The sequence below is a fragment of the Nicotiana tomentosiformis genome, chromosome 8 (genome assembly GCF_000390325.3).
Source record: "Nicotiana tomentosiformis chromosome 8, ASM39032v3, whole genome shotgun sequence".
Classification (NCBI taxonomy): Eukaryota; Viridiplantae; Streptophyta; class Magnoliopsida; order Solanales; family Solanaceae; genus Nicotiana; species Nicotiana tomentosiformis.
This window is the reverse complement of record NC_090819.1, coordinates 94890712-94962800: the sequence shown is the minus strand read 5'-3', so window position 1 is coordinate 94962800 and position 72089 is coordinate 94890712. Positions and strand designations below refer to the sequence as shown.

Here is a 72089-nt window from a genome sequence, read left to right as displayed (position 1 = left end):
GTATTTTTAATTACACCACCTGCGAAATAAAACGGCCAACCAAACACCTAACAACCAACTAAACACCTAGTATAACAATCCAAAGCCAATATTTACTATAAAGCGAACAATAATATTTATAACAATCCAACCAACTAATCAAACAACCAATTAATTAAACAACATAAATTAAATATGTCTCTAACTTCAACTCTAAAATATTCAAATAGCTAATCCTAGTCAGACTCAGTCTCCTCCTCAGACTCAGACTCAGACTCCATTGCAGCTTGACTGGCTTTCTTGCTTTTCTTTTTAACAATTTTTGGATCAAAGAGTGAGTTACTTGAAATTCTTGTGACATTTGATCCACTTTTCGATGCATAGCTTCCATGCCTTCTTGGAAAACTGATGCACCAGTGAATAATGTTGCTGGTGGACGACTGGAGGATGGTTGTACTCCAATCCCGTAGACTCGACCTTTATTTATTTTCATGAGAAATAAAGAAAAGACAATAAAAGGAGTAAGAAAACAAACATGTAACTTTCAAACTAATACATATAATTACATAATATCTATACCTTTATTCACGCCACCAGCCGCCTGTGTCCAAATTGTAGCCATATCCTCCGGGGTCGGCTGAGTTTCTTGAGGCTGAGTTTGTCGCCATGCATCAAGATCAATATGATACTTGTTCTGAAATAAAAATAATACACGTTATATAAATAAAATAAACCAAAAGGAAAAAATAATATAGTGTTGGAGTTGGGATCATACAAATGTCTCTGAAGCATGCGGTTCGACCCATCCTTCTCTTGTGCCGTCCTTCTTCTTCTTCTTCTTTATATATATATATATATATATATATATATATATATATATATATATATATATATATATATATATATATATATATGTGAGAATCGAACCCAGAACCTCTGCCTGCTCTGTTACCATGTTGAAGTGTGTGACCAACTCATCTAAAAGCTTAAGTTGCTAGAAAGAACATATTTTTATTTATTTAGTTATGTCTTCAATATATAGCTATGATATCGTGATGATGGAAACATTTTCAAAGAAAAAACAAGTGATGACATGTTTTCCGGATATTTGACATTGAAGCAATGGGTGAATGATTCACTGCCCAAAGATATTGTCACGATCCGAAATTCCCATCCTCGGGACCGTGATGGCGCCTAACAATTCACTTGCTAGGCAAGCCAACGTTAACTATATTTATTAACTAATTTTAACAATTCAAATCAAATGATAACAATAACAATCGAATAGTCTAAAATAAGGTAGTAAACAGTTGAATGACGTAATCCAAATACAATCCCAGAAACTGGAGTCACGAATACATGAGCATCTAGAGTACTACAGATAATAGTCTGAATAAAACACAACTGTTTGAATCAAATTAAACATCAATGATGACATAGAAGATGACTTCACAGATGCGGACATCGTGCAGCTATACTTCAAGTCTCCATAGGTAGCTAGATCCGGGCAATCTCAGTCACTGCTGTTGGGCCCACTCCGATATCTGCACAAGAAGTGTAGAATATAGTATGAGTATAACCGACCCCATGTACTCTGTAAGTGCTGAGCCTAACCTCGACGAAGTAGCGACGAGGCTAAGGCGGGCCACTTATAATAACCTATACGCAATAAAAATAATAACGGAAAAATAAAAAATGGAAATAAATCAGTTAACTCATGAGAACGAACTCGAAATTTAACTACCAGAGAGCCCAGAATAATAAATCTCATAGTCTCATATCACAATACCGAGGCAATGCCAACAATCACAAACAAGTACCACATATATAATCTATTACAGCGCGCAACCCGATCCCACCATATCATCATCTATCAGTATCATAATCCGTCCTTATTCCACCATTTCAATCCATTACCTTTCAATTTCCGTTGCGGCGTGTAGCCCACCCCCAAACAATTTAAATGAACATAGACAATTCAACAACCAAATTTTACAAGAATTTCTACGTCAAGAGGGTAAATGCACAAGGCAATAAAGAACTATATAATAATCAAAGAATCTCTAACAACTCGAAGTCTCAACTTTACTAATTCATCGGTAACTATCAACTAAATAACTCACGCAAGTACAACCACATTATAGAATGCAACAAATATTACAAAATAATAAAACGAGTAAAGCATGTGACAATTTAGGTATTCATATAAAACAAGTAGCAAATAAGCAGGGAGTAATGGAAGGGACGAATAATTTAATACAAGAATAATTAAATGACAAGTAAAAATTAGGGCATAAAAGTTAAATAAACATGTAACAATTAAGGCATGAAGCAAGATATATCATGAGATAAACGAAAACATGGAAACAAATACCATGACGGCGTATATACACTCGTCACCTCGCATATACGTCATTTTTCCCATATAATTCACATAACAATAGTTCAAGGATTCCTAATTCACTCAAGTCAATGTTAGACCCAACACTTACCTCACTCCGTGAATCAAACAATCAACAAACCACGACATTGCCTTTCGAACAAGCCTCCAAACTAACCAAATCTAGCAAACTATCGATCAAACGATTCAAAATAAGCTTTAGAAACTACCCATTAATGAATGAGGTTCAATTTTGATTATTTCTAAAAAAGTCAACAAAAGTTAACTCCGGGTCCGCTTGGTCAAAATTCGAGATTCAAACCAAAACTTGATTACCCATTCACCCCCGAGCCCGGTTATGTTATTTGTTTCGAAATTCGACCTCAATTTGAGGTCTAAATCTCAATTTTACAAAAAAATCTACTTTCTACCCAAATTCCTAATTTGTACCATGAAAATCCTAAAGTTGATGTTGAAATCTCATGAAAAGTAATGGGTAAGTAAAATTTAATGGATTAATGTCACTTACCAACGAATTTGGGAAGAAAAGTCTCTTGAAAAATCGCCTCTAGAGTATTTAGGTTGAGAAATGGTGTAAAATGAGCTAAGTCCCGATTTTTTCCTCTTTTATCCAGCTGCAGTGTAACGACCCGACCAGTCATTTTGAGATTTAGCGATCCGTTCAGTGGTTCGAGGTCTTGAGTAGCTTCCTATTATGTATTATTACTTGCATGCATGTTCGGATTTGATTTTAGGATGACTCAGAACGAATTCGGATGAGTGATTCTCACTTTAGAAGTTTAAGTGAAAAATATTGATCGAGGTTTAACTTTTGTGAAAACGACCCTGTAACAGTGTTTTTATGGCTTCGATATGTTCGTATCGTAATTTCGTACTTGGGCGTATACTCGAGATTGATTTCGGAAGTCCGTAGCTTGATTTGTGTTGACTCGCCGAATTTTAGCAATTTGAAGTTGAAAAGTTTGACCGTGGGTTGAATTCATAGCCATCATGTTTGGATTTTAATTTTGGGACTTGGAATAGGTTCGTTTTGTCATTTGGAACTTGTATGTAAAGTTTGGCGTCATTTCGAGTTGATTTGATAGGAATCGGACGCGCGATTGCTTTTTTAGAAGTTCTTGAGTTTCATGTTGAATTCAAGTGTTTTGAGATCCGATTCGTGATTTCGGATGTTATCTTGATGATTTGATCGCGCGAGCAAGTTCGTGTTATGTTTTTAGACTTGTGTTGGTGTTTGGGTTGGATCTCCATACGCGTATCAGAGTGTTTGGGAGAATTTTAATGTTGATGGTGTGAAAAGGTAATGCGGGCTTCGCAAATGCGAGGTGGAGATCGCATTTGTGATGTTTGGCTTAGTCAGCTAGGTTCGCATTTGCGAATCCTGTGTTCGCATTTGCGAAGGTGGTCTGGGTTCAGCGGTGATCGCATTTGCGATCATCTTGATCGCTTTTGCGAAGGTCCAAAGTTCGCATTCGCGAACGAGTCGTCGCATTTGCAATGACAGTGGGATGTGAAGAGTTTTGCTTTTGCGATAATTACTTCGCATTTGCGGGGTTCGCAATTGCAAACCCCAGGCCGCATTTGCGACTGGACAAAAAGGCGAGAGACGGGATTTTTAGCCTCATTTTTATATTTTGGAACCCTAGACTCGGTAGGAGACGATTTTGAAGAGGGATTTTCATCTAAAAACTTTGGATAAGTGATTCTAATATATTTCTAATCATATTCCATCAATATATCTTAGATTTTAACATCAAAATCATGTGAATCAAAGTGAAAATTTGTTAAACTTTATCAAGTTTTGAAAAAAAAATAAGAATTTGAGTTTTGAGAGTCGATTTGGACTCAAAATTTGAAACTAATCACATATATGAACTTGTGGGGTCATGGGTAGTTGGAATCTACCATTGGACCCAGGTTTTGACCGGGCGAGTCCCGAGTTGACTTTTGTTGACTTTTGAGGAATTATGTAAAGATCATAGCTTTATTTATTGAAAGTGATTTTTCTTGTATTATTTGATGTTATTAAGTTGATTTTGGTTAGATTTGTGCCGAGTGGAGGTGAATTGTAAAGGAAAAGCTATTTTTGAGTATTGATTGAGGGCTTTTGAGGTAAGTATCTTACCTAACATTGTGTGGGAGAACTACCCCGTAGGGATTAGTTTGTTTGTACTATTTGAACTACGTGAAAGACGTGTATACGAGGTGATGAGTGTGTACATGACATATATGTGAAAATTTGACATGTTTAGACTCTTAGGTTCTTATGTTCATTAAAATGAATATGTCTTATCATGTTAAATCCTCTATTGCTAAATATACCCTTACATGCCTTATTTGAAGTTGATTACTTCATGTTCCACCCCTTTATTTCCAAATATACTCTTATATGCCTTAATTGAAGTTGTTATCTTTTTCATTGCCATGTATTTCTTCCGTAGTTGATTATCCTTAATTGAAGTTATTGTTATCTCTTCCATTATTGACTTATCCTTATTTGAATCCACTGCTACATGGTATCTCTCTTATTGTTGAGTTGTTCTTAATTGGAATAATTGTTACATGTTATCTCTTTTATCGTTGAGTCATTCTTATTGGGAATCATTGTTACATGTTATCTCTTCTATTGTTGAGTTACTCTTATTTGAAATCGTTGTTACACACTATCTATATCATTGTTGAGTTATTCTAGTTAAAACATTTGTTACTTGTCGTGTCTTTCATTGTGAGCCCGTTCATCCGTTTCTTTGTTTTTTGTAATTCTTATGTTGATTTACCTGCCGTACTCTCGTGTTATTATTGTTGTTGTTGTTGTACTCAGCGTGGTTGAGCCGAGGGATATGTGTGGTTGTAGTAGTGGAATTGTTTTGAGAAAATATTGTGGCATATGGGCACATGTGGTGCGAGTTGTTATATTATGTTGTTATGTTTTTAGCACGCGTGATACTGTTGAGAGGATTGTCGGGGTGTTCGCACGTGAGTTGTCCATGCTATTATTATTATTATTGATAATTGCATATGAGGCGTGACAAGGCAGGTGTGTGTGTATATATATATATATATATATATATATATATATATATATATATATATATATATATATGTGTGTGTGTGTGTGCGTGGGGGAGGGGGGGTTGTGCATGCGGCGAGACAAGCCGGGAATATTATTATGCGCGTGCGGCGAGACAAGGCGAGCATTTACTTTGTTGTTGCGCACATGGCGAGACAATGAGGGATATGTCGGGGATGAATTATGATGACTCGTGATGGCCTGAGGGCATTATTATTGATGATATTTGTGTACTGGTGTGCCTACCTTGTGTGAGTTATGCATTTTACGTTTTGTTTGTTATTTTCTATGTGCCATGGTTGTCTCTGCTCTTACTTGTTGACTCAAGTTGTGATAGAACACTTGCACAAACATACACGTAATTAATCATTCATATCGGTTAAAGAAGATGAACCCTGATGTTTATTGATCATTTACATGTATTCTTGTATACTTGTCTTTGTGTGAGAGTTGTACTATTGGCACGTAAGTAGTCCGTGCTGTTATGAGGTATTGTTACTGCTTGCACGTGAGTTGTCCGTGCGGATATGAGATATTTCCACTCCCTTAGCACGTGAGTTGTCCGTAAAGATATGAGGTATTAATGGTATTGGCACATGAGTTGTCCGTGCAACTCGTGAGTTGTTCGTGCAGTTGTGATTTGTAATTTGGGAACAAGATTCCAAATGATTTAGGTTCGCGATTTGGGACCTGAGAATTGTGATTATGAAGTGTTATGCCTCGGGAAAATTCTTGTATGAATCTTGTGTGAAAGCGGTTGTCTATTGGGTTGTTACCTGTTTTTCCTTATTTGGTTTCACCAGAATTTAACTGCTCTCAGCTTGCTCCATGATATTATTACATGGTTGTTCCTTGTTGCTAATTGTATCTACCAGTTTTCTATTGCAAGTATTATTTGTCGTTTTTACCATGCTTAGCTTATTATTGGTATTGTTCTCTATTAGTTTCACATTCATACTTATACATGTTATTAAGTCTAGTAGGTGTCTTGACTGTCCCTTGTCACTACTTCACCGAGGTTAGTCTTGATAGTTACTGGGTACCGCCATGGTGTACTCATGCTGCACTTTCTGCATATTTTTGTGCAGATCCAGTTACTTCAGAGTTTGTTGACTATTAGCTAGCTGATCGCACATTGCTGTGGAGACTCAAGGTATACCTGCCATCGTGTTTGCAGGCCTCGGAGTCACCTTCTGAAATTTTACCTTGTACAGTCTATTTCTATTCCGGAACAGTTGTACTTAGAGATTTTTTTCTAGTAAACTCGGTAGAGCTTATGACTTGTACTACTGGTTTTGGGATATTGTATCGTACTTAGGATTGTTGGCTTATTATAGAAATTTCTTATTCATGCTTAATAGTCGATTGATTAAAGTCTATTTTAAATTTAGTAAGTGTTAGGCTTACCTAGTCTTAGAGATTAGGTGCCATCACGACATCCTACAGAGGAAAATTGGGGTCGTGACATGCATATGTCGCAATTGCAAAGTCATGTTCGCAATTACGAACATCGCAAATGCGATACAAGGGTTGCAAATGCGAACCCTACCTCAGAAGCCCAAAAGTAGCAAATGCGACATTTAGATCGCAAATGCGAAAACTCCACCATCGCAAATGCGGCCAGAAACTTTGCATACTCAAGTGGCGTGTGATTGCAAATGCAACCAATTCCTTCGCAAAAGCGAACGGCCATAGTTCGCAAAAGCGAACAAAATCCTCGCAAATGCAAAATTCACCCAGCCTAACCCATGCTTGCAAATGCGAAAAATTGTTCGCAAAAGCGAGGTTCCCTCGCAAATGCGAGATCTGCATCAAACACCAAAAGTGTTCAATGCACCAGCAGTTCAAGTCATCCAAAACTCTTCTAAAACTCGTGGACACATATATAAAAGCACTCAAAGGATCACGATGCATGATCAGATATGAAGCAAAATAGGATGACACGTAGGAATAAGTAGAACCGGATCAAATAGATCTGAAGCATCTTTATGGAAAACTGGAACAATACATGTGATGACGGCGTCAGATAACTCTGCCTCAAGTCTAGTTGGAAATGCATAAAAAACAGGGTTGGGCCCTACCACTCTGACCTCCTTCCCTTGAGCGACCTCTAGCTGGCTAGCCTCCACCTTTAGCAACCTGACCCCAGCCTCTAGCTAACTGTGCGGGCAGTGGAGCAACTGGTGCCAGCATAATGGCACGAGAACCCTTCGTCAATCTAGGGCAATACTTCCTGATGTAACCTATGTCCCCACACTCAAAGCACTCCCTCGGCTGCTGAAGCTGAGACTGACCCTGACTTTCCAGATAGCCACTATGATAACTTTGAAGCGGTGGTGCACTGATAGGACCTGGAGGGGCACTAAATGTGGCTGCTCAGGATGAGACCCATAAGAACCACGACTGCTCGAAGCACCGTGGGCTACCTGAAGAGCTGACTAAATCGGCCTAGGAGGATGGACTCTACCAAAAGAACCTCTGCCTCCATATGAGGCACCACTGAAGCCATCGAAATGATGAGGCCTCTAATCAGATATCGCCTCTCTATCCTGACTGCAAACCATCTCGATTCATCTAGCAATCTCTACGGCCCTCTGAAAAGAAATATCATCCCCCGTTTCCTTGGACATCTGAAGCCTAATTCCGAAGGTAAGACCATCAATAAACCTCCTCACCCTCTCTCTATAAGTGGGAAGAAAAATAGTTACATGATGGGCTAGGTCCACAAACCTGGTCTCATACTAGGTGACAGTCATGCTACCCTGTTGAAGGCGCTCGAACTGCCTGCGGTACTCCTCTCTTAGAGTTAAAGGAATAAACTTCTCCAGAAATAGCTGCGAAAACTGATTCCGGGTAAGTGGAGGTGAACCAACTGGTCTCCTCCGCTCAAAATCCTACCACCACCTCTTGGCAAAATCAATCATCTAAAAAACTACAAAGTCGACCCCATTGGTCTTAACAATACCCATGTTGCGCAACACCTCGTGGTAACGGTCCAAGTAATCTTATGGGTCCTCACAAGGTTCACCATTATAATGAACAGGAAAGAGCTTGGTGAACTTATCAAACCTCGTCAATCCCTCAAAAGACATTGCGACCCTCTCCCCGGGCTGTGTAGGAACAACGGGCTGAACTACCCCAATTGCTGGAGCTATTGGATTCTGGTATATGGGAGCCATCCGAAGTGTGAGTGGCAGAAGTCTGTGCTCCTCCCCCAGCCTGAGAGACAGCTGGTGCCATAGGAAATACTCCGGTCTGATCCATACTCTCCATGAGTCCAACTAAGCCGACTAGGGTGTCCTGAAGTACGGGAGTGGCAATGAATCCCTCTGGGACCTGAGCGGGTCCGACTGGTGAGGTCTGAGCTAGGACCTCCTCCTCATGATCAATCTAAGGCTCCACCATGGGTGCTGTTGCTCGTGCTTTAGGCTGAGCTCTGCCTTTACCTCGGCCCCTACCCCTACCCCTGGTAGTGGCTGTAACAGGGGGCTCTGGCTCCTGCCCTGCTGTAGACGCTATGCGAGTTCTCACCATCTGCGAGAGAACAAGAGTAGAATAGTTCAAACTTCAATAATGGAAATAAACCGCACGATGGAGAAAGAAAGAAGTGAAATTTTTCTAAAGCCTTATAGCCTCCGAAAGATAAATACAAACGTCTCCGTACCGATCCTCCAGACTTTACCAAGCTTGCTCATGAGTCGTGAGACCTAGGCAACCTAGTGCTCTGATACCAACTTTGTCACGACCAAGAATTCCCTCCCTCGGGATCGTGATGGCGCCTAACATTTCACTTGATATACAAGCCAACCATAACTATTTTTATTAACTAGTTTTAACAATTTAAATCAAATGATAACAATAACAACCGAATAGTCTGAAATTAGGTAGTAAACAACTGAATGACGTAATCCAAATACAATCCCAGAAACCGGAGTCACGAATATATGATCGTCTAGAGTACTACAGATAATAGTATAAATAAAACACAACTATTTGAATCAAAATAAACAGCAATGATGACATAGAAGAGGATTTCACGGCTGCGGACATCGTGCAACTATACCTTAAGTCTCCATAGGTAGCTGGATCCGGAAAATCTCAGTCACCGTTGCTGGGCCCACTCCGATATATGCACAAGAAGTGTAGAGTATAGTATGAGTACAACCAAACCCATGTACTCTGTAAGTGCTGAGCCTAACCTCGACGAAGTAGTGACGAGGCTAAGGCAGGCTACTTATAATAACCTATATGCAACAACAATAATAGCGGAAAAACAGGAAATGGAAATAAAGCAGTTAACTCATGAGAACGGACTCGAAATTTAACTACCAGAGAGCCCAAAATAATAAATCTCATAGTCTCATATCACAATACTGAGGCAATTCCAACAATCACAAACAAGTATCACATATACAATCCGTTGTTGCGCGCAACCCGATCTCACGATATTATCATCTATCAATGTCATAATCCATCCTTATTCCACCATTTCAATCAATTACCTTTTAATTTCTGCTGCGGCGTGGAACCCACTTCCTAAACAATTTCAATTAACATAGACAATTCAACAACCAAATTTTATAAATATTTCTACATCAAGAGGGTAAATGCACAAGGCAATAAAGAACCACATAATAATCAAAGAATCTCTAACTCTCGAAGTTTCAACTTTACCAATTCATCAGTATCTATAAACTAAACAACTCACGCAAGTACAACCACATTCTATAATGCAACAAATATTACAAAATAATAAAATGAGTAAAGTGTCACGCTTTAAAAATACGTGACCGGCACTCAGTACTCTACCCTACCCGAGTGAACCATCCCATAAATTAATACTCATCTATATGCCTAATGGGGGGGGGGGGGGAAGCCTCTTCAAATACAATAATTTTAAGATATAACCCAAAACATGAAAAATATCTTTAAGCAAATATTTTACTTCGACAGAAAACTTCATAAAGATAAAAGGAAAGTTTCATTCATGCATGCCATATGAGTAACCATAGGATTACAACCCAAAAATAAATACTACTATTGTCTATGGAATCTCTATGACACGGAATGACATAGCCAACCAAGGCACCATGTCTCAAAAGAATGATAATATAATAAATTCCTCCACGGGTGCGAGGGTGGAGTCTCACCAAAAGTATCAACAGGAAATGTAGAGCTGCCCTATCCACGCGGTACAAGCTGCTCAGGTCCAGTCCCTAAAAACAGAAATGGAAATGTGGCCGAAAGGCCTAAGCTCCACATGCCTAGTACGAATCATGAACCGTTCCCCAACAAAAATATAGGACAAGCCTTAAGAAGTTGTAAAATATGCAATAACAATTGATATAAGAAAGAAGAATTTATATCAATTAACAATATAGAAAATAAAATAAAATAATAAGATAAAATATATTTCAATGTCTTCCTTTAGCATTAATCTTTACAAAATCATGTTAGATTTTTCATTTACCGGGAGCACTATACCATCACCGACACGAAGAAAAGTCAACTAGGTTATGTACCTAGCGGCAAGTATCATATACCCTACTTGCTCAGGTCGTCTCATCGTTGTGCCGCATGAATCGACTTAGCCGTGCTAATAAAGTAGCACAATAGTACCCCATAATGGGAAGTACTCTGCCGTAGTTCCCATCCGTAAGGTGGGTTCTACGCCTACACCGGCACGTGTAGTTTCATGACCTAATGAGGAAAAGTATCCAATGTCAATCTCGGTGAACTTAAGTAACTCCCAAAACCTTTACATTTATCAAAGACGATATTCATAGCCAAATCAACTATTTGAGAATAGTTAAATTCAAGATATTTCACAACTCACGTATTTCCGTTTTAAAAACGAAATACTACAAGTACTATTCCTCATATATTTAGTTTTGAAATTGGAATATATTTCAAGAAAATAATATTCATAACACTCAAATCTTTTATGATGCAAGAAATGGTACAATCCCAACTCACTCGTCCCCACGAGCTAGGACTTACATTTAGAAACTCAATTTAATCGTGTTTCGATATGAGTTTGGAGAAAAGCTCCGAAGGTAATAAGTTTCAACGTACCTCAAATTGCTTCCAACCTTACCCCAAATGATCCAATAATGCCGACGAGTCACAATCTACATATACGAACTCACATAATTTAATAACGCGTCACAACAAGACCAACTAACCTAACTACGTGTCTAACACTTTAAGTCCAATTTCATAAGTTTAACAAAAATTCCCATTTCATCATTTGAAGGTAAGTCCTTGAATTTTAACTCCAAATCCTTCATTACACATATTATGGGATCTAATCGTCCCACTAGAAGCTCAAAATGACATCGTTCGAATAAGACCCAGCACTATTCATCATCTCTACCAACCAACTCTTCTTAGGGTTTCATGAATAGATGTTTAAATAAAATTCTACCTTTATAAATACACTCTACTATGACCACGGAGTATAATACCTAAGTTTGGAGTGAAGAGATTACCTCTTTGACAAACCCTAAAATTTTCAAGATTTGAGTTCTTGAAGTGTCCTTGAGATTTTCTTCAAAGATCTATGAATTTCATCATGTTGGAGGGTTAAGAGATGTAATAAATGAACCAAATCTACCAATGAAAGGCATTTAATTCTTACCTTGAAGATGCATTAATGGAGAGGAAGCTCTCTCTTCTTTCTAACCCAAAAGAGCTTGACCCAAATAATATTTCTCACTCTCGGATAGCCTATAAAAAGTCTGCTTCAGTGATTCTCGCGGGACAGGTGCGGCGCATCCCTATCGCGCGACCTGTCCCTTTGCCACAAAAATTCGCACGCCTTCCTGGACACCTTGATCTGACTTCACTCCTCATTGTGTTGCCTTTGGCCAATCACAAGTAAGTTTTCCTTCAAATTCATTCTATTTTGTTCCTTGTCTTTTCCATTTAATACATTTCTTTGTCCCTCCATTTTTCGGCACATAGTAATCCAATGTCTGTTTCAAAATCTATCGAATTCTTCAAATGACTTAGCTTAGTCACATGGTTCCTATTTCCCAGATTCTCCCTTTTTCTTTCTTACTAAATAATTTCAATTATTACTAAAATAAATACTCTTAATCAATTTAAATACTTATTCCATGGAAATATATTTAATTCCAAGCTATACCAAAGTTAATTACAAGTGCTCCCATGACTTCGTTCCATTCGTATAACCATGTATCTCGAGTTTAATTACACTGCATTCTCAAACTCAAAATTAGTCTGATTAATTATAGAAATTCACGGGGCTTTACATTCTCCCCTACTTAGAAACATCCGTCCTCGAATGTAATTCCTCGGTCATGTTAAAGTCCAAAAAGCATGATCTCCAAGCATCTCCAAGATTTTCCCTACTTCCCAATTCTTAAAGCTTTGAAATTTGACTAACTCTCCAAATTTCTAAAAATTTTGCTAGAGTTTTCTTTATTTATAGGCCTATCCAAAATTTTTTAACCTGACAACGAGCCACACTAGTACAATATACAAGGCCCTACATGGATCTACTCATCATAACTACATCAATAAATGCCTTCATGACTTCATATGTCTCCAGCTACCATTACATAGCCTCTCCCGGCATCACAACAATAAAATTTATTACCATAATATATGTCTAATAATCATGTGCAATAGATGAACCAATAAATCACTTGTCCGATGGAAGTATATTATGATAACTCTAAACTCAGAATTTCAAAAAGTAGTCATACCTGAAGTCGTGAATAAGTGTGGATATCGAATCTTCATATCTTCTTCGGCCTCCCAAGTAGCCTCCTCGCCGTCATGATTACGCCATAACACTTTAACTGAAGCTATGTCCTTAGTCCTCAACATACGGACTTGCCTATCAAGAATCACAACCGGTTCTTCGTCATAAGTTAATCCATCAATTATTTCTACTACATCCGGTGAGATGATGTGAGTAGGATTGCACATACCCCCGTAGCATCGATACATGAAAAACAGGATGAACCAAAGTCATTGATGCAGGTAACTCCAGCTTGTAGGCCACCTCCCCAATCCTTTTCAAGATTTGATATGGACCAATAAATCTAGGACCTAGCTTGCCCTTCTTCCCGAATCTCATAACGCCCTTCATTGGCGATACCTTTAAGAACACCTGACCACCCTCTTTAAACTCCAACTTACGTCGATGTACATCTGTATAGCTTTTTTGTCAGCTTTGAGCGGTCTTAAGTCGTTGTTGAATCAAAGCCACCTTCTCCAAGGCATCATGTACAAGATCGGGACCAAGTAGTCCTACCTCAGTCGGATCAAACCATCCAATAGGTGATCTACAACGTTGTCCGTACAAAGCCTCATAGGGAGCCATCTGGATACTAGCATGATAGCTATTATTGTAGGCAAATTCAATCAGAGGTAAGTGTTCATCCCAATTCCCACCAAAATCAAGGACACAAGCTCGCAATATGTCCTCAAGCGTCTGAATAGTCCTCTCAGCCTGCCCGTCAGTCTGTGGATGAAAAGCGGTACTCAAATTGACACTTGTACCCAATCCTTCTTGAAAGGACTGCCAAAAATGAGCAGTAAACTGGGCCCCTCTATAAGATATAATGGAAACTGGTATACCATGAAGTCTGACAATTTCTTTCAAGTACAACTTAGCATACTGTGGTGCCGTGCCAGTCATCTTTACCGGTAAGAAATGTGCCGACTTTGTAAGTCGGTCTACAATCACCCAAATAGAGTCATGATTCAAGCGAGTACGAGGCAAACCCACAACAAAGTCCATATTAATCATCTCCCACTTCCAAAGTGGAATCTCAATATTCTGAGTCAACCCTCCAGGTCTTTGATGCTCAGCCTTTACTTGCTGGGAATTTAAACATCTAGCCACGAAGTCTGAAATGTTTTCCTTCATTCGATTCCACCAATAAATCTCCCGCAAGTCCTTGTACATTTTTGTGGACCCTGGATATATGGAATATCTTGAGTTGTGTGCCTCAGCCATAATTTCATTACGAAGCCCATCGACATCTGGCATGCACAAGCGACCGTTCATCTTCAACACCTCATCCTCTTCGAGAGAAAAAGCAAGGATGTTTTTAGATTGTACACCATTTTGAATATTCACTAAATTTGGATCTTCAAATTGCTTAGCCTTGACACGCTCAATAAGAGAGGAACATGCTATGGCACAAGCGGCAAGCTCTTTACTTATTGGTAAATGTGCCAAGGTACCTCCTGACTTTCGGCTTAGCGCGTCGGCTACCACATTCACCTTTCCCGGATGGTAATGAATGCTTAAATCATAATCGTTCAATAGTTCTAACCATCTCCTTTGCCTCAAGTTTAATTCCCTCTGCTTGAATATATATTGCAAGCTTTTATGGTCGGTGTATACTTCACAGTGCTCACCGTACAAGTAATGCCACCGGATTTTCAAAGCAAAAACAACCGCGACAATTTCCAAGTCATGGGTCGGATAGTTTTTCTCATGGATATTCAACTTCTAGAAGCATAAACAATAACCTTACATTTCTGCATCAAGACACAACCCAACCCAACTCTAGAGGCATCATAGTAAACCACAAAGTCACCCAAACCTGCTGGCAATGTCAACACAGACGTCGTACTCAAACTAGCCTTCAACTCTTGAAAACTTCTCTCACAAGCATCCGACCACTGAAACTTCTTGGTTAACGGAGATGCAAGAGTAGAAAATCCTTCAACAAACCGCCGATAGTAGCCTGCTAATCCCAAGAAACTGCTGATCTCTGTTGGTGTAGTTGGTCGAGGCCAACTCTTAACCGCTTCAGTCTTTTGAGGATCAACCTTAATACCTTCGCGAGATACCACATGACCCAAGAATGCCACGGATTCGAGCCAAAATTCACACTTAGAGAATTTAACATATAACTCATTCTCGGAAAGCGTCTGCAACACTATTCTCAAATGATTGGCATGCTCCTCTTGACTCTGCAAATAGACTAATATGCCATCAATGAAAATAATTACGAACCTGTCAAGAAATGGTTTGAAAACCAGATTCATTAGATCCATAAAGGCTGCGGGTGCATTAGTTAACCTAAATGACATCACGAAAAATTTATAATGTTTGTAGCGGGTCCGAAAAGCTGTTTTGGGAATATCCTTCTCTCGAATTTTCAATTGATGATACCCCAACCTTAAATCAATCTTTGAGAAGCACTTCGCCCCTTGCAACTGGTCAAACAAGTCGTCTATCCAAGGTATTGGGTACCTATTCTTGATGGTCACTTTGTTAAGTTGCCTGTAGTTAATACACATCCTCAAAGAACCATCTTTATTTTTCACAAATAGCACTGGCGCACCCCAAGGTGATACATTAGGTCTAATAATGATAACGATAAGGTCGGGAATCTAAACTAGAGTAAGAATTTGAAAAGTAAATGCGGAAGCAATAACAATAAGGAAATTGAACAACTAGAACTAAAGGGCAGAAAATAAAGGATATGGGAAAATTCAAGGAAAGAATTCCAAGAACTTCCAAGAATGCAAGTTCTATAGCCTTGACAAGATCAAAGCAACAACGTCTTGATTTATTGAAGAAATCAAACGCCTTTACTTAAAAGCAAATCAAAACAATAAATTCAGATCTTGACCGCTTTACGAGTAACTTGAGATAACAATTAATAACTAGTATTAATTGCCTTCTAAGAATACCACAAAGGAATCAAAGATATCACAATAGAGAAGTAATCTTACTACCTTGAACTATGAACTAGTAAAGGTTAAAAGATAAATCTCAAAGCATAAGTAACAAAGGTTCAAAAGAACTCTCAAAGTATAATATACTTAATCAATAATTAAGTCTCTCAATGAATGAGAATAACTCCTTATTTATAGGAGTACAAAGGCACAAAAAGTTCTTAAAATTAGGTAGGGTGGTTGCTAAGGCATAAAAAGTCATTACAATTAGGTAGGGTGGTTGCTAAGGAGTAAGAAAAGTCATTACAATTAGGTGGGGGGGAGGGGGGCTGCCAAATCCCTTTGGGGCAGATTTGGACCTTAAAACTACTAGTTTGGGTCATTGATTTGGACTCCAATTGGGCTCCTTTTGAAACACCCCCGTTTGGATATCTTTTAAGCTCATTTTGAGCCCCTTTGGTGGACTTCAAGGGCTGATTTGGTGGCCCAATCTTCCTCCTCTTGGACTTCAATTTGGATCATTAAATAATTGTAAAACTTGGATAATTCATCTACTTTGGGCTTGAGCTCTTCCTCTACAATTAAAAGCTTTTTTATTTGCCATTGAAGTCCAGCAACCTTAGAGTGCAACTCTTTGGCTTGAGATCTTGTAAATGGCCTTGGAGCTTCCAAAACTCTATCCGTGTCCTTGATTCTATCATTCCCCTCTTCTTGAAGAGAATGCGTCCCCGAATTCAATCCTACATCAAACAAAGACAAGTCAGCAACATTGAATGTAGCACTTACTTGGAACTCACCAGGTAGGTCCAGCTTGTAAGCATTGTCTCCAATCCTTTCAAGGACTTGAAATGGGCTATCTCCTCTAGGATGCAACTTTGACTTCCTTTTGGAGGAAAATCTCTCCTTTCTAAAGTGGACCCAAACTAAATCTCCAGGTTTAAATATAACTTGTTTTTTACCCTTATTTTTTCTCAAGGCAGTTTGCTCATTTTTCTTCTCAATTGCAAGCCTTGTTTGTTCATGATTTTTTTTCATCATCTCAGCCTTTGTCCTACCATCAAGATTAACAATATCATTAGTAGATAATGGTAATAAATCAAGGGGAGTAAAGGGATTAAAATCATAAACAACCTCAAAAGGTGACATACCTGTAGAAGAATGGATTGTTCTATTGTAAGCAAATTCAATCACAGGTAAGTGAGCTTCCCAAGAAGTTAATTTACCTTTCAAAACATCCCTCAACAGGTTTTCTAAGGTTCTATTAACTACTTCAGTTTGTCCATCAGTTTGTGGATGACAAGAAGTAGAAAACAATAATTTAGTGCCTAACTTCCTCAAAATACACGCCAAAAGTGGCTCAAAAACTTAACATCCCTATCACTAACAATAGTTCTAGGTATACCATGCAATTTGACAACTTCTTTTACAAAAAGATCAGCAACATGTGAAGCATCATTAGTCTTTAAACAAGGAATAAAACGAGCCATTTTGGAGAACCTATCTACCACAACATATATACTATCCTTACCATACCTTGTTCTAGGTAAACCTAACACAAAATCCATAGAGATATCAATCCAAGGTGAAGTAGGAACATGTAATGGCGTGTAAAGACCATGTGGTAACACTTTAGATTTAGCTTGTTTACATTCCAAACACTGTGCACACATTCTTTCAACATCTTTTCTCATTCCAGGCCAAAAAATAATTTCAGCAAGTATGTCTAGTGTCTTTGGAACTCCAAAGTGACCCATAAGCCCTCCACAATGTGCTTCCCTTACAAATACTTTACGTAAAGAGTAATTAGGGATACACAACTTATTTTCCTTAAAGAAAAACCCATCTTGGAGGTTAAACCTCTCAAAAGGACCCAACTTACAATCTGCAAAAATCGTGCCAAAATCAATATCATTAGCATAAAGTCCCTTGATTTAATCAAAACCCATCAATTTAGAAGTCAGGGTAGAAACTAAGACATACCTTCTTGAAAGTGCATCCGCAACAACATTCTCTTTCCCTTGTTTGTAAGAAATTACATAAGAAAAAGTTTCAATGAATTCAACCCACTTAGCATGCCTTCTACTAAGCTTACCTTGACTCTTCAAGTATTTTAAGGATTCATGGTCAGTTTTAATGACAAACTCTCTTGGCCACAAGTAATGTTGCCATGTCGCTAAAGCCCTTACCAAAGCATATAGCTCTTTGTCATAAGTGGAATAGTTCAATGTAGCTCCACTCAACTTCTCACTAAAGTAGGCAATAGGTTTAGAATCTTGTATCAAAACAGCACTTATTCCTTTGCCAGAAGCATCACATTCAATTTCAAAAGATTTAGAAAAATTAGGCAATTGTAACAATAGAGCAGAACATAACTTTTCTTTCAACAAGTTAAAAGCAGCATCTTGTTCTTTTTCCCATGTAAAAATCTCATCCTTTTTAATAACTTAAGTTAAAGGAGAAGCAATGGTGCTAAAGTATCTCACAAACCTCCTATAAAAACTAGCAAGTCCATGAAAACTCCTAACTTCAGTTACACTCTTAGGCTTTGGCCATTCTTTTATTGCTTTAGTTTTCTCTTCATCAACCTCAACTCCTTTAGAACTAACCACAAAACCCAAAAAAATCACATGATCCACACAAAAAGTACACTTTTTAAGATTAGCAAATAAGAGTTGCTTTCTAAGAACTTCAAAAACTTGTTTTAGGTGTTCTGCATGCTCTTCTAAAGTGTTAGAAAAGATCAAGATATCATCGAAGTACACCACAACAAATTTTCCATGAAAATCCTTAAAGATATGATTCATTAATCTCATGAAAGTGCTAGGTGCATTAGTCAAGCCAAAAGGCATAACTAACCACTCATAAAACCCATATTTGGTCTTAAAAGTAGTTTTCCATTCATCTTCAGGATTCATTCGAATCTGATGGTAACCACTTTTTAGATCAATTTTAGAAAAGATTTTAGATCCATGTAATTGATCCAACATATCATCAAGACGAGGAATAAGATGGCGATACTTTACCGTTATCTTGTTGATTTCTCTACAATCCACGCACATCCTCCAAGTTCCATCCTTTTTGGGTACCAATGGGACGGGAACAGAGCAAGGGCTCGTGCTCTCTCTCACAAAGCCTTTCTCAAGCAGCTCCTCAACTTGCCTTTGAAGCTCTTTTGTCTCTTCTGGATTACTCTTATAAGCAGGCCTATTTGGGATTCGTGATCCAGGTACAAAATCAATTTGATGCTCAATGCCACGTAAAGGTGGCAATCCATTAGGAATATCTTCAGGAAAGGCATCTTCAAAATCCTGCAAAAGAGAAGAAATACTACTTGGCAAAGAAGAAGTTAGTAACTCAGAATTAATCAAAGCTTCTTTGTAAGTAAGTAGTATTATGTGCAACCACTCTTTTCTTGCATTTAAACACTCTTTGGTTTTTATATAAAAACTTTATTTTTTTTATTTCCTTAGCCTCTTTCCTCTCACCAAGACTTTCTATTTTTTCATTCAAGCTCCTTTTTATCTCTTCTCTCAAATTGTTGCCCTCTCTCTCTTTCTCTCGGCCATCTCTCTTCTTTTCTAACTCTTGGCCTCCTTTCTTTTTTTTTATTCCTCAAGCTCACTTTTTATCCCTCCCCTTGGTTTTCCCATTATTTTCCTTAATCTCTTTTGATCTTCAAACACTTGAGAAGGAGATAAATGTGCAAGAGTAAATTTTCTGCCATTTAACTCAAGAGAATATCTATTCTTTCTTCCATCATGAAAAACATTCCTATCATACTGTCAAGGACGACCCAGTAAGATATGACAAGCTTGCATAGGGACTATGTCACAAAGAATATCATCCTCATATCTACCAACATTGAATGAAATCATGCATTATTTGTTTACCTTTAGTTCACCACTATTATTTAACCATTGGAGTCTATAGGGAGTAGGGTGTTTCATGCATGCAAGTCCCAATTTTTCCACAAAGTATGAACTCACCACATTAGCACAACTACCACTATCAATGATCATAGAACAAGTTTTTTCCTTTATCCTATACCTAGTATGGAATATATTCTCCCTTTGTTCTTCACTATTGCTTCCCAAATTGATACTCATAATCCTCCTAACTTCCCCAATCATGCCATCATTAGGTAGTTCTATATCATCATCATTACTCACATCTCCCTCTTCTTCTCCCTCACTTTTTTCACTCTCATATCCTCCATCTTCTCTAAGAATGATGTTTCTTCTACTTGGACATTCATGCATCATATGTCCCCTTCCTTTACATTTATGACACTGAATAGAACTAGAAGGTGTAAAAGGTTTAGGGTTAAAGGATTTACTTCCCTCTTTGTTCTCAAATTTACCTTTATCCTTGTCTTCTTGAGATCTAGAAGATCTCTTGATTCGACCATGGCTTCTTGGAGATGGTGTTTGACCGACCTTTCCATGAGCTAGTTTGCTTTCTTTTATTTTAATTTTCTACCTTTACAGACAAATCAACTAACTCATCTATTGTTACATATTGTTGTAATTCTACTACATCAGGCTATTTCCTTATTTAACCCATTTAAAAACTTAGCCATTGTAGCCTCTTCTTCCTCCATACAATTAGCTTGGATCATAGCCATATCCATAGCCTTAAAGTACTCATCCACAGATATGGATACTTGATTCAATGTTTGAAGGCGTTGTTGTAGCTCTCTTTGAAAGTATGATGGTATGAATCACTTTCTCATCACCCTTTTCATCTCAGCCCAAGTAGCAATTTGTGCTTGTCCTTCTTGCAATCTGTACATAGCAAGCTTTTTCCACCAAATAGCAGCATAGTCAGAAAACTCAACAATAGCAAGTTTAACCTTCTTACCCTCAGAGTAGTTGTGACAGTCAAAGATGGCTTCAACCTTTCTCCCCAATCAAGGTACAAGTCTGGATCCCTTGTTCCCTTGAAAGATGGCATCTTCATCTTTATACTGCTTATATTATCATCTTCTACTCTACCTCTTTGTCCCCTCCTATCTCTTCCCACCCTATCAAAATTAATATCATTAAAATCATCTATAGGGTTTTCTTGATTTACAATGGGAGCAAGGGGTACATTTCTCCTAGCTTGGAGCCTAACATTATTTTCCCTTCTAAGTTCAGCTATTGTATCATTTTGCTCAGCAATGGTGTCCCTCATCTCTTGGAGTTGCAAATTCCACCTTTCGAATTGTTGATGCATAGCTTGCAAGGTAAAATCATTTCTTGCTTTGATTTCGGCTTCTTAAAGAACCCTTCGTTCATCATCACTACCTGTATGTGACATCTTAAATAATTAAACTGTATCAGACAAATTGAATTTTTTCTCAATTGTTCTCACACACACTTTGCCTTTTTTTCTCTCTCGAAATAACCTTTGAACAAAATACTTTGTAGATTTATAGTTAAACCCAACTCGTATAAAGTTCTTAGTAGTAAAATATAGATTTTTGGGGAACAAATGAAAGAAGAACCAAATCTTAGAACTATTAGGCTCGGTTGAAACAAGACACGAACAAAAAGGAAATGATTATATATTTAGATTAGAAAGAGTAAGAAAAATTAAAATTTTGACTTATTTTTAAAATCTGGGATCTCCTCTTCTTATTTCCTTTGATAGTTTTTGGAAACAAATTAGATAAAAAATAAAGTTCCTGGAGAGCAAGCAATTTTTAAAAAAAAATTGATTTTCGTTTTTTTTTTGTTTTTTTTACTTGTTTTTTTTTCCGCTCTTAGTATTCAAGAAATTCCCAGAATTATCTAGAACGAAACCTTGATAGAACCGCTCTGATATCACTTGATAACGATAAGGTCAGGAATTCAAACTAGAGTAAGAATTTGAAAAGTAAATGTGGAAGCAATAACAATAAGGAAATTGAACAACTAGAACTAAAGGGCAGAAAATAAAAGATATGGGAAAATTCAAGGAAAGAATTCCAAGAACTTCCAAGAACGTAAGTTCTATAGCCTTGACAAGATCAAAGTAACAACGTCTTGATTTATTGAAGAAATTAAATGCCTTTACTTAAAAGCAAATCAAAATAATAGATTCGGATCTTGACCGCTTTACGAGTAACTTGAGACAATAATTAATAACTAGTATTAATCGCCTTCTAAGAATACTACAAAGGAATCAAAGATATCACAATAGAGAAGTAATCTTACTACCTTGAACTATGAACTAGTAAAGGTTGAAAGATAAATCTCAAAGCACAAGTAATAAAGATTCAAAAGAATTCTCAAAGTATGATATACTTAATCAATAATGAAGTCTCTCAATGAATGAGAATAACTCCTTATTTATAGGAGTACTAAGGCACAAAAAGTCCTTAAAATTAGGTAGGGTGGTTGCTAAGGCATAAAAAGTCATTACAATTAGGTAGGGTGGTTGCTAAGGAGTAAGAAAAGTCATTACAATTAGGTTTGGGGGGAGGGGGCGGCCAAATCCCTTTGGGGCAGATTTGGACCTTAAAACTACTAGTTTGGGCCATTGATTTGGACTCCAATTGGGCTCCTTTTGAAACACCCCCTTTTGGACCTCTTTTAAGCTCATTTTGAGCCCCTTTGGTGGACTTCAAGGGCTGATTTGGTGGCCCAATCTTCCTCCTCTTGGACTTCAATTTTGATCACCAAATAATTGTAAAACTTGGATAATTCATCTACTTTGGGCTTGAGCTCTTCCTCTACAATTAAAAGCTTCTTTATTTGCCATTGAAGTCCAGCAATCTTAGAGTACAACTCTTTAGCTTGAGATCTTGTAAATGACCTTGGAGCTTCCAAAACTCTATCCTTGTCCTTGATTCTATCAAATAAACCCTTTATCCAGTAAATATTTCAATTGATCCTTCAATTCTCTTAACTCGGCTGGAGTCATTCGGTATGAGGGAATAGATATCGGCTGAGTATCTGGCACCACATCTATCCTAAAGTCGATGACCCGATCTGGTGGGATACACGTAAGCTCATCAGGAAAAACATCAGAAAACTCATTAACAGCTGGCACAGACTAAATGCATGCTACCTCCGCGGTTGTGTCAGTGACTCTGACTAAATGATAAAGACATCCCTTTGTAATCATCTTCTTCGCCTTAAGGTATAAAATAAACTTACCTCGAGGCTCAGCAATATTGCCCCTCCACTCACGAACTGACTCATTAGGAAACTCAAACTTGACCACTTTAGCACGACAATCAAGAATAGCGTAACACTTGTATAACCAATCTATCCCCATGATTACATCAAAGTCAACTATTTCTAGCTCAATGAGGTCTGCCGTAGTCTCTCGATCTTGAATTATATTCACACAACCCCTATAGATGCGGGAAGCAATAAGAGAATCTCCCACCGGAGTCGACACAGAAAATGGTTCAAGTAGTTGTTCTGGCTCTATCCCAAAATCCAAAGCAAAGTACGGAGTAACATAGGAAAAAGTAGATCCGGGATCCATAAGAGCATAAGCGTCTAGAGCACAAACAGTAAGTATACCTGTGACGACTGTATCTGAAGCCTCTGTGGCATAGAAACGAGGATGAGACCCCTGAGAAGTGGAAGCTGTTTGCGGTACCTTTCCCGCATTGCACCCATTGTGGGCTTCATTACCCCAAGGTGGGGGTGGTGCAACCTAAGTAGTAGCCGTAGAAGGTGTCGGATAAGCTCTCGAACCCTGTTGCCCGTTAGGGCAAAACTTTCGGATATGACCCATCAACCCGCAACCATAGCACAGACCACGGGGTCCCTTGGTAACACTAGACTGACGCTGATGAGAACCCACACTACTTTGAGCCTGATGTGCAGTACGGTGGTCACTCTGAATGGTCCTAGACTGGTCTCCATGTCCAGAACTGTATGCCACTTGAGGTTTACTAAAAGCTGTATGTACCCTAGAATGTGGTGGGCCAGATGGCCCTCTGCTGCTCTAACCCTTTCCCGAACTAGGCACTGCACTGAAAGTGCCAAAAGTACGGGTCTTTTTGTTTTGCTCCCTGTTGGCCCTCTCCTCCTGATAAATCCTTTCGATATCCATTGCTAGATCCACAAAGTCAGTAAAGGTAGTATTTCTCCTCCCACTAGCTGCATCTTTTCTGATGCCCGGAATCAAGCCATGAGCAAAGCGTTTAATCTTCTCATCCTCAGATGGGATGAGGTGGGGAGCATAACGAGATAACTTCTCAAATTTGATGCTATACTCTAGGACGGTCATGGTAACCTGCTTTAAGGTCTCAAACAGTATCGCAAGGGAAGCTCTCACTCCTGATGGTAACTATTTCTTAATGAAGATCTTCTTAAACTCCGTCCAAACCATTGGAGGTGCATCATCCGGTTTACTTTTCTCTACCCCCTTGAACCAAAGGTCAGCAATGTCTTTCAACTGGTAGGCTGCTAATCGAACCACCCGGTAGTCTTTAACTCCCAGCAAAGTAGTAGCTTTCTCAACTTCCTCCAAGAATACTGAGGGTCTGCAGTAGGATTTGTACCAGTGAAAACTGGCGGCTCAAGTTTCATAAATTTCATGGCCAACTGCGCCATGTCCTCAACCACTGGTGCTCTCATCCTTCCTTGTTGGAGTGCCTGAATACCCACTTAAAGGTTCTGTTGGGTCTGCATAGCCATGAGATCAACAAAAGTATCCATAGCCTTTTTAATATCAGTGGGGGTCTTTTCCAAGTGATTTGGTTTTGAAGGTGGAGCAGGTGCCTCATCAACTTCTTTCTCGAGCCCCTGGACCATCCTTGGAGCCATTGGAACTGGCACGGTCCGTTCTCTTGCAGATCTTGGGGGTCGGCCCCTAGGTCTAGCGGGTACCCCTCCCGAAGCCGCATCGGGTATAGGAGCAGCTTCCCGGTTCATATTACTGCCATGCGTGTTCACCATCTTCTGCCAATATATATATAGCTTACGAGTTAGGAAATATTTCTTAGTTCTATTGCACGATTCTAGAATTTGGAGAAAGAGTGAAGTATTCTTATAATGTCCATATAGCCTTCTCGATATAAGTGTGGTGCACAACACACCAATAAGGAGAACTCTACCAGACACGATTCCATAGACTTCCTAGGACTCGAATTAGAACCTAAGGCTCTGATACCAAGTTTGTCACGCCCTAAAAATATGTGACCGGTACTCGGTACTCTACCCTACCCAAGTGAATCATCCCATAAATTAATACTCATCTATATGCCTAATAGGGGGATGCAGGAGGGGGTGTGGAAGCCTCTTCAAATATAATCATTTTAAGATATAACCCAAAATATGAAAAATATCTTTAAGAAAATATTTTACTTCGACAAAAAACTTCATAAAGATAAAAGGAAAGTTTCATTCATGCATGCCATATGAGTAACCATAGGATTACAACCCAAAAATGAATACTACTATTGTCTATGGAATCTCTATAACACGGAATGACATAGTCAACCAAGGCATAACCCGATGGCTCAAAAGAATGATAATATAATAAAGTCTTCCACGGGTGCGAGGGTGGAGTCTCACCAAAAGTATCAACAGGAAATGTAGAGCTGCCTTATCCACGCGGTCCGAGCTGCTCAAGTCCAATCCCTGAAAATAAAAATAGAAATATGGCCGAAGGGCCTAATCTCCACATGCCTAGTACGAATCATGAACCGTTCTCCAACAAAAATATAGGACAAGCCTTAAGAAGTTTTAAGATATGCAATAACAATTGATATAAGAAAGAAACATTTATATTAATTAACAATTTAAAAAATAAAATAAAATAATAAGATAAAACATATTTCAATGTCTTCCTTTAACATTAATCTTTACAAAATCATGTTAGATTTTTCATTTACCGGGAGCACTATACCATCACCGACACGAAGAAAAGTCAACTAGGTTATGTACCTAGCGGCAAGTATCATATACCCTACTTGCTCAGGTCGTCTCATCGTTGTGCCGCATGAATCGACTCAGCCATGCTAATAAGGTAGCACAATAGTACCTCATAATGGGAAGTACTCTGCCGTAGTTCCCATCCGTAAGGTGGGTTCTACGCCTACACCGGCACGTGTAGTTTCATGACCTAATGAGGAAAAGTATCCAATGTCAATCTCGGTGAACTTAAGTAACTCCCAAAACCTTTACATTTATCAAAGATGATATTCATAGCCAAATCAACTATTTGAGAATAGTTAAATTCAAGATATTTCACAACTCACGTATTTCCGTTTCAAAAACAAAATACTACAAGTACTATTCCTCATATATTTAGTTTTGAAATTGGAATACATTTCAAGAAAATAATATTCATAACACTCAAATCTTTTATGATGCAATAAATAGTACAATCCCAACTCACTCGTCCCCACGAGCTAGGACTTACATTTAGAAGCTCAATTTAATCGTGTTTCGATATGAGTTTGGAGAAAAGCTCCGAAGGTAATAAGTTTCAACGTACCTCAAATTGCTTCCAACCTTACCCCAAATGATCCAATAATGCCGACGAGTCACAATCTACATATACGAACTCACATAATTTAATAACGCGTCACAACAATACCAACTGACCCAACTATGTGTCTAACACTTTAAGTCCAATTTCATAAGTTTAACAAAAATCCCCATTTCATCATTTGAAGGTAAATCCTTGAATTTTAACTCCAAATCCTTCATTACACATATTATGGGATCTAGTCGTCCCACTAGAAGCTCAAAATGACATCGTTCGAATAAGACCCAACACTATTCATCATCCCTACCAACCAACTCTTCTTAGGGTTTCATGAATAGATGTTTAAATAAAATTCTACCTTCATAAATACACTTTACTACGACCACGAAGTATAATACCTAAGTTTGGAGTGAAGAGATTACCTCTTTGACAAACCCTAGAATTTTCAAGATTTGAGTTCTTGAAGTGTCCTTGAGATTTTCTTCAAAGATCTATGAATTTCATCATGTTGGAGGGTTAAGAGATGTAATAAATGAACCAAATCTACCATGAAAGACATTTAATTCTTACCTTGAAGATGCATTAATGGAGTGGAAGCTCTCTCTTCTTTCTAACCCAAAAGAACTTGACCCAAATAATATTTCTCACTCTCGGATAGCCTATAAAAAGGCTGCTTCAGTGATTCTCGCGGGACAGGTGCGACGCATCCCCATCGCGTGACCTGTCCCTTCGCTACAAAAATTTGGACGCCTTCCTGAACGCCTTGGTCTGACTTCACTGCACATTGCGTTGCCTTTGGCAAATCACAAGTAAGTTTTCCTTCAAATTCATTCTATTTTGTTCCTTGTCTTTTCCATTTTATACATTTTCTTGTCCCTCCATTTTTCGGCACATAGTAATCCAATGTCTGTTTCAAAATCTATCGAATTCTTCAAATGAATTAGCTTAGTCACATGGTTTCTAGTTCCCAGATTCTCCCTTTTTCTTTCTTACTAAACAATTTCAATTATTACTAAAATAAATACTCTTAATCAATTTAAATACTTATTCCATGGAACTATAATTAATTCTAAGCTATACCAAAGTTAATTACAAGTGCTCCCATGACTTCGTTCCATTCGTATAACCATATATCTCGAGTTTAATTACACTGCATTCTCAAACTCAAAATTAGTCCGATTAATTATAAAAATTCACGGGGCTTTACATAAAGTATGTGACAATTTGGGTATGCAAGTAAAGCAAGTAGAGGCATGTAGCAAATAAGCAGGGAGTCATAGAAGGGACGGATAATTTAATACAAGAATAATTAAATATCAAATAATAATTAGGGCATAGAAGTCAAATAAACATGTAACAATTAAGGCATGAAGCAACATATATCATGAGATAAACGAAAACATGGAAACAAATATCATGACGACGTATATACACTCGTCACCTCGCATATACGTCGTTTTCCCCACATAATTCACATAACACATAGTTCAAGGATTCTAAATTCCCTCAAGTCAAGGTTAGACCCAACCCTTACCTCACTCCGCGAGTCAAGCAATCTACCAATCTCGAAATTGCCTTTCGAACAAGCCTCCAAACCAATCAAATCTAGCAAATTATCGATCAAACGGTTCAAAATAAGCTTTAGAAACTACCCATTAATGAAAGAGTTTCAATTTTGATCATTTTTTAAAAAGTCAACAAAAGTTAACTCCGGGCCTGCTTGGTCAAAACCTGAGGTTCGAACCAAAACTCGATTACCCATTCACCCCTGATTCCGGTTATGTGATTTGTTTCGAAATCCAACCTCAATTTGAGGTCTAAATCTCAATTTTACAAAAAATCTCAATTTCTACCCAAATCCCTAATTTCTACCATGAAAATCCTAAATTTGATATTGAAATCTCATGAAAAGTAATGGATAAGTAAAAAGAAATGGATTAAAGTCACTTACCAACGAATTTGGAAAGAAAAGTCTCTTGGAAAAATCGCCTCTAGAGTGTTTAGGGTTGAAAAATGGTGTAAAATGAGCTAAGTCCCGATTTTTCCCTATTTTACCCAGTTGCAGATGTCGCAATTGCGAAGTCATGTTTGCAATTGCGAACATCGCAAATGTGATACAAGGGTCGCAAATGCGAACCTTGCCTCAGAAGTCCAGAATTCGCAATTGCGACATTTAGATAGCAAATGCGAAAACTCTACCATCGCAAATGCGGCCAGAAATTTCACAAATGCGAAGCAGACTCAAGCGGCCTGTGATCGCAAATGCGACCACTTCCTTCACAAAAGCGAACGGCCACAATTTGCAAAAGCGAACAAAATCCTCGCAAATGCGATATTCACCCAGCCCAGCCCATGCTCGCAAATGCGAACAATTCTTCGCAAAAGCGGGGCTCACAATTGCGAGCCAGACCTCGCAAATGCGAGATCTGCATCAGACACCAGAAGTGTTCAATGCACCAACAGCTCAAGTCATCCAAAACTCTTCTGAAACGCGTCCGAAACTCATTTGAGCCCCTCGGGTTCCAAACCAAACATGAGCACAAGTATAATAACATCATATGAACTCGCTCGTGTGATCAAAATACCAAAATAACACCTACAAATCAACCCTCAAAACGAATAAAATTTCAAAGTAAACTCAAGAACAACTAGAGTCACATCTAAGCATACGAATCATGTCAAATCAATTCCGAATTGCACCAAAATTTGTAGACAAGTTTCAAATGGCGATACAGACCTATTTTAAGTTTCAACATCAAAATTCGAATACGTTAGCTATGAAGTCAATTTACGGTCAAACTCAGAAAATTTTCAAACTTTCAAAATACTAATTTTCGACAAAATGAGTCAAATCAAGCGAGTGACCTTCAATGTCAAAACTATCGGGTCATCACAGATATTGTCAAGATTGTAGATGCTGCCCTTTTTGCTGACAGAGGACGATGATCATTTAAATGAAAAGCTTCAGTTTATGTCATCTATCTTGAGATTGGCTTTTCTTTGCTTCACAGAATCTCCTACCAAACATGATTTAGCTATTGCTATTGCTTCTATTTTGTTCAAACAAAATATCAGTTATATATTCAGCGACTTCTTCTTGGCAGAACTCTTGTTTCATAACCTTGTCTCTTTATCTAATATTGCTGCTGCTTTTATTTTGTTTTAACATAAACACATTCATAGAATTCACATAAACAATCATAAATATGAGTGTTCTCCTTCAGATTTTGTTTATTTGACTACCTGACCTATATATTTTATCCATATAATAGTGAAAGAAACTCTTAAAGTAATACTAGTTAAGAGGTTAGTTGATCGAGAAAATGTCACATTAAAAATTTTTAAATTGCAATAAGTCACTGTAAAAAAGAAGGCCCCAAAATTGCTACAGTAGCTAATAAGTAGTGCATTTCCTGATTGGTGTTCTCTTGAAATACAAAATAATATAAAAGTTGTAAATATAAAACAGAAATAAAGCTGCTTTCTTAATTAGTGGATTACTTTCTTTATAGGAGAAAAAGATATTCTCTTCTCCCTTGTATGGGTAAAATTTACCCTCTCCATGTGGCGTGCCCGGAAAGTCCTATGTGACAATTAAAATTCAGAGATCGAAATAAGTGATGGGATCCGCTGCCGAGTTCGGAAGGTCCTTTCGCTATGGGATAATGGTCATCGGACGGTTAAGTACTCGAACAATGAATGTGTATAGCTAGAGATTCAGTCAAGCTTATACGTAGATCGTAGATATCATTGTTATGCTGGAAAGGTTGCCACTAGCGAGGATCTGGCTCCCCACTACCTAATCCCCTGGTGTATTGACTCAAACTTGGGAACGACAGCTTTTCCCCTACCACTGTAAACGACTAGAAAGGGACATCAGAAAAAACTTTCTTGGTATACAAAATATTATCTTGTACTAGATTCTTTCTCATTAGCTTTGTAGTTCGATCATACCTGCGATCGGAGATTGCTCGGGAATTGGAAATTAAAAAAAATTTTCTCTGGTTCATCGTTCTGTTTAATCTATTTCGCTCTTTCTTATTTACCGTTGTTTGTTATTTGTAACTGTCTGGAATCAAATAAATTGCCAGTGGCCTGAAAAATACAAATTTAATTATTTATTTTCAAAAATAGTTTTTGGGTCAAGCATCCCTGCCACTCTACGTCACTGCACTCTAAACGGAGGTACTCATAGGATAATTTTGAGCAGTCCTTAAACTTAAGGGAGGTTTGTTCATTTGAGTGGAACTTCAGGGGTCCTTACAGATATTAATTTTAATTCACCAACAAGGTGCAACTCCACTTGTAATTAATTCTAAGTGGCGCCGAGCCAAATTTATAGATGAAGCCGAATAGCTGAGCCGCAACAATTTATATATTTGAGCTTACATCAAAACCCTATTTCTCTCTCACTCTCTGCAACTCAAGGAGCCATCAGAACGAAGCATTGAATTTTGTAGGTCAGTGCGTGTGATTCACTCTGTATATTGTTGGTCTCTCTCTTTCTGCTTATGGCTAATTGCTTCTTTTTGAATTATGTGTTCCAATTGATATTTCAGATTATGTGAAATTCTAAAAGGGTAAATGAAAAAACATTAGAACTTGTGAGCTGCTCCATGCGCGATGTAGAAATGTGACCTCCCTCGCTTATGAAGCTAAATTCCCTGGAGATTTTATTTTAGTTTTCATAATTTCGAATTAATCAATTGCTTTGAAATGTGTAGGAGTTGGGTATTTAATAGTTAAATTGAATGGCTTTGCCCCTAATAGAAAGTATGATGCCGGTCACTTCAAAGTCTAGTGATGATTATTAAATAGTGGCTTGAATCGTGCTTAAGCTGTGAAGCTAGGTACATGTTATATAGGTTGGGCGCTTGACTTTGCTTAAGTGGCTCTTTAACAAAGGCACCTTGGCGCTAAGGTATCTCTATTTTGAAGAAGGCATTACTTAACAGTAAACATCTCCACAAAGGTGATGGATTAATATTTAAACATGTTATGGATAAATGTGTTGTGATAGATGTATATGATTAGATATTTAGCATAAGAAAAGTAGTTGGGAAAAAAATCTTTGCATTTGAATCAGTTTTTTAAAATCGGTTTGAACTTGATTGACCTAGTTTTGCTTCCCTATACTTGAAATGCAATTTTATTTTTTCGTTATAATTGTTTTTTTTTTAAATTATGTGTATAGCTCGTTTTAGTTTGATCACGTTTATGCTTATCAGAGTGATTCTTCGCTATGGCACACTATATAATTGCACTTTGTCCTCAGATCCCTGGCAGATTTTAGCAGTTTTCTACACTCCTCCTTCGGTAACACTGGTGATGATGTTTTTCAGTGTCTATTATGTGTTGATTAGGAAACTATGGCTTCAAAACTACCTATAGTGAAAGCAAAGGCTGTTGAAGCTTCAAAGTTCTTGACCAAGCATGGATGTGCATACTACAAGCAGACATTGCAACAGAACAAGCAATATATTCAAGAACCACCTACTGTGGAGAAATGCCAGCATTTGGCAAAACAAGTATTCTACACTCGCTTAGCTAGGTTTGTTATTCAGAACTTTTGTCCTTTTATGTATGGGATACTTAGTCTTTTGAGGTAGTTAGAGATGTATGTTGTTCTTCACCTTACCTGTTCTTCGTCATTTTCCTGTCTCTTTTTTCTTGTTAGTCACAAGTTGGGGGTAGCTAAGTTACCTTTGGGGCTATAGGGCTCAGACTGCAAACTGCTCAGCATCTTGTAGTTGTATATGTTTCTTGTTTTATCCTCTCATTCAGAACCTAAATGGTCCGTGATTGAAAAATCACTTGCTTATAGTCGAGGGGTAACTTCCCTTGCTCATAAAGTGGAAGAACATTTTATCAACTTTCTGCTATCTGATTAAGTTGAAGAAACAATCATCAAGATCCTTCTCAAAAAAACAACATCAAGGTTATGAATCCTCGTGATCTTGATCATTCATGGACCTATAAAAATTTTAAACATGAAATTCTAGTCCACCTAGGAAAAAATGGGTGATTAGTTTATGTATTTGGTGATGTTGTCAACATACCAGTTGATTTAATGCAGCCGACTTGTCAAAAATTTGTGAATTCTTATGTACCTGAGATTGAAATAGGAGCTCATTAGAAGTAGTAATAGCAGGCCGTGGAGATAAAGATTAAAAATCAACTTCAACTACTGAATGTTAGGGAATGAATAGCGCACATCGCGAGTTCAAACTCTGCATCAAACGAAAACCTGGTATTTAATTGGAGAAGGGTAGAGGAACAGGCCCGTTATCCATCGAGGTTCATATCGTGCGCCTAAGTTGCTCGGACACGGGTGTGGATAGGGGTGGCATGTGGGCTGGGCCCGGTCCTAAGTGGGCTTCGCGGGCCCGGTCCTAAGCGGTTCCGGGCTTCGCGGGCTTCTTGTTGGAACCGGTCCGGGACCGGGACCACGAACTAACGGTCCCGGGTTAAGTGGGACGGTCCCGGGCCTAAGTGGGCCCAACGAATACTTTCTATTTTTTAAATTTTTTTTATACAAGTTAGAGAAAAAAAATGGTAATAAAAATATCTAAGGCAATTTGTAAATTATATTATAGAATTGTCACCTATATATATATATATATATATATATATATATATATAGTATAGTATACTATATTATACTATATCTTAAGATATATAAAAAGACAAAAATATTTTAAAGAGATATTCAAAGCAATGCGTTATAATTTTATTAGAGCATTAAAAAATCATGGCAATATCTTTCTTAGTCTTCCTCCCCCCTATGGAATGAGCACAACAAGGTGCTAATACCACCATTGAGAAGAAAAAGAAACTAATCAAGATGTGCCAAAATACAAGTTACATATTAATTTACATGGTATCTCTTACAAATTTCATAAATCCTTCAAGGTCCGGAGGAATTTTCGTTGGTGGTGGCGGAAAAGAAGCTTGGTCATCACCGCTTCAGGCGAAGCATCATCCTCCGCAAGTTCAGCTAGCATTTCTTCGTAAGCTTCGTCTACCTCTGGTTGTGATTCAGCAAGTCCAAAATTTCTTCTTTTCGAACGGATCCAATCTCTGAAAAGTACTGATTTTTCCAAGCTCTCCCTCATAGACGCTCTATAATCCGAGTTGAAGTCTTGCTTGACTGAAAGCGCTCTCTGATGCCACTGTTGAAGCTTGAATAGTTAAAATGTCTCGAGCCATCCATGAAAGAATCGGAAAGTATTTTTCTTTGTCCTTCCACCATTCCAAAATATTAAAGGAGCCGTCGGGATTCACTTCCTCAATTTCCTATGACAAATAAACTTCAAGCTCATTTAGTTGTGAAAAATCACTAGTACTAGAACCTTGAGAACCCCTCAACCCTGCCCAAGCACTAAGTGCTCTTATTCCCGCAGTTCTTTTAGATGATTGAGAACTAGAAGAAGGAGTTGGAACATTTGGTCTAGCATGATCTAATGCAACTTGATAAGCATTATAAATTGTTTGAACATTTATTTTAATTGAGGCTATTGCGTCCGGAAGTTTAGACAACTCCTCACCTTCAAGTGCTAAACCATTATAAACAGTTTCATACTAAAATTGAGGACCTCCTAATTTCATAGTAGGATTTAACAATGCAGCAACACCGTAAATAGGGGGAATAGGGAAAAAATATTTTTTAAACTTTTTTCTTATAGAATCAATAGCAAGTTGATAAATTTCCCCACCATCTGAAAAATGATCAAATAAATTTGCAAGTTCTGCAATATAAACTAAACAGTTAGAAATAGTAGGGTAATATTGCCCAGAAAATTCATTTATAGCAATATGAAATTTTTTCTAAAAAATCTACAAGCATTTTAACATTAGCCCAATCTGCATTTGTAAGGTGCTCATCATCATCACTTACATGAGCATTAAACGTTGAGTATATGGGGTTTCTATATTCATATGCAACAACTAAACTTTCATACATGTAATTCCATCTAGTCGGACAAGGTTTAGGAACATTTCTTTCTCTTAGGCCAAATTCATCGCATCTTTTAAAATATTCTCTAAGTTTACTTTTACGGTTTGAATAAAAAAGCCAATTAAGAGCCATTTTAACCTTTTCAATTTCAACATTTAAAATTCGCATACCATCACCCACAATTAAATGGTAAATATGACAAATACATCTAACATGAAAAATGTTACTAAATGCATGACTTCGTGTAGTGGTAAGCAAGGCTACAACATTTGTGTTACTAGTAGCATTATCCATTGAAATTGACATTATTTTATCATTAATGCAAAAATATCTACAAATATCCGTAATCGTGCTAGAAATAAACTGCCCTGTGTGACGTGAATTAATTATTCTATAAGCAATAATGCGCTTTTGCATTATCCAATCCTCATCAATCCAATGACTAGTAACAGTAAGGTAATCACAGTCATTACCACTTCTACGAATATCAGTTGTAATAGCAACACGACAATTTATATGAGTAAATAAATAGCGCAAATATTGTTCATATTCATGTTTATATTTATAAATATCGCTCTTTACGGTTATGCGAGGAAAACCTTTATAAGTAAGATTATAAACTTTTCTAATATAATGCACAAAGTGAGGGTTAGAAGGAAAACTATAGGGTAAGCACATAACAGTAACCATTTTTACCAATTCTTCCCGATCTTTTTTTGGATCATAATATAAAATACCACCGGTAACTGTGTTAATTCCCGGTTGAAATTGATTTGACCCGGTACTAAGGTCAGTCTGACTAGGTGCACTTGTCCCCTCGGCCAAAGCTTCCATACGAAAATATCTAGCTTTATCTTGAGGGTGTAGCAATATGTGTCTAGTCAAACATCCCGTCCCCCCGACTTCCAACATATTTAAAAACTAACTCTTTGCCACAAGTTTTACACTTAGCCCTATTTTTTTCTCTTAGTTGAATAAAAAAGGGCCAAACAAGAGATGTTTTTGCCCGTTTAAAAGGTTGTCTAGAAAAAGTAGGACATACGAGGCATCATTTGGATTATTATTAGTTGGGTTAACTTCAGGAGCAGGACTAGTGGGTGTATCGTCATCCGGTTGCGTTTCATCAAAATCTATTTCTTCATCATCATTTTCATCAATAGTTGGATTACCATAAAGAGCATTCATATATTCATGGTTTAATTGTTCACCGGGTGCAATATTATGGCAAAATTGACTCTCGGTAAATTGTAATAAACTATTATCGCTATCAAGAATAGGAGGTGTAGGACGGGTAACAGGTTTGGGTCGCGGAGCCGGGGGAAGTGGAGGAGGAACAGATTGGCCACTAGATTCACCACTCTTGGATTTTCCCTTATTTTTACTAAACATTTTTTTTAAGGAATAAGCCATCTTAATTAATCAAGCAAAGTAAATAAAACAAACAAAACTATAATATTAAAACTTAAGAGTTGGAACGAGTTTACCGACTTGACGAACAACTTGTTGAAAATTAATTATCGTTGAAGACTTGAAGACTTCAATTCACCAACTTCACAATTTTGCACAAAATGTAACAATTAAGTAAGCAATTATAGAAGAATATTAGAGAGAGATTGATGATTTTGTGAGAAAAATGAAAGAATGAGGGGGTATTTATAGTTGAAAATATGGGAAAAGTGTAATTATAAAAAGTTTGGGGTTAAAACAAAGTTTGGGGGGTTAAATGGCTATTTTGCAAATAGCCAACGGCTATTTTGGCAGACCAAACAGTTAGTTTTTAAATGGCCAAACAGTCAATTTTTTTTTAAAAAAATTATCCGTTGGACCCGGATAGGCCCGTTTAGGACCGCTTGAAACGGCCCACTTCTCAGCCGGTCCCGGTCTCGCGGGCCTCCCCTATAGGACCGGCCCACTACCCAGCCCACCTCCTCAAGGTCCCGGTCCTATCCGGTTAGGACCGTTTAGGCCCACCGCCCATTTGGGCTTGTGGTCCTGGGCCGGTCCCAATCCTAACCGGCCCACATGCCACCCTTAGGTGTGGATCTAGAGGTCGGATCCTTCGAGATGTAAATTCTAAGATTCTAGGATACAGATCCTAGTATGGATATGGGTGCAGGGATCCGGCTAAAAATAATTCCAAAAACAAAATTATAAAAATATCTCTAAATTATGAGAAATTTTGTGGAATACTTACCTATTTCTTGTGAAGTATAGATTTCTTTTTTATTCTCAAGTTGTAGACATGATTTCTTGATTTTCGTCCATTCTCGGATTCTCCTACAAGTTAACTTTTTTATAGTTATCTTTCATTTACAATTAAATATTAAGTTTTATAATTTAAATTAGATCTCTAATTATTATTATAAAAATCAGACTTGTGTCAAGCTTTCACGAAAAGGTACAATATTATTAAATATAATAATATTCAAACAAAGTCAAAGGTCTTGCACTTTCCCAAATTGTCGAACGCTCCGTCTTCCCTTATCTCAACTGACACTCTTTGCTGCTCTTTCTCCTCGATCAAGAGGAGAAGCAGAAAGTAAATGATTGATTTCCTAGAAAAGGTAATGCCATTTTCTTCAAATTTACCCTAGTTCTGGTTCTGATTTCGGGAATCAATTTATTTCTCGTCTCGAATTTTTCTGTCCGTCGTTGTCAAAATGCCCAAAATCGTTTGACTAGATCCGGTATGGATCTCATACCCACACCCACACCTGTGTGGTGTCGACTTGGGTCCGGCACCTAAATTGCCATGCCGGAGCAACTTAGTCGTGCACCACTAGCCCTCGGGAATTTCTCAGTTATAACACAATGCTAGAGAATAAATATTTTATTGCGGTTGAAAAAGTACGGTAAATGATTCTTAGACAAACTAAAGAAAGTGATAAAAGATATTGAAGAATAGAAAACACTGGATTTCCCAAGGGAAATTGAAAAGATAAAGGAGAAAAAAAAGAATTTGTTTGAAAGATTGGGAGGAAAATGTCTTATTTGGAAATTAGAGCTGGTCTCCAAAGTTTAGATGTCTTTACTCTAGTGAAGCCAATAACATATAATGCCTTATGTTTATAAAAGATTTCATGGATGTAAAGCCTGTTTTTTAGTAAGGGGGATGTAAACTTATTACATTTGCTTCATTTAACATGCAATTATTATATTTGCATAAGATTTTTTTTTTATTATAGTTGCTTAAGTTATTAAAGTGTTTCTTTTTGATAGGTATGTTAAACTTTTTATTTTAACATATATATTTTCTTTTTCTTCTCAAAAATAGGTATGTTAAACTTTCATCGCATGGAAGGGGAAAATTCCGATATGCACAAGATATTTTATGTGTTTGAAGTGCAAGTCTATTTTAGAGAAGAAGAGGTGTTTATTAGGAAAAGAACTTATAGGAATGTTATTTAGTTTACTATTATCAAGGGTGTGGCCTGATGGTCAATGAAGTGAGGAGAATCATGAGGTCTAGGATTCAAAATCCAGCGGAGGCGAAAAACATTAGGTGATTTCTTCCCATCCGCCTAAGTCTTGGTGCGCAATTTTACATGTAATTGTGCGGGTGAGAGGTAGCAGGTAACCGAATGAAATAGTCAATGTATATGCAAGTTAGTCTGGATACCATCGTCATAAAAAGAAGTTAGGATATTATTGTAGAATTATCCGCGAAGATTCATATAAACGACCCCAAATTGTTTGGGACTCAGGTGTAATTGTTGTAGTATTATTGTAGAATTGTCAAAACCTAGACTAAACATGGATTTGAGTTGCTTAGATACTAGCTAAACATCTGGACATGTTGACACTAAGTCTGGAACAGATGCCAAAAGAGTGATAAGATATGGAAAGAAGTGTTGGTTAGTAAAATAACAGGCATCATGTAGTAATTCACTTTTCTGGCTATTGGTTGTTACTCATTAATTTGTAACTTGTGTACTGTGTAGGCCACTGATTCGGGCGTGGTCAGTTGATCACTTGATCTTGTATCTGACTTGAAAGTGATCTAGCTCTTCTGTATGAATAGAGGCAGTACCCTGGAGAATTATCTGGGATCTTTTTGTTAATAGCGAATTTTATGTACAGTTTACCAAGGGAAGGAAATTCTTGCAGATTTTTTCCGGTACTTCTTCCAACTTCAAATACTGTTCTTTCAACTTCAACCAAATATTGTCCAAACGCCTTGAGTATCTCGATTCCAATTTCTAACCTGCCGCGGTTGCTTGGAGAAGTATGCATACCTAGAAGTATTTTCTTTTTTCCTTGAGCTATTCCTTTTGAATTACACTGGATGAGGCCAGTGTCTTTCTGCTAGGTTCTAAGCAGCTACTCTTGTTTGACTTTGGGTTTTTGACTTCAGATTGAGTTCAGAATGATGGAGGGAATGAAAAAGTCTGGTGTATGTGCTAATAAGATACCTCCGGAGATTTTACTCTTGTTTTCTCTAGGAATGTTAGGTTATGGCTCTACTCTAACTTGTTGATGACTTAGCAAGGATGAGTTATTGGGTGTTACTCTTTGATGGTTTTGCGCCATCCCACATGTTGTAACTTGATTTTATATATCTGAAAAGAAAAGAAGGTTCTAATGTAATTGGCCAAAGTCGGACAAATTCTACTGCCTGTCTGCAGTACTTACTACCATTAAATGTTTAGTGAGTGTACCAATTTTGAGAGAAGGGTAACTATCTCTAATTCATATGCTACTTATTAAACTACTTGACCCATTTAGTGGAATGATGCTTGAGCTCTCGCTTTCCTGTTTACCGTGACATGTTGATTGGACTTAGTTCCTCTTATATAATTGAATTTTATTCTAGAAGATGAGGTCCAAGGTAAAGTGGAAGGGAAGAAGGCGGCGTACCTGAAGTTAGTAGGTAGCACTGGCGAGGAGGAGGAGAGCGAACAGTGAGAGATATAAGGCCGCTAAGAAGGAGGCGAAGCCGGCGGCCACGGAGGCTAAGACTGCGGCTTTTGCTCGTCTGTACGAGTAACTGGGGGACAAAGGCGGGGAGAAGAAGTTATTCAGGCTGGCCAAGGCGAGGGAGAGGAAGGCTCGGGATCTGGACCAAGTGAGGTGCATCAAAGACGAGAACGATAGAGTATTGATGGGGGAGGACCAAATTAAGCGGAGATGGCAGACCTATTTTCATAAACTTCTAAATGAGGAAGGGTATCGGGATATTGTGCTAGGTGAATTGGGGCATTCCGAGAGTCACCGTGACTTTATGTATTGTAGGCGCATCAAGGTTGCAGAGGTCGTGGAGGCTATGCGAAAGATGAGTAGGGGCAGAGCTACTGGGCCGGACAAAATTCTGGTAGAATTTTGGAGGTGTGTGGGTAGAGCATGTTTGGAGTGGCTGACTGGGCTGTTTAATGTTATTTTCAGGACGAATAGGATGCCGGAGGAGTGGAGGTGGAGTATGGTGGTTCCGTTGTACAAGAACAAAGATGATATCCAGAGCTGTAACAACTGTAGGGGTATCAAATTACTGAGTCATACCATGAAAGTTTGGGAGAGGGTGATAGAAGTGAGGTGAGGAGGACTGCGTCTATTTCAGACAACCAGTTCAGGTTCATGCCGGAGCGTTCTACTAGAGAAGTTATCCACCTTATTAGGAGGTTGGTGGAGCAGTATAGGGATAGGAAGAAGGATCTTCACATGATGTTTATTGATCTGGAGAAAGCATATGATAAGGTTCCTAGAGAGGTTTTATGGAGATGCTTGGAGGCAAAAGGTGTGTCGGTTGCTTACATTAGGGTGATTAAGGACATGTATGATGGAGCTAAGACTCGGGTTAGGACAGTGTGAGGCGACTTAGAGCATTTTCCGGTTGTTATGGGGTTACACCAAGGATTTGCGCTCAACCCATTCTTATTTGCCCTGGTGATGGATGCACTTACACGTCATATTCAAGGGGAGGTGCCATGGTGTATGTTATTTGTTGACGACATTGTTCTGATTGATAAGACGCGAGGCAGCGTCAACGAGAGGCTGGAGGCTTGGAGACAGGCCCTTGAGTCTAAGAGTTTCAAGTTGAGCAGGACTAAGACGGAATACCTAGAGTGCAAGTTCAGTGTCGAGCCGACGGTAGCGGGATTGGACGTGAGGTTTGGATCACAGGTCATCCCCAAGAGGGGCAGTTTCAAGTACCTTGGGTCGGTTATACAGGGGGAAAGTGAGATCGACGAGGATGTCACTTACCGTATTAGGGTGGGGTGGATGAAGTGAAGGTCAGCGTCTGGAGTCCTGTGTGACAAGAAAGTGCCAAAAAAGTGCCGTTGATACTCAAAGATACGTTTTATAGGCCGGTGGTTAGACCGGCTATGTTGTATGGGGCCGAGTCTTAGCCAGTTAAGAACTCTCATATCCAGAAGATGAAAATAGCAGAAATGAGGACGTTGGGCGGATGTGCGGGCACACTAAGGTGGATAAGATTAGGAATGAAGATATTGGGGAGAAGGTAGGCGTGACCCCCATGGATGACAAGCTGCGGGAAGCTAGGCTCAGATGGTTCGGGCACGTTCAGAGGAGAAGCCTAGATGCCCCGGTAAAGAGGTGCGAGCTGCTGGCTTTGGTGGATGCGAGGGTAGAGAGCGGCCTAAGAAGTATTGGGGAGAGATGATCAGGCAGGACATGACGAGGTTTCAGATTACCGAGGACATGGCCCTACACAGGAAGTTATGGAGGTCGAGCATTAGGGTCGTAGGTAAGGAGGTAGTTGTGCATATTTCTACGGCGCGTTAGAGTGAGGCTAGTCTGTTAGGGTTTTGTCTTAGACTGTAAGTGGTTAATATTGGGTTCGCATTACTCTTTCGTTCCTTTTAGTGCCGGGCTTTATCTACCGGTTATTGTTTTGCTTTTCATCTATGTTCTTGTGATGCTGTTATTTCTTTCTAAGATTTTTATGGATGGTACTGATATATTGTCTTTTTTCGTCTTCTTGAGCCGAGGGTCTATCGGAAATAACCTCTCTACCCCTTGGGGTAGGGGTAAGGTCTGCGTACATACTATACTCCCCAAACCCCACTAGTGGGGTTTCACTTGGTTGTTGTTGTTGATATTTGTTGGAATTCTGTATATGGTTTTGGTTTGCTGGGGTATATGTCATGGAATAGTTTAAATTTGATGTGTGATGATTTGTATTCTTGAAAGTGGAAAATGAGTATTTATATGTGCCCCAAGCATTTCGCGATAAACCACATGTAAAGTATGTAATTAAGTGGGACAGAGTGACTAGGTCTTTTGATTTATTGAAGTACTGAACTCTTCCTGATCGGGGGGTGGAGTGGGGGGGTTTGTGTTTAAAGCTGGACCGTATGGAACATATTACGCTTCCACTTTGCCACAGTTAATCGTTGCAAAGACTTTTGTGCTTCTCGCATGTTGTTGGATGATGTCAGATTGGAAAGGTTAAAACTTGAGCTTCTTTGTGTCACCTGATAGAAAACCTGTTCAGTTTATTCCTTCACATTCATCTTGTATTAATGATCTGTCTGCTTCTTGGGACAGTATTCCTGGTCGTTATCAAGCATTCTGGAAGGAACTTGATGATGTCAAGCACTTGTGGAAGCACAGACAGGAGCTGAAAATCGAGGATGCTGGCATTGCTGCTCTTTTTGGCCTTGAATGTTTTGCTTGGTTTTGTGCTGGGGAGATCATAGGACGAGGGTTCACGATTACTGGTTATTATGTCTGAATGTCTCCAAGTATTAGGTTTCAAAGAAATGACTTATATCACTTTTGATAGGTCATTGCCAATCTCTACTTTGAGCGGATAACACGTATCAACGAGATACAGATTTTCAATTTTCATGTTTAGCAGGTACAATGTACGCAGAGGATGAGCCTTCTGCTAAAGATTTCAAAGGCTGAGTTAGGAGTAATATATGTGCTTCAATAAGGCGGCATCAAGCATGTCATTGCGCGATTATTGTTGCTTGCTATATGTTTATTTTCCTCTGGAATCAAAATAATTCCTGTGCGGCTCTCTTTTTAACAGTCTTAAAGTTAAAGCTGTTTAATTGAAAAGAAAAGTTTCTTGCTGAACTAGAGATTGTATCTTGAGAGTGATGTTACCAAATTGGACAAACTTTCAAATCTGGTTCAACTCTTGCGATCTCTCTGGCAATTTGAGGTTTTGATTGTCCTTAATAAAGTACGTATAAATTCTGGGACAGAGGGAGTTCAAGACTTTGTTCGTGAGTTTTGACTTGGAAAGTACCTAATTAAAATTTTTTGCATAGTTTAAGAGCATCTTGGATCATATGCCATTTAACTCCGATTGGATAGTAGTTGCTAGGTAGTGGATAACTATTTTAGGCCTGCTTTGGTTTCTAACAGTTTCAATTTAAGAGCATAAGCTGGCAAGAAAGTTGATCGTAAGGATCATATTCACAATCGTGCCACCTCATTTGCTGATTATAGAGATGCTTTACTAAAGTTCAGCACTAAACTTCCGCTATGCACATTCATAGGTTTGAGGAAAGCTAGATCACATTAAGCTTACTTTGCATGTTTAGAAGCTGCTTCCACGGCTTGCAACCGTGCTAATTAATTTGTCCTTGCCGGTTTCCTTATAAATGCTTAACCAAAAAATATTACTGTATAATAGAAGAAAGCCTACAGTAGCTTTTAATTCTTCTAAATAAATAAATAAAAAGAAAAAGGAAGTTCATAGGTTTGGAAAAGTACAAGACAACTTCTAATGGGTCGAAACCCAAGGCCACAAAGATTATTGTATTTCTGATTGTGTTCATGTTCTATGTACAAGTATCGAGTCCAAACAGAATACTAGCACTTCGAAACTGTTGTATCCATTCTAACAAAAGTAATATCTAATATATTTAATTAGAACAAAACTTGTAAACTGCTCACAAAATTAAGAAACTTTCAGGTGGCAACACGAATATGAAATATCGCCTTCTTACTCTCTGTACTAATCCTCCTGCCTTACTTAAAAGGAGCTTTTGTCTTTCCCTAAAGGATGTTCTTCCTAAAAGCCGATACCATCTTTGGTGAGAACAGAAAAACGAATGCTAATAGTGATCCGAAAAGCATTTTTATAAAATATTGCATTGGATCATTGTCAACCTCTTCCTCTGTACTAGTGGACGTCGACATTGCCATAGCCGAAGGCAATGCTTCAATAACTGTATCTGCCAGATCAGTTATGAAGGATGAGGTGCAATTCAGAGCAGGAACGCGACCCCAATTTTCAATTCCTGATTCAAGTGCTAATTCCTTGTATTCCATATCAATCTCTTCAAGAGTCTCTATGTGCTCACTCACAAAGCTGAAATTCCAATAGCAAGCATACATTAATACGAGATATCAATAAGAAAACCAAGAGAAAAAACATCTTTGTGCAAGTATTAAGAAAGTCTAAAGAGACACAAGAAGTATTTAACTGTCATTTCAACAATCAAGCCCATAATACTTTCGCGGGGGGGGGGGGGGATAATTTAAGTGCTTAACTCTCTCATTTTCCTCCAAAGGATCATTAAAACATTTTCAAAATTTTGACCCTTCTCAAATTCCAACTATAACGTAACTCAAGCCAAAGGTTGGCTTGGCATAGTTGCATGCAGATCCTGTGCTCGGAAATTCATAAGTTATAAGACCTAAAATGTTCAACTTTCCAACAAAGATTTGATGAATGTTCAAAGATTCAAAGCATAAGGAGGATTCGCTTAACTACACCCAGAATATGAGACTGCGGAGAATTTCGAGAAATGTACTCAGGTAGCATCTTAGTGGGGATTACACTGGGTGGTTGTTGTTGTACTCAGGTAGCATCTCACTGCTATTAATTTGTTTATCTTTCTTTTGATAAGTCAAGAAAGTAGCATCTCACTTCTGTAGTTGAATCATCTCAAGTTTTCAATCTCTATATATGCACAAAAGTTAGCTTCCATTTGCAAAGATGCCTAAAGTTATGTTACATAATTGGGATAATACCATCCTATCAGTCATGTGGCTTTCCCATCACATCTCCAGCAAATTGGGTCTGGCTAGAGACCATCATAGCCTTGAAACAGTACCCAACAAATGTAAGGAAATAGCTTTATGTAAGTCTAATACTGGGATGTGAACCTAACAAAATATTGCCCAATAAATTCTTAACACTGAGTTTGATCCCACCACATTAAAAGAGCTGCACGAAACTGAGAACAGAAAATTCAGGTGGTTCTAGGATGTATACCTTACTGGAACAGCCAACAGAGACTTTACACCTTTCTTGCCAAGCTCAACAAGAACTTCGTCAGTGTATGGTTTCAACCACTGTACAGGTCCAACTCGGCTCTGGAATGCCAAAAAAAATGATATTAGATTAAATTCAACACCAAACAGGAAGAAAAATCCCTCCGTCACATTGTAATGGACCTGGTTAACTTTTACATGTATAGGAATAATATGTTATAATGGATATCGTCGAAACTATGTCATATCAAATTGGAATTAATATTGTTTGGGGGGGGGGGGGGGGCGTTTTGCAATTTTAGGAAAATGCCATCCTTTTTGGACTGACAAAATAGAACTAACATGGGACAAAGGTATCAATATTCTTTCTCAAAATCCACCAGCCCACTCCCCCCCCCCCCCTCCCACACACACACACACAAAATCAAAATAGAACATGGGACAAAGGTCAATTTATTCTTTCTCAATACCCCACCAGCCCACCGTTCTGCGCCCCCACCCCCATACAGAAAAGGCTAAAGAGGAAAACATGGACTATTTCCAACTTTGCCATGAACTGATCAGTATAAGCACAACTGGATGTAGATTGATTACAGTGTGTAATCTACATTTATTTCTAATCTATTATCTATAATAACTTTACGCAATGGCCACCATAAGGGAGAGCTCAATGCAGATGGCATTATAGAATGTCAAGAACTGTGTAACGCAGAAAACATGATCCAATGACAAACCTGATAAGCCAAGGTATGATCATTGTTAGTTCCTCTAGCTTTCAGCTCATTCATTATCAAGGAAATGCACTCCTCCATCTGATCTCGATATGGATCACCAGCATCTTCCACATAACTAACTGGCACTCCATGGGCGCTAAAGAAAATCATCACCTAAAATCATCCGGAAACTTGTCATTATGTTGCCACAGTAGCTACTCCCAGTTTCAATAATAGTAAAAAGGAGTTCATCAATTACAAGTATAAACATGACGGACAGGAACTGAGTCCATACAACTAAAGAATAAGAAGATAATCTACCTCCTCAGGGTTAGAGAAATTATGCAACTCCTTCTCTATCAAGTCTGCCATGGACTTGATGTAGCCTTGTCGTTGGTACCAGGATTCAATGATAGCAACTGGCAGTCTAGACAGATAAGAGTCATCCCTGAGAGGAAGCAAAGTTCATACATTATTTTGATAAAGGAGTTCATATATTATTTAGAATCAGGAACAATATATATGTAACATTATTAAGAAAGAATATGACATTCCACACATGCAGTTACCAAATTGAAAAGAAAGAATTACTTGAAAATATTTTGTAGGGCACGGACGCTCGAACCAGTTGTAGAGATAGAATATTGAGGATACAAAGGCAGCACTACGAGCTTCGTAATCCCATCTCTTTTAATCTGCCGCACAACAGGGAACACAAATTCAGATCAAAGAGAAGATTTACATAATTTTAGCATTCGCAGGAGATGAGTGATTCTGGGGCGGGCCCATTCAATCCCAGCTGTTCAATCAGATGCTTCTTTCGAAAATGGACGACTGCTGCTGGGATTGGATATATGAATAAAGCATGTACCATCTAGGACATTCAGCACATGAGATTTTTAAATGAAAGGACAAAAAAAATATAGGATCTCAAATTAACAGCTGGTGATTTTCAGAATTATCAACATCTAACATGTATTATACATATGTATTTACTAGATAAAGCTGAGAGTGTATATTACAGATCACTAAGGGAAACACTGCATTATCAATAAGGCTTTGCTATGCAAACAGACATCCATTCACTACACAAACATCCAATGTCCAACAGTTGGTTACCCCCATCCTGGTCCTATCTACACAGCATAAAATTGTAGATTCCAAACTGGTATGCATATGAAGATCTGTAATTGCTAAGAAAATATTGTGAAAGCATCCGATTTAATTACTAGAAAATTTCGTAATCATCATAGTCCTCATTCCTAGACAAGATAGGAGTCCAACTGATTTACTTTAGGTACCCCTATAAAATGAATATTCATTATAATGAGGACGATGCAAAAGCATATAGTGCAGAAGTCTTCTGCTATTTACCTGCACTAAAACTCTATAAGGGTTGGAGATCGAGAGAGGTGTTCTCTCCTTCTTTCTTATGTTTATTATTTCCCCTTTGGGTGTAAAGTGAAGGAGAGGGTGGTGAGCTACAAAAAATCAAATTCAATAGGCATCCATTCACTAGAAATGTCATCTATTATATCTTTAATTTGCCACTTTTCCCAACAAAAAATTCTTCAAAAATTACTCATTAAAGAAGTTTTTTTTTTCTAGGATCAAATCCTGGTTAGGATTGCTTTAGGATCCCAGGTCTAAGTGTAAAATCATAAGAACTTTATAAGACTAGAAGAAGAAAAAAGAAACATTACATACCTACAACTTGCATAACTACAGGAAAAGTTGAAATTAGTGAAAATCTATTCTAAAGATATAAACTCAAATGTCTAAATACGACAGGAGCTCAGAACATACATCACTTGTAAAAACATGTAATACAGGTTATGCATAAACATAAATGGAAAAGGATGGGCCAAAAGGTATACCGTTGTTTACATTCATTATACCGTAAATTAAAAGCGAATTTGCAGCAGATGAGCTGCAGGTTCCAGAAAAATAAGGACCACTTCTATCATAAATCTAAACAAAAACATTGAAGAGAAGATCATAGGCTATGTTGCTCGAACTCCCCGAAAATATTGCTGGGTGCGTGCCGGATTCTCCAAAAGTAGTGCATTTTTGGAGGATCCGACATGGGTGCGGCAGCATTTTGGAGACTCCGCGCAACATAGCTCATAGGGCAAAACGACATTTTTTTATAAGGACTCATAGGACAAAAAGTTATGATCTTAAGATCCTACAAATTTTTGTTCTATCAATCAGAATTATTTCCTCTATTATTAGTGATTCTTTATTATTACTTTTTTTCAATAACTGAGAAATTCTTGAGGACAAATGGAGTGCATGGCCTCGGCTCCAGAACCACACTTGAGATGTCTCGGTTCTTCTTAAGAAATTGAAGCTCCCTCACTCTAGATAGGAAAAAATCATTTACAAAGTTTAGCTGGCCCGTTGGCACAGACATGAAACACCTACTAGGATGAGGCATAGCGGGAATTGAACCCACATCTCGTTGAGTTGCTCCAGCAAGCACCCCTTTGGAAGCTCAATTCCGAGGACCGGGGATTGTAGATTTGGTTGTATTTGGATGGTTTTCAAACTCCCGAAATGCAGTCTAGACAGCTAGCCGTCCCCTTTCTGACTAGTCTAATACCAAAACCATTTCCATCATTACCATAGCCAAAATTGAAGCTGCAGTTATGTAGGCACTTGACAGTTCGAAACTCAGTTGATAATAGGCCCACCCCTCTACCCTTCTCCACTTAAATACCGAGCTTTTGTTTGTCATAGGGTTCAAACCCGTGTCGTGCGCCTAACCCACATCACATGTTGCGCTCTTACCACTAGACCAAAGCCCTATGGGGAAATCTGTGTTCTTACTTAATACTAAGATGGCTTACATTTTTCAGTTTTGATATCTAGGTGGTTCTCTTGAAGTTCTGCCCCTATACAAACTCTTAACACAAGTTGGACTTATTTGAAATATCAAGGGGATTTTTTTAAAGAACAACTAGAATACATGCATACTGACATGAAAACGAGGAAAAAGAATAAATGCAAGCCATTATCAACTCAACTTGGCTAGATATAAATCTAAACACATGAGAGAAGACACAGACAAGATCAAAGAGGTGATCAAGAAATAAACAGATGTAACTGCTAAAGGAAAAAAAGAAGGCATTTTAGACCTACCTGGTGAACAGCTTCCTCGGTGAATGGGTGCCAGTAACGCATTGCAACATAGACATTTGCAGGAACTTCCTTTGTTTCTAGTGCCATTTTTAGCGCGCTAGCCTGTAATAGTGAGCTTAAGAGGGTTATAACATGTTGAAAACGACTCCACCATATATGGAAAAAAAAAAGAGCTTTTTATCATATAGTACCAAAAATAAAACTGAGGGTTTTCTTTACCTGCTCATCTGTTATCTTTCGTAAAGGGGAACCGCCTCCAATTGCAGCGTACCCTTCCTTACTCTTCGGGGCTCGGAGAACAGAAATGAGCTGTGCTAATGGGCGTTGGAGAAATCGGAATAATCTAGGGAGACGTATAATATCCTGCCCACCAAAAAACAAAAGAATGATACCATTAGCATAACCACAAACAAATCTAACTTAACTGTTCAACATCTTCAGCTTAGAAGAAACAAGGGAATTAGACTGATTGCTAGCATACAGGGTCAGCAAATAAGTTGAACAAGAAAGGCTGAACATCGTGAAGCGTGTCTGGTCCTCCAAGATTCAAAAGTAGCACCCCAATCTTTTCTTCAGTTGTCTGTGAAGGAGATTCAGCAATGCTCCCGGGATATGTATACGCCCCAACAGAGCAAAACGTTTTGCCGACTGGATCTCTCTTGTGCACTGGACGATGTAAAGACGATCCACCAAATACACTGCTCTTCTTATTTTCTGAAGATAAAACCATAGACAATTCCTGCTCGGTAGGATTCGTTTCTTGTCCACCATGTGAGACATGGCAAGCAGGCATTAACCTTGTCCGAGGGCAGAACCTGCCAAGACAGAGACTTACGATATGATTTACAGAGGGACTCGCATTACTTCTTATAGGCAAACATATCTCAAACAGAAAGTGGATCTTTTCTCCAATTAAAGTTCTATGACTTTGTACTTAATACACTCCCTTTATTTAATTATCCCTACTATGTTGCATTGCATATGTTAAGAGTTACGTTACGTTAAGAGTAAAATCTAATTTTTTGTACAAGAAGCATTTACTTCACATGATTAACTTATATTCAAATTAGTGTAAAACCAACAATTTCTTCATATGTCTGGTGAAAACAGTACTATATGACCTCAGGCTCCTACGAAAACTCAAATCATCAGAAAATTAATCCCAGCAGCAAAAAGAAAAAAAAAAAAAAGAACATCTTTCAGCAAGATTCTGAGTTTCAAACAGTTGACATACAATAGATTAAATAATCTTGCTAACAAATCATTGGATCAAAACCCATAGAATTGACAATGGTCAGCTTCTAGGTATAAAACCGAAATGAATTTCCGAGAACAAAAAAAAATGAATGACCCATAAAAAGCTTACATCGAAGAGTTAGAGCTGAAATTGGAAAGATTTGAACTTTGAAGCTTCATTGGTTGAAGAAGCCGAGAGATCGTCCCTGCTTCCATGATCAAAATTTTCAAGGGAAAAAAAAGGAAGAAATTTATAAGTAGTTTTTTTTATGGGGTTCGAAAGTTGTGAAGATTTGGATCAAATAGTTATATTAAAAGGGGATTTGCTCATAAAATATAGAGAAAAGTTATAAGAAATGTAGGGTTTATGGGAAATTATTGGATGGAGAAAAAAGGGGTTGCGTGTATATATGAATAAATAAAGAGAAGAGTCAAAGGGAAAGAGAATAATGAAGACGTGTTCCTAATTGGAGGCGCTAATGGCAGAAAGAAGCAAGTACACCTAACACTAATGCTTAGACTTTTTCACAAGTAGTAGTTGGCCAAAGGGACCCCATCGATTGAAACTTCTAACGAAACCCGCGCCAAATCCACTGATCATTTTTTCTTTTCATACTCGTATAAAATTTAGCATTAGAATTGTATTATTTGGTTACTATTTTATTACTTACATAAAATTTAGTGTTACAATACACTAAAGTCGTTTGATAGGAAGTATAAAAATAGTGTTAAATAGAGTGTATTAGTAATGATGATATTAGTAACGTTGAGATTAGTTATGCTGAAGTTATTTTTTATACACTATTTGATTTTGTGTATTAAAGTATTACATAATTTCTAAAAATATTGATCGTTTACAAGAAAAACCTCCACATTTTTTAATGTTGTACACTAGTTTTATTACCCTCCGCATTTTTTATTCTCTCTGCAGCCAACTTTTTTACTGGGAAGCAAAACTAAAAGAGAAAACTAATTGAAATATTAAAGTTAAAATGGAAGAAAAATTTAATTGCTATGACATATAATACAAATACCAATTATTAAAAAATGGGTAAATTTTTAACAAATAAAAAAAACTTTAGTTTATACTTTGAACGAATGCAAAATCAAATATAGTATTAAATATGATATTATTCTGATTATAGTAGAATGCTAAAGGGGAAAAATAATTAAAATATCATAGTATAAAAATATACAAAATATGGTGAAAAGTATTTGGAATAGGTTTTGAAGGATTTGAGGGGCAATGATATCTTTAACCATGTTTAAGCAAGTATTAAAACCCTTGCATTGTTAATGTCATGATTTGCTATGTATTAGTTATACATGGGATAATATCAAATAGGATGTATAATTAATACAAGTATTAACTATAAATAGGTGAGAAAATATACCAAACAAAAAATTCGTAATGCACAAAACTAATGTTTGCATTTTTTTTTAATATCTCCTACCAAATGACCCTTAAGTGGTCGTAATTTTCGTTGCGGCATAAATGACATCTTCATATTACGTTAAATGGGATAAAAAGTTGACTAAGAATATGGGACGCATAACACATGGATTAAACTAACTATAATGGCTAAATAATTTTGATTGTATTAAACAATTTTTTTAAAGTAAAAGCACATATTTTAATCCATGCAATATTAATTCTTACGTTATGATACCTTACGATTTGTTTGGATGGTTGTTACCAATTGTAATATTATTCTAAAATAATATTTTAATTGGTTCTTTAAAGAAGCATTGTTTCTAACGTGTACTTATTCATATTTCAAATATTCTATCCGCATTTGTGTGATTCTTGTATACATCTCATCCATGGAAGTATCATGTTGTTTATTTACATCTTTAACAAAAGTCGAATATAGTTTTAATATTGCAAAGAATAATAAAGTAATAAAATTATTTAATTTCGCATAAATAATTTACCATATAATTATTCAAGGAAGTTTGACGTCGATGATCTATAATATGTTTATCCATTGTAGAAATCATGTATGATGTAAGACAAATTTTATCGTGAAGATATAAGCATATGATGAATTATATTATTAGCATATATTTAATTTAGAGCTATATAATTTATATGCGTAAACCTTTTTGCTCATTAGGGACAAAACATTTAGAAATGCATTATAATGCAACAAATAAAATTGCAACATAAAAAACGTCATTAGACAATATAATATAAGGTTTTTGAAGGAGAGAATATATTAGAATTCTAAATATTATTGTTACCCAAATATAAATAATTATCAGATGAGCAAAACTATATATGTATACATGAATTTGTTTGTAGTGAAAATATGGCTTGAACTTTTTGAACTCTTTTTGATAGGAAGAGTATTTTGTAATTGCTATTATGAATCAAACATATTCATATAAAGATAATTGATAGTAGGCTATATTTATGCAATTTAGACACTATTTATACTCTAATTTACTTTAGTGATATTTGAATGTTAAAAGATAACAAAATGCTCTAATTAAGAATTTTATGCTTTGCAGGAGCCACTCCGAGCTAGGAGGAAGCTAAAGAGTGTTTTGGAGTCAATATGGAATGTGGAAAGCCAATCGAAGGTTAGCCCGATTGAAAAGGATCGAGAAAAGCAAGCGGGGAGGTCCCCTCCAGGTGCGCGACTGCGGAGTTGACCGCGAATTGGACCGCGCATTGGAGGCAGAACACTGACGGTCGAATCCGCGGTCGCGGACGGGCGAACGGAGGCCAACAACTCAGGGGCAATTATGTAATTTTCAAGGCGACTAACCTAAACCTATATGAAGCCTAATTCGCCCAGAAGAGAAGGAGGGCTGTTTTTAGGAGATTTTTGGAGGCAAGAACAAGAGGAAAAAAAAGACGGAGAATTTCCTAAGAGTTTTCATCTTCTTCTTCTTCTTACTTTCATTGTTGATTATGAATTGTTATAGTGAATTTTTATCCATTAGTATGAGTAGCTAAATCCATCATCTAGGGTTGATGAAACCAATTGTTGGATGAAGTTTTGACTATGTTTAGATATAATTGAGCCGTTCTTATTCTATGATTATTCAACTATGTGTTGGGTTGTGATTAATTGAAAGAGCCCTTGATTAATCGTGTCTAGTTACCTTGTGTTGCTTGAGAAAGAACACTTGGTTAGATTGTTGTTGAACAACACCACTTTCGGGTAAGTTAAGAGATTAATTACTTGAATTTAAAAGCGGGGTTAGAGATAGCGAAGCTTTGGTGGGATAATTCTGAGTTGCATAACTTGTTAACTAGAGTAGTTCGAGAGAATGCTTCTAGTAAATTATCGTAATTGATCGAGAGATAATTACGGTAGCCTGGAACTCATAATCCTCATTGAGTATTACGGCGAGATTATATCTAACATGTCAGGAATTAGTCCGGCAATTGAGAAAATCAATAGGCCTAGATCCTTTTTACTGTTGAATTCAACCTTATTCTTGATTATTGCTAATTTTGTGTCATTTGTCATTAGATAAATAAATTCCACTTATACCCCATTAAAAATCTTGCATCCGGAAGTTATTTGAGCTTATCATTAGCATTGTTAAAAGTTATAGTAAATAGGTTAGTTCCATGTGGGATTCGACTCCGTATTTGAACTGGATTATATTTGCAGCGACCGCTTAATCCTTTTTACAAGGCATAGTTGGGCATAATATGTTAAAAACTAACGGTGTTACCCAACTCTGAAAATCTTATGCTCTGAAGCAAAATGTTTCCTCTCCTTTTATTGGATAACACAAATTATCACTTTAATTCCTCATTTTTAGATAATGTCTTCTAAAATTTTGACCTTGAAAATATCCCCTTTTGTGCCAGTTTTTAATGAGAAAATAATATTTTATAACCGCTGTAAAAATAATAGCAGAAAAAATATATAAAATTTGTATATATATATATATATATATATATATATATATATATATATATATATATATATATAAAAATTCGGTTAATTTTTCCAAAAAGAAAAGTTAAAATTTTAAAAACATAGAGCTACGAGGATCACTTCTAGGCATATTATTGAAGCAAACGAATAACCAAATTATATTGTCACTTTTAGCCCGTGGCAGAAACTATTTACATCTGGTAGCGAAAAAAGTATATAAAATTTGTATAATTTTTGTATATAAACATACAAAATATATATATATATATATATATATATATACAAATTTTATATATTTTTCGGTTATTTATTTTACAACGGCTATACATTGTCATTTTCTCATTGAAAACTGGCACAAAAGGGGATATTTTCAAGGTCAAAATTTTAGAAGACATTATCTAAATATGAGAAATTACAGTGATAATTTGCGGTATCCAATAAAAGGAGAGGTAACGTTTTGCTTCAGAGCAGAAGATTTGCTTCATGAATGAGTATTGGGTAACACCATTAGTTTTTGAACATATTGTGTTAGTGAGACTAAAAGTGCTCCACTTTAGCATACTTAAGTGACTAAATATGCTCAAGGCTATATTTGAGGGACCAAAATAGACCTACCCTCAAAGATAAGGGACAATATTATCCAAAAACTCCATGATTTGCTATGTATTTGTTATACATAAGATAATATCAAATAGGATGTATAATTAATACAAGTATTAGGACAAGAGTGGTTGCTCTAGTGGCTAGCACCATCCACTTCCAACTAAGAGGTTGTGAGTTCGAGTCACCCCAAGAGCAATGTGGGGAGTTCTTAGAGGGAAGAGAGCCGAGATCTATCGGAAATAGCCTCTCTACCTCAGGGTAGGGGTAATGTTTGTGTACAAACTACTCTCCTAGACCCCACTAGTAAGATTATACTGGGTTGTTGTTGTTGTTATTATTGTAATTAATACAAGTATTAACTATACATATGTGAGAAAACATACCAAACAAGAAATTCGTAATGCACAAAGCTAATGCTTGCATTGTTTTTTTTTAATATCTCCTACCAAATTACCCTTAAGTGGTTGTAATTTTTGTTGCGGCATAAATGACATCTTCATATTACGTTAAATGGGATAAAAAGTTGACTAAGAATATGGGATGCATGACACATGGATTGAACTAACTATAATGACTAAATAATTTTGATTGTATTAAATAATTTTTTTTAAGTAAAAGCACATATTTTAATCCATGCAATATTAATTCTTACGTTACGATACCTTACAACTTGTTTGGATGGTTGTTACACATTGTATTATATTGTATTATTATTTTAAAATAATATTTTAGTTGGTTCTTTATTTAAAGTTGATTTTATTATATTGTTCAATTCATTGTTCCGAAACAATAAAAAATCTCATTTTACGAAACAACCGATTTGATGTGGTGAGATTGTTTTCTATTTTTATTTTCAATTATGCCCTTTTTTATTATTCCATAATTCTATTTTATACTTCTTCTTCTTTACTCCATACTTTTTCTTCTTTCGTCCAACATTTTGGTTTGTTTGCTCTCTTCCTTTTTTGTATCTTTTTATCTCAATCTATAGTCTCTGGATACATTTTGTTGATTAACAACTTAATTTGCTCAGGTTTCTACCCTTAATTTGAAACTACAAGTACTTTTTTTTTTGTTCATGGTCATATTTTTAGGTTATTGCGCTACAACTATGCCTAGTTTTGAAGATTTTTATTTTGTAGTAAACCGTATAATCTGATAATGTAATTTATCAAGTTAAAAACATGGTTTAAAGTTTGGGATAAGCTTATCACGTTTGTTTGCAGCTACATCGTATATCATTAATACTCACATTCTTATGAGAGAAACAAAAGCATCTAACCAAATATGGTATAAAATAATGGTGTATTTAGTGTAGGAATTAAATCCCATCAAACCCCAACCAAAGGACACATCACACATGAATGTATTACCTAGAAAATTTGACCGTGCTTCGCGCGATCGATAAAACAAGCTATAATTTTGTAGTCATATTCTCATGTTGGATATTAAATATGAAGAAAATGAAAAACGAAGTTCATCAATTTCAACATCAAATAAATCGGAGGTAAACAGTCATTGATAGTGAAAAATGTCAGTTATAACATTTATTTGTAATAATGTAAACTTAAATTTTGTAAATGCAATAACATAATATTCGTATATACACAATTATATTCACAGGCATTCTTTGTATGATTTATCTGATAATGCTCCTTTAAATATTTTGTTTCTAACGTGTACTTATTCATATTTCAAATATTATATCCGCATTTGTGTGATTCTTGTATACTTCTCATCCATGGAAGCTTCATGTTGTTTATTTACATCTTTAACAAAAGTCGAATATAGTTATAATATTGCAAAGAATAATAAAGTAATAAAATTATTTAATTTCGCATAAATAATTTACCAAATAATTATTCAAGAAAGTTTGACGTCGATGATTTATAATATGTTTATCCATTGTAGAACTAGAAATCATGTATGATGTAAGACAATTTTTATCGTGAAGATATAAGCATATGGTGAATTATATTATTAGTATATATTTAATTAGAGCTCTATAAGAATGCATTATTTTATATGTGTAAATCTTTATGCTCATTAGGGACAAAACATGCAGAAATGCATTGTAACGCAACAAATAAAATTGCTACATAAAATATGTCATTAGACAATATAATATAAGGTTTTTGAAGGATTGAATATATTAGAATTCTAAATATTATTATTATCCAAATATAAATAATTATCAGATGAGCAAAACTATATATGTATACATGGATTTGTTTGTAGTGAAAATATGGACTTTTTGAACTCTTTTTGATAGGAAGAGCATTTTGTAATTGCTATTATGAATCAAACATATTCATATAAAGATAATGCATAAAATTTTAAAAGGAGAATATGATATGAAATGGTACTGTTATACATATCAAATTAAAGTGCATACGATGATACAAATATCTATCAAATGGAATGGAATAATCATTCATTTCATGAATCAGCCAAATATTGTACAAATCATCATCTTAAGGGCTCCTCAAGCCGTTGTAGAATCCTTTTGCTCCCTTTAGTTTCTCGCATTTGTTGAGCTTTTATGTTGTAAGATTCATGTTAATATTTTACCGTAACTAATAAATTTGAACTACATTCCAGGAAAAACAATTTGACCACTGCTATTGCTTTTGTTCAAAGAATAAATAGGCGGCCAATAGTATAGATGCCAGGATAAATTGCCAATTAAATAGAATTTCACAGTTTAAATAGGCGGCCAATAGTATACTGCGGATGCCGGCAGGTATACCTTGAAGTCTCTGAAGCTGACCTCGTCTCACTAGTGCATGTACTGGTAGGAGGTACCTAGATCTGCACAAAAAAGATGTGTAAAAGCATAGCATGAGTACATCACAACGGTACCCAGTAAGTACCAAGCCCAACCTCGGTAAAGTAGTGACGAGGTCAGGTCAAGGCCCTACTGGAATAAATAAGAAACCAAACCGGTATATAACAGTGTAACAATGATAACAAAGGAAATGAAACAATAAAGAATTATACCAAGATTAGCTATACTGAACTAAGGCAATAATGCATCACGGAAGAAAACAAGGAATGATATGTCAAGGAAACAAGTAACCAAAACACAAGTACAGTAATAGAAATGTATCAACAAGAATCACTACCGAGATATCGCCTCGTAGTCTCAAATCACAAAACGATTCACAATCTTTCCTTATATCACAGCGGGAGCCTTGCATTTAGTTTTGAAAATTATTTTTCCCGAAATAGCTTCCCGTGTTTTAGCCCACCTTATCACACTGCGTGGCTTCAAGCAGTTTCCCTACTAGCAACACGCGTATCAAGCCCACCTTATCTCACCACATGCATTTCAACCCCAATCCTTATACCACCACATGCGTATCTATATCACAATGTATCACAAATTGCACCTGAAGTCAACAATAATGGTATTTCCACAATAAATAGCCCATGATTCAACCACAATATGCACAAGAGTCTCAACAATAGCAACTGGAAGTGAATAACTCAACAAGAATAGTATTTCACAACTTAACAACTTTGCCTCGGTGTGAATCACGACCTTTATAAGTCAATATCAATTTCAACAACAAGATATTCCAAGAATAACAATTTCAAGTAAGGAGCTCAACGGTTAAATAATTAATAAGGAATAGAGGGAATTATAATTTCAACTAGGCATGTAAAGGCAAATACCAAGTAAGAGGTAAGGAAAGTAAAACATGTGAAGATCGACTAAAGATGATAAATATAGCATATTATGGTAACTCAATTAAAGGCATGAAAAGAATCTACATAGCTAGAACCGGTCAATTACCAAATTTAGCCCGTGTACACACTCGTCACCTTACGTACACAGCTTCCACACATCACAATTAACACAAAACAACACCAATCCTAAGGGGTAATCCCCCCTCCCCCTCTCGCAAAGTTAGGTAAGACACTTAACTCAAAACACGTTAACTCAATCCACTAGTAAGCCTTTCCCTCGATTATTAAACTCTGAATGGCTCGAATATAGCCAAAACAACTTCATACCATAAATATAAACTACAGGAAACTATTTCGAACAATAAAGTTACGATCTTTAAAGTGAAATAAAAAGTCAACTCTCGGGCCCGCGTATCAAAATTCGACCAAAATTACAAAATTCGAACACTCATTCGATAACGAATTCAACCATACAAAAATTACTCAAATCGCCTTTCAAATCCCCAAAATTTAGTCTAAGAAGCTTTCACAATTTTTTCCAAATTTTCAACTCAAATCACTAATTAAATGATGAAAATAACAATGGATTCATGAAATATAGCCAAAACCGAGTTAGAATCTCTTACCCCGATGATTTCCTTGAAAACTTTCGAAACATCACCGCAAATCGAGCTCTCTACGTCCAAAAATAAAAATGAGATCAAACCCTAGAAGACCCTTATTTCTGCCCAGTGATTTCACTTCTGCGGGCATGGGGTCGCACACCGCACCTGCGGAATTTCCATCGCTGGTGCGGTTCCAACTTAGGCTCTGAAGGATCGCACCTGCAGAACCCATAAGTGCATTTGCGCAACCGCATCTGCGGAAGGTCGGTCGCATCTGCGCATTCGCTTCTGCTCGCCATTGACCGCACCTGCAGTCCCAGCTGGGCAAGACCAAATTAAGTTCTGCAGCTCGAGGGTCGCACCTGCGGCCCAAAGTGAACAAGTGTGATTGCACCAGACACAGCCAAGCTTCAGCAATCACACAAGTCCAAATTTGTTTCGGATTCAATCTGAATCACACCCGGAGCCCACGGGACCCCGTCCGAATATACCAATAAGTTCCAAAATACATAACGGACCCACTCGAGGCCAAAAATCACATCAAACAACATTGATTCAACGAATCACAACCCAATTCAAGCCTATGGAAACTATGAACATCCGAATTCCAAAACTAATGTCGATTCATACCAAAACAACTCCGATCGACCTCAAATTTTTCACACAGGTTATAAATTACATGACGAACCTATGCGAACTTCCGAAATTGGAATCTGATCCCGATATAACTAAATTCAACTCCCGATCAAATTTCACAACCTTCCAAACCTTCAATTTTCTAACTTTCGCCAATTCAAGTAAAACGACATACGGACCTCCAAATCAACATCCGGACACACTCCTAAATCCAAAATTACCATACGGAGCTATTGAAACCGTCAAAACTCTATTCCTGAGTCGTCTATACAAAAATCAAACTACGGTCAACTCTTTCAACTTAAGCCTCTAACTTAGAGATTATATGTCCCATTTCATTCTGAAACTCACTGAACCCAAAACCAAACATCCCGACAAGTCACATAACCATAATACAACATAGAGGATTATGTGTCCCATTTCATTCTGATTATCGAATTGAGATTTTTCGACTGCCGCTGTGAGATACCTTTACGGTGAAATTGGCAAATCCTCGAAACTTTCCTACACACGGGTTTGGGAGGCAGCAGCATTCAGCAGATTTGGAAGCGCGTCCGGACATCCCCGACTGTGATCCAGGTTCCACCTTTCTTGAATTGTATTTGCGCACATCTATTTACTGTTGCCTTGCCAGCAATTTTAATTGGATTGCTTGCTTTTTCTATCTTTTCTACTAGTGTTTTAAGCTTAAGGTTTCATCTATCCATTTTAATTCTGTGTTTGCATAGGGGTAGTTTCTTAGACGTGGTAGATTCATTGTTCTAGTGCCTGCTCGCGTTACTGTTCGCGTAGTAGCTCCTTTGAGTTGTTTTTAGCTCTCGGGTTCGTAGCTTGTAGTCATTCGTCCCCGCTACTTGTTCTTAGTGGTAGTGTTTACCCAATACCTTTGGTTTATAGTGGCGGTAGTGAACGATGTAAGAGTAAGGTCATGTCCTCGGGTGGGGCTGGGGAGGGGTCCAGGGGTGGGAAAAGGGTAAGAAAGCCTTTAGGCTGAGAGTTGGGTCTTGGAACATTGGGACGTTGACAGGGAAGTCTATAGAGTTAGGTAAGATTCTTCAGAAGAGGAAGATCAACATAGCGTGTGTTCAAGAGACTAGATGGAAGGGTACTAGGGCACGAGATGTAGACGGGTTTAAACTATGGTACTCAGAAAGCGCTAGGGGTAAGAATGGGGTAGGTATTTTAGTAGACAAGGACCTCAGGGAGCTCGTGGTCGAGGTTAGGAGGGTAAATGATAGGTTGATGAGTATTAAGCTGGTAGTTTGTAGGTTTACTGTAAACGTGATTAGTGCATACGCTGCTCAGGTAGGTTTGGACCAAGAGGTCAAGAAGCAATTGTGGGAGGATTTGGACGAGATGGTGCGTAGTATCCCGTACACAGAGAAGTTGTTCATTGGCGGAGATTTCAATGGCCATATTGGGACTAGTGCTAGGGGTTATGATGATGTGCATGGCGGGTTCAGTTTTGGGGATAGGAATGAGGGAGGTAATTCACTGCTGGATTTTGCTAGAGCTTTTGATTTGGTTATAGCTAACTCGAGTTTTCCGAAGAGGGAAGAGCACCTGGTCACTTTCCGGAATTTAATGGGCAAGACTCAGATTGATTATCTTCTCTGCAGGAAATGCGATAAATGTATGTGCACTGACTGCAAGGTCATCCCAAGTGAGCACCTCACGACGCTACATAGGCTCTCGGTGATGGATTTGAAGATCAGGAGGAAGAGGAAGAAGAGGGTTGTGTTCGGTCTACCCAAGATCAAGTGGGTAACCTTGACTAAGGACACAGTTCGGGCGCTAGCGGAGAAGCTGAAGGCTATGAGGGCCTGGATGAGTAGGGGGACGCATCTAGTATGTGGTTCACGACTGCGAATTGCATTAGGGTAGCTGCTAGAGAGGTCTTAGGGGTTACGAAGGGCTCTCCTGGGGGTCATAAAGGGGACTGGTGTTGGAATGGAGAGGTTCAAGGTAAAGTGGAAGCTAAGAAAGCTGCTTATTTGAAGCTAGTGGAGAGTACAAACGAGGAGGAAAAAAGACTTATCAGGAGTGTTACAGAAAGGCAAAGAAAGAGGCGAAGTTAGCAGTTACAACGGCTAAGAACGCGGTGTTTGCTCGTTTGTTTGATGAGCTCGGGGGCAGAGGCGGGGACAAGAAGTTGTATCGGTTGGCCATGGTGAGGGAGAGGAAAACCCGCGACTTAGACCAAGTCAAATGCATCAAGGACGAGGATGGCAAAAATGTTGATGGACGAGGCACTTATTAGGAGAAGATGGTAGACATACTTCCATAAATTGTTGAACGAGGATAGGGATAGAAGCATTGTGCTGGGTGAGTTGGAGCACTCTGAGAGTCGGCGGGATTTTTGGGTACCGTAGGCGGATTACGGTAGAGGAGGTGGAAGGGGCGATGCGTAAGATGTGCAGGGGCAGAGAGACGGGGCTAGACGAAATCCCGGTGGAATTATGGAAGAGCGCGAGGCGGGCAGGTTCGAAGTGGCTCACTGGGCTGTTTAATGTTATTTTTAAGACGAAAAAGATGCCCGAAGAATGGAGGTGGAATACGATGGTTCCGCTTTACAAGAACAAGGGTGATATCCAAAATTGCAACAATTATAGGGGTATCAAGTTGTTGAGTCACACTATGAAGGTTTGGGAGATGGTGGTTGAGGCCAGGGTGAGGAGGTGCGTGTCTATTTCTGAGAATCAGTTTGGATTCATGCCAGGGCGTTCGACTACGGAAGGGATTCATCTGGTAAGGATATTAGTGGAGCAGTACAGGGAGAGGAAGAAAGATTTGCATATGGTGTTTATTGACCTTGAGAAAGCGTATGATAAAGTCCCGATGGAGGTACTGTGGAGGTGTTTGGAGGTTAGCGGCGTTCCGGTAGCGTACATTAGGGTGATTAAGGATATGTATGATGATGTTAAGACTCGAGTGAGGACTGTGGGTGGTGACTCAGAGCATTTTCCTGTAGTGATGGGGTTGCACCAAGGATCGGCTCTTAGCCCTTTTTTATTTGCCTTGGCGATGGATGTACTGTCGCGACACATCCAAGGGGAGGTGCCTTGGTGCATGCTATTTGCCGATGATATAGTGTTGATTGACGAGACGCGAAGCGGAGTTAACGCGAGGTTGGAGGTTTGGAGACAAACCTTGGAGTCTAAAGGTTTCAAACTGAGTAGAACCAAGACAGAATACTTGGAGTGCAAGTTCAGTGACGGGACCCATGATGCAGACGTAGAGGTTAAGCTTGATGCTCAAGTTATCCCCAAGAGAGCGAGTTTTAAGTATCTCGGGTCTATTATCCAGGGTAACGGGAGAGATTGACGAAGATGTCGCACATCGCATCGGAGCGGGATGGATGAAGTGGAGGCTCGCTTCCAGTGTTTTATGTGATAAGAATGTGCCGCCAAAACTTAAGGTAAGTTTTATCGAGTGGTGGTTTGACCGGCTATATTGTATGGGGCTGAGTGTTGGCCAGTCAAGAACTCCCACGTGCAGAAGATAAAAGTAGTAGAGATGAGGATGTTGAGATGGATGTGTGGGTGTACCAGGAGAGATAGGATTAAGAATGAAGCTATCCGAGACAGAGTGGGAGTAGCCTCCGTGGAGGACAAGATGCGGGAGTCGAGGCTGAGATGGTTCGGACATGTTAAGAGAAGAAGCATTGATGCTCCTGTTAGGAAGTGTGAGAGGTTGGCCATTAAGAGTTTGAGAAGAGGCCGAGGTAGGCCTAAGAAGTACTGGGAAGAGAAGATTAGACAGGACATGGTGCTGCTTCAGCTCACTAAGGACATGACCCTTGATAGGAGGGTGTGGAGGTCGAGGATTAAGGTAGAAGACTAGTGCGTAGTTTTTAGTAGTTCACCGATAGTTTTAGTAGCATACATGTCCATTCATATTCTTAGATTTTTATTACGTTATGTGGTTTTGTTCGCCTCAGATATTGTATTCCCTATTGCTATTATTTGGTACCACTTATCTTTTATCTCTCCCTTTTTCTTTTCTCTTCCTTCTTTCTTCCTTCCTTGCTTTCATCTTCTTCTTCTTGCCCTTCCTGAGCCGAGGGTCTATTGGAAACAACCTCTCTACCTGCATTAGGTAGGGGTAAGGTCTGCGTACAGACTACCCTCCCCAGACCCCACCTGTTGGGATCATACTAGGTGTTTTTTTTTTTGTTATTTGAAGTTGTTACCACTTTTATCATTATGTGATCTCTTTTATTGTTACGTTACTCTTAGTTGAAATTGTTGTACACGATATCCTTTTGTTGCCGGGTCATTCGCATGCATTTAGACGTAATACTAGTTCGTGCCATCTCTCTTTCATTGTTAGCCTAATTCATACACTAGAACCCAGAATTGCCATTTCATGGAGATACTTTCACTATTGAGTTTATCCTTAAACAATTAAATGGAATTGAGGTTATCGAAAGTCTTAAATCTATTTTAAATTGAAGTTGTGTTTAAAGGGGGTGTTGTTCTTTGTGAGTTACTTTTTTGCTCATTTTGTTGTTATTGAGATTTTATACACATTATGTTTGAGCCGTGGGATATTTGTGGTGAAAATATTGATATTGTTGGATCGTTGGAAAGGTTGTGGCATATGGGCACTTGTGTTATGAGTTGATACATCGTGTTGTTGTGATGTTAGCATTTGTGAATTGTTGTGTGATTTGGTTGTTGTTATGCGGAGTATAAGGGTGGCATTTTATCGTTGTTGTTATGCGGAGCATAAGGGTGGCAACTCACTGTTGTTGAATGTACGGAGTGATGAGGGTGGCTATTGTGTTATTGTCAGGGCGGAGTGACACCGGTGGCTATTATACGAAGTGATACGGGTGGCTATCGAAGAGATAAGGGTAGCTAACGATATTGTCAAGGCGGAGTGATACGGATGCCAATCGGAGAGATAAGGGTGGCAATATCAGGGATGATGTGTGATGGCTTGGGGACATTGTGTTGGTGATTTTCGTGTGATGGTGTGTTTTTCCTTGTGTCTGTCATACACCTTACGAGACTTGTTTTGTTGCTTCGATGAGATACTCGATGTCCTTGATATTACTTGTTGGTTGGGGCTGCAGTAGTACACTCGCACAAGCATACACCGTAGTATACCACTTATACTAGTTGAGAAGTATGAAACTTGACATTTATTGATCATGCCCATGTGTTTTTGTATTATCCGTCTTTATGTTATTATTGAGCATGTGACCATACTGGGCGGATTGTGATTGTGAGCATGTGACCATGCCGGACGGATTGTGATTGTGAGCTTGTGACCATGACGGGTGGATTGTGATTGTGAGCTTGTGACCATGCCGGGCGGATTGTGATTATGAGCATGTGACCACGCCGGGCGGATTGTGATTGTGAGCCTGTGATCATGCCAGGCGGATTGAGATATTGGCACGAGAGTTGTCCGTGCGTTTGTGATTCGAGATGCGGCACGAGGTGTCGCGAGTATATGATGGCGGGTTGAAACCCGTGACTTGTGACTATGAAATGAGGTATCACGAAGTGATTTCATTGTGAATCTTGTGTTAGAACGACTTGATTAATTGTTTGTCCTTTGTGTTCCCTATTTGGTTTCAATGGTAATTTTACGGTGTTCTCATTGCTTTACTATTTATATCACATGTTGATTTTGTTGCCATTTACCGATTTTTGCTTTCCAGTATTAGCTTTATATTTCTATACTACAGAGATTACTTTGTCTAGTGAGTGTCTTGATTGTACCTCGTCACTAGTCCACCAAGGTTAGTCTTGATACTTATGTGGTACCGACCGTGGTGTACTCATACTACACTTTTGCACATTTTTGTGCAGGGCCAAGTGTTGGAGATATTGGACTCGGGCGGAGTCAGCTTATTGATCGCGAGGATTCAAGGTAGAGTTGTTTGGTCGTCGCAGTCCATTGGAGTAATTTCCTTATATTGTACCGTCGGTTGTTATTTGAACAGTATTTTATTTCCATCCTTGAGATCATTCCATGTATTCATCTAGAGTTCTTGAATCTGTATTACCAAATCTTGGGAGGTTGTTATGATCATTGTCGCGTAGGCTTGTTCCTCTTTTATTTCGGTATTTATTTTAAGATATATTTTAAATTATCATTGTTAAAACTGGCTTAATCGTTGTTAGTAATCGGCTTACCTTGTCTTAGAGACTATGTGTTATCACGACGCATGTGGTGGGTTTTTAGGTCGTGACAACTATGGACATCTAAATTCCAAAACTAATGTCAATTCACACCAAAACAACTTCGATCGACCTCAAATTTTGCACACAAGTCATAAATGACATAACGGACCTATTCCAACTTTCGGAATCAGAATCCGACCCCGATATCAACTAAAGTCAACTCCGGTCAAACTTCTCAACCTTCCAAACCTTTAATTTTCTAACTTTCGCCAATTCAAGTCGAACGATCTACGGACATCCAAATCAACATCCAGACACGCTCCTAAGTCCAAAATCACCATACGGAGCTATTGGAACCGTCAAAACTCTATTTCAGAGTCGTCTACACAAAAGTCAAACTACGATCAACTCTTTCAACTTAAGCCTCCAACTTAGGGACTATGTGCCCCATTTCACTCTAAAACTGCACCCTAACCCAAAATCAAATACCTCGGCAAGTCACATAACCATAATACAATATAGAGGAGACAATAAATAGGGGATCAAAGCTAAATACTCAAAACAACCGGCCGAATCGTTACAATAATTAAATAATCTTTCCATAATTGGTACTCGGCAATTAAAACCCAATCCTAATTAAGGTATATAATATTTCATGCAAAAGTTTTGCAGCACAACTCATGGAGCTTTCATGTGCACATACCATTTAAGAGAGCTATTTGTGTACATTATACATCGTAGAAGCTCTCAATTTTTTGTACCAAGTCTATATCTCCGCAAATGAGTTTACGTATATAAGAGGTTAATACAGGAAGAGATCATCGGTTGCCAGTTAAGGTATGTGGGAAACAACGCAGGATTTATAATATAGTGTTACTAATAGTGCGTTCTTGTGTTCGTTTACGCTACTACATGCAGATTCCAATAGTTAGATTCTAATCGAGCTAAGCATGGCCATTTGAAATATCTATTATAACTTTAGAAAACTTTGGAGGGTGATTAGGAAAAACAGAAACTGTAGGAAAATCTCATCAAGAGAATAAGTGACCAGAGGAGAAATTTCTTACATGCACCTTCTAGTCGCTTCTTAGTGATCTTGCATGATTGCTTTTAAGAGCATTTCTAAAATCATACACTAAGTTAAATAGTGTAATAAATGCCTAAATGCAAAGCTTTAAGTTCATAGAAACAACCGATTTCATTCAAGATTACGATTATAGAAGATTTTAGTTGGTTCTAAGGGTAGGCAGTCTTGTTCATTAAGTAAGATATAGACAACATCAAATCCAAATAACGCTCCGAATACAAGTTAAGATCTTAGCACGGTCTTAAATATCTGTAGAACATGTAAGTTCAACATCAAATCTAAATAACGCTGGCTATGTCGTGTTTCCTGAACTCACAAAAAAATGAATCACACAAACACATTGGATGCATAAATTTTTAAAAAAGGAAATAGAACGAAAGCAAAGCAATTGAAAAAAAAATCTGAAAAAAATAAAAGAAAGAAGAGGTATAAAGTACCAGTGTTTTTAACACATGTAACTCGATTGAATTCTATAGTAAATTGTATGATTAACATGGATTAGACATAAAGGATCAAGCAGGGTATCTTACGTAAACTGTTGTACATTATTAAGAGAAGCAAAACCAAGCTGTCACATCCAACAATAAGACTCACACTAATAGGAAGCTTTGAGAAACAATTTAGAGGCATCATGAGGTAGGTAACTATAAATTAGTGGATTAAGATATCGTCGCCTTGAAATCAACTAAATTTTATCTTTGAAACTATATACAAATTCAAGAGAGTGATTAACAAAGAACTCAAAGCATAATTACCTTATTAGATCATGTGAGATGGCCGTCTGCTGAATAAGTATATTATCCAATCACAAGTTTCAGTATGAAGGTATTGATGGATCCTCCATAACCATTCATCTACAAAGAATTAAACACTGATTTTATTAATTGAGAGGTTGTAATAATCTGATGAAATAGCAAGGTTAGTGGCACATTTGCTCGCGCTCGTGCTAGGAGAGCCTCTTTTTTATCAGCTTGCATCATTCTATATAATTCGTGGCGCCTAACCTTCTTGTCAGCATGTATTTTTTCGAAGTTTTCATTTTTATGATTTTGACCTTTCGGTCGTCTACTCCCTGAATGTGAAAGTCAAGTGCATATTGACATTACTGAATGTATGTTCAACATTGGCTGATATGCATGCATGTTTATACTAAGTAAAGAACCGATGCAAAAACTTACAATACCTATACATAAATGGTTAGAGGTCAAAAAATTTACCTTCCGGCGCTATTGAATAACACAATACACGACAATCACAATGGATCGCAAGAACTGCAATAACAAAGAAAAAAAATCGGGAGGAAATAGTATTAGTAGTAGATAACTCCAACCAAAACAGAGGAGAAAGATGAAAAATTAGAACAACCTAAGAGTTAGAAGCAGTCATGCATGTGATGATTAAACAACAGTCAGTTTGATCATATTGTCCCTACCAGTTAGGGAAAGATAGCGCCGCCCAAATAATTTCAGAAATAAAAACCTTAAATTAAGACCTATACAATTTAGCGTATATACCAGCCAGAAAATTGCAAAGTCAAGAAGTATGTGATTGAAAAGTCAAGAAGTATGTGAAGAATTGAGAAAACCCTAATCCAAAATTAATTAAGACCTATACAATTTAGCGTATATACCAGCCAGAAAATTGCAAAGTCAAGAAGTATGTGATTGAAAAGTCAAGAAGTATGTGAAGAATTGAGAAAACCCTAATCCAAAATTCAGCACGTTACAAGATCAAACATAATTTTTATCGCTCGATTTAGCACACACCAACCATCGAGCTGTAAAATTAAAATTTATGAACAGAACCTAAAAGAAGATATGGCAAAAATTAAAAGAAGGGAAAAAATATGTGAGGAACATCAAAGAAGAACGGGGGGGGGGGGGGGGGGGGAGGTGGGGAAGGAACCTACAACAGCCACTGAACTTCAGAATTTACCCACATCAGTATCATCAGCGGATTGAGATCAAGAATTGATCTCGACCCAAAATTTTGCATGTGGGCTGAAATTAATTGAAAGAGTAAATTCCAGAACTGAGCCATTTGGATCAAGGATTCAGTCCAGATAATGCACTGAATCAAGTACATGAATACTATTTAAGAAGAATTCCCCAACCCACTTCTGAATTCCTTGAAAGAACTTAGCCATTTGGTTAGAAGGAACGAAAACAAATAACCAAAAAATGGGCAGAATAGCTCTTTTGAAGTCGACGTTGGAATGGGACGGCAGAAACTGGGAATTAAGTTCTATTGGCAAATAATGATGGATTTTGCCTCTGTAGAATGGATCAAATTTGAAATCAAAAGAAAGTGTGAATTCTGCCGAATTTGGAGTACAATAAAGTGCAGGAGTGCACTGTTTAGCTTTGGTAACTGATAATTTATCAGATGCAAAGCAAAACACAGGTGCAAAATTAATTAAAAACATACCCGTAGATAGAAGCAATTTGAGGAAGATGAAGAGATCTCTGAGAAGCAATGTAAAATCCGAAAGTTTATTATGCAAACAAAATGGAGGAAACCTAGTGGGCGTTTGGACATAAAGAATTATAAATAAAATAAAAAAAGTGAAAAAAAAAATTCAAGTAAAAATAGTGTAACTAAACTTTTCAGAGTGACATAGACAAATGACAATTGCATAAGAGCATCGATAAAAAAAAGGACCCACAAATTGCATGGATATATATATATATATATATATATATATATATATGGACAGCTGATGTGGCATCCTTGTATAGCCGGCTTTCATATTTATCTTTTTTTCTTTTATTTCACTCTTTCACTTTATTTATTTCAAATAGTATTTTATTATCTCACAATCCAGAATAATAAATACTACATATTGGCCCAAAATATTAAGTCCAATAGTCGTTTAATTTTTTGAGTAATTTTCATAAATGACTATTGTTTAGTGACTATTAACTTCTTATATCTACCATATACATAATTACTTTCCGTAGCTACCTTTTAGTTATTATGGTAATGTATTCGGTGTATTCGAGCTACTGTATTCATGAATACGGTAGCAAAAATCGGCTAAAAATAGGGCAGTCCAGCTGCCAGCCATTGTATTCACATATATTCGTACCATGTATTCATGAATACAACGTAATAATAGGTCTCTTCATTTGTTTAATAACGGAAAGCTGCTAATTTAACGGGATACGCTCCTAATATAACTCACCTAAATCAATTATCACACAACATTATCAATCCAATTAATGAAAAGCTTTATCAAACGCTAAACACAAAAAATAGAGCATTTTTCAGAGTTTCAATCCCTCTTTTTTTTCTGATACAGTTCGAATTTTTTTTTCCTGACATTGTTCGAGGTTCTCCTCGGAATTGATACAAGTATCTACAGAAATACTTTAAAAATCGATTTTTTGTATATGAATACATCATGTATTTATGCCGGATACAACCTGTAATAGTAACTTACTGCCTGCATTTTTCATAATAAACCTAGTGCTTGTATTATGTTGTATCTAACAGTTGTGTTTAATGTATTCAAGTTTATTTTTTTATTCACAATATTTTATTTATTCCTAATACATGGTATTACTGCTTTATTGAGTATATTTCATTGGTTGTATTCATTGATTTTCTATTTATATTGAGAGTATTTTACTGTATTTCATTGTATTGTTGTTTTAAATACATATGGATACAGTTAGGTTGAAAATACATATGAATACCGCTAGATTGAATGCATAACTAATTGGTGAATAACATCAAAATGATAGAACTAATAATGTATTTAAAAATGTTGTTGTATGAACTCAAATACATATAAATATATCTAAATAAAACGGTCAAAAATCACTGTACAAAGTAAAAATCAATGTATGCCTTATCGAATACATATAAATACATCTAAATACAAGAAGAGAAACCCACTGTACAAACTAAAAATCAATGTATGCGGACCCGAATATATATAAATACATCTACAATTATGCCTTATCGTATATATATAAATACATCTAAATACAAGAAGAGAAATCTACTGTACAAACTAAAAATCAATGTATGCGGACCCGAATACATATAAATACATCTACAATTAGGGTCAATACATATTTTTGTTCTCCTTTCGGCTTCAATGGTTGCTGATGAACCTGCAAATACAATTCCATTGCTATATGTGAATGGTTTAACCCATTTTTCCAAACCTAATCCTAATCTCATTAGCCGCTGCCACCCTCTCCTCTGTCCTTTCCTCTTCCATGTTAACATTCAAAATCAATTCAGCTATGAACAAACCATGTCCGCTCTACTTTGAAAAAAGATACAACTCATATCAGAAACTTTAATCAAGACATTTTGAAACTCATGTTAACAGATATGAAATCCAGCAAATCGAGATCTAAGGTTTGAGAACAATCTAGAAATAGAACCTGCAAAAAAAGGTATGATGACCCAAAGGGTCATCTTGTGAATTAAGACTCTATTCCGGGCTTGTTAGCCGTAAAAACCTTATTTTTACTCACCTCGATTTGCGTGCATAGTCCAGACGTAAATCCGGAAAGCCTTTATGTGAAAATTTATGAAGTAATAATTTTTGGGATTTAAATTTGATTTTAGTTGACTTTGGTCAACATTTTGAGTAAACGGACGCGGATCCATATTCTGACATTCCCAGAAGGTCCGTAGTAAAATATGGGACTTGGGAGTATGCCCGAAATCGAATTCCGAGGTCCCTAGCTCGAGAAATAATTTTTTGATGAAAATTGTAAGACTGAAATTCTATGGATTTAAAGAAATTGATTAATGTTTGATCTCGTTGGAATCGGGCCCGTATTTTTATTTAGAAGCTCGGGTGAGTTTCGGATAGGTCACGGGATGTTTTGAACATAGAAAAATGTTGTTGGTATAACTGAACCTGTTGCAGGTCTCTGATCTCGCAATTGTGAGATCAGGCATCACAAATGCGAACCAAGCAGGTATGGCAATTACGAGGTTTTTATCGCAATTGCGAAGAAAGCCTAGGCCAGCAGTTCTTGCAATTGCGAGTATATCTTCGCAATTGCGAAGGGCGAATTGTCAAAAATGCGACATAATCTTCGCATTTGCGAAGGCAGCGGAAATGTGAAGGTTCTCTCATTTGCGATGAACCCTTCGCATTTGCTAGCTTCGCAATTGCGAAGCTCAGGTCGCAAATGCGACATCCGCAACTGATAACTTTGGACTTAGACGAGATTTTTCATTCATTCTTCAATTTTTCGAACCCTAAACCTCAAGAGGCAATTTTTGGGCGATTTCACAAAAATATATTGGGGTAAGTATTCCTTATCCTATATTGATTATATTTCATGATTTTATACTCATTTATATCATGAATCCGTGAATTTATGGGGGGGGAAAATCAGATTTTTATAAATTCTTTCAAAAATAAAAATTTAAAATTTGAAGGTCCATTTGATATCGAAATTGGATATTTTTTATATGGTTGGACTCGTCCCAGAATGAGTGTTCGAATTTCGTAAGTTTTTTCAAAATTTGAGACGTGGGTCCCACTGCCGAATATTTTAATGAATTTTGAATTTTATCCGGAAAATTAGTAAATTCATATGACATTAATTCCTATGATTCGTATTGAGTATATCGAATTGTTTGTGAATAGA

At 37.5% G+C, this 72089-nt stretch overlaps 2 protein-coding genes and 1 long non-coding RNA gene across 5 annotated transcripts; 1 reads left to right on the top strand and 2 right to left on the bottom strand.

Annotated features, from left to right (window-relative positions):
• Positions 1 to 30066: 30066 nt before the first annotated feature.
• Positions 30067 to 42546, top strand: LOC104090716 (uncharacterized). Of its 3 annotated transcripts, none has more exons than XM_070182525.1 (3): positions 30067 to 30440; positions 31910 to 32097; positions 42010 to 42546. In XM_070182525.1, the coding sequence occupies exons 2-3, from the start codon at positions 31916 to 31918 to the stop codon at positions 42194 to 42196; spliced, it is 369 nt and encodes a 122-aa protein (XP_070038626.1). In that variant the 5' UTR covers positions 30067 to 30440; positions 31910 to 31915; the 3' UTR covers positions 42197 to 42546. The 3 variants fall into 3 exon arrangements, with proteins under 3 accessions (XP_070038626.1, XP_070038624.1, XP_070038625.1); XM_070182523.1 differs by having other exon boundaries at positions 30070 to 31006; XM_070182524.1 differs by lacking the exon at positions 30067 to 30440 and adding an exon at positions 30802 to 31006 and having other exon boundaries at positions 31889 to 32097.
• A 653-nt stretch (positions 42547 to 43199) lies between these two features.
• LOC104116878 (ferrochelatase-2, chloroplastic) lies at positions 43200 to 50262 on the bottom strand. Its single transcript, XM_009627834.4, has 9 exons — positions 49924 to 50262; positions 49039 to 49372; positions 48777 to 48920; positions 48558 to 48659; positions 46005 to 46108; positions 45735 to 45861; positions 45435 to 45587; positions 44702 to 44802; positions 43200 to 43792 (listed from the first exon to the last, which is right to left on the bottom strand). Exons 1-9 carry the CDS (start codon positions 50007 to 50009, stop codon positions 43477 to 43479), a joined length of 1467 nt encoding a protein of 488 aa, XP_009626129.1. The 5' UTR covers positions 50010 to 50262; the 3' UTR covers positions 43200 to 43476.
• A 6370-nt stretch (positions 50263 to 56632) lies between these two features.
• LOC138896907 (uncharacterized) lies at positions 56633 to 69026 on the bottom strand. The gene is made up of 4 exons (XR_011410470.1): positions 68890 to 69026; positions 67680 to 67733; positions 67218 to 67316; positions 56633 to 57112 (listed from the first exon to the last, which is right to left on the bottom strand). It is a non-coding gene; the product is annotated as an uncharacterized lncRNA (long non-coding RNA).
• Between the last annotated feature and the right edge of the window lie 3063 nt (positions 69027 to 72089).

Coding starts and splice junctions, on each gene's coding strand:
- LOC104116878 (XM_009627834.4), bottom strand. CDS start 50,009: ATGGAAGCAGGGACGATCTCTCGGCTTCTTCAACCAATGAAGCTTCAA. Junction 48,921..49,038: donor TCAACTTATTTGCTGACCCT/GTATGCTAGCAA, acceptor TTTGGTGGGCAG/GATATTATACGTCTCCCTAG. Junction 45,588..45,734: donor ATTTCTCTAACCCTGAGGAG/GTAGATTATCTT, acceptor GGATGATTTTAG/GTGATGATTTTCTTTAGCGC.
- LOC104090716 (XM_070182525.1), top strand. CDS start 31,916: ATGGCTTCAAAACTACCTATAGTGAAAGCAAAGGCTGTTGAAGCTTCA. Junction 32,098..42,009: donor TTCTACACTCGCTTAGCTAG/GTTTGTTATTCA, acceptor TTCTTGGGACAG/TATTCCTGGTCGTTATCAAG.